Below are 72,089 nucleotides of genomic sequence, written 5' to 3'. Positions count from 1 at the left end.
TAATGAGAAGATTCTAGTTTCAGATCAACAGAACAATCAATCTCAGCCAAATTATTTCTGTGAACATAGTACATACAAGAAATATTGATTTATGGTAATGCATTTCCTTATTTTTCACCTTTATCACCCTGATATCTCTGAATCCCTACAATATTTCAGTCATTTGTACATTTACATAACTCCCTAAGATGGAGTATCTTGTAACATGAAACATCTTTGCTATTTTATAGTCCTGGTGTTCCACTGATCAAGTACTTCATCATCTGCATTTCCCTAGAACACAAAAACCCAGAGTTTTTCACTATGAATGGTTTCTTATCCTTTCCTTAAGTTGGGAAGGGGAAGAAAGGTAGGATAGAAAATTCTGTGGTTTTCAGTATGTGCAAAAATTGGAAGCTTTTAACAGAAGTTCAGACCCCAGAGCACCTTCTAGAAGGATGGAAGAAATTTATTAACTTGCATTGGGAAAATTTTGCTACAGCACTTTCAAGCCAAATTAAAAAATAAGAAAAGAAAAAGTAATATCAAATTCTGTATATTCATCTACCTGGTTAGATGTGAAATTCTGCCTGTATATCTGTCTGCCCTGAAATGTCATAGAGGAACAAATACAAATCCTTTCTCCTGACTGAAGAAAAGAGGGAGCGGGCTCACTCAGAACCTCAGCTGGAATCACACATTTCTAGCTTGCTTTCCCATTTGGTCCCTTGTTTTAAATTAACAGAGGCAGAATCCAAAACTCCAGCAGTCCAAGTTGACTCTCCTGTATTAATACAAATTTTTTAATATCCAGTTTTAAATGAGGAGACTGACATATGTGCTTAGGCATTTAGAACATCTTCCTTTTAAAATTAAATATAGCTGTCTTGTAAAAAATTGAACTTTGGAAACACAATAGATAGAAAGAATCACCCAACCACAAGTATGCATAACTTAGAATCACAGCCAGACTTCAGAGCTCTTGCCTTTACACCCACACCAGGGTCTTTTTTTATTGCAATTCTTTTCCAAATAACTAATTTCTTGCTAAGTGGTAAATAAGCAATTTGCACTTTCCCCTTTATCCTTCATGGGGTTGCTGACATAATGTTGAGAGCACACCTACCAGCTTCAGCAACAGCAATACAGCTCTGGCCAGGTCCCTCCATCCCAGCTTCCCAGGAATAAGGGTAACCACTTCTTTCCTGGATCATTGTAACATTTGCCACGTTCTACTTAAGATCTGATTCAGAATCTCCTGCCAAGAATCTCTTTCTTGCTTAGATTGATCACAGAGAGTTTAGCCATGTTTTTTTCAGTGCTGTGCCTCCAGAAAGCCGGGATTTTGACCAGAAACTGGCAAAAACTCTGCAGCACAACTTGCATTTCTGCGCCTCTTCTGGGTCCCCAGCAGGACCCGAGAACCTGGATGTTTGCCTGAGCGCTTGAAAATGAGAGTCAGCATTTTTGGGTTTTGTTTGTACTGTGCTAGAGTCTCCTTTCTTCCGTCCTGAGCAGCGCCTCTCTTTCCAGAGGCCCTGCCGAGGGAGGGGGCCATGCTGTCCCCGCCTGTCACCAAGCGCTGAGGCCACGCCAAGTTAAACATTGCGAGTGCCACAGATCAGCACTCAGATTGATCCAGACAGGTCAGAGATTCCTCAAACACAACACCAGCTTTGTATTTCCGGCACTTTTTCCTCCCCCTAGAGTCTTCTCACTTGAAAAAGATCCAAAGAATTCTTATGGAAACCGAAGAAAACCTTCAGCCATTTGTTGTTTACTCACTGTCTTGGTTTACAAGACAGGTGTCTGCTAAGGAGGAAGGCAGAAAAGCCTCCCTTGGAACGGCGAATGTAAACAACTTCCCTCGGAATTATTGGAATTTTGAAATTAAGGGGCTCTCGGGCAAAGCTATGGGAATAGGATAATAGTTCTCTGCTAGTATGTGTAATAAAGCAAACAAACAGCAACAACCCCTGCACCGGCCTCAACGACAAACAGAGCCCGGAGCCCGGCCCCGCCTTTGGCTGCAGTTCCGGGCACGGCCGGCAGGGGCGCTGGCGGCTCCCGCTGCGCTGGCAGGTGCGGGGCTCCCCGCGGGGCTGCAGGGGGCGCTGTGGCGCAGGCTCGGCCAGGACGCGGCAATGGCGGCCGGGCCCACACGGGAAGGGATGGAAGGGAGGATTTGCTCCACAAAACCCTGGGGCGGCTGATGTAGCAGGACTCTCAGAAGCAGCAGGCTGTAACAGCAGGGATGAGCAGAAATCCTGGGGCAGTGGACAAGAATGTATCAAAATTCCATGACAAATAGCTGGAACCCACGGGATGTCCTAGCAGGGCAGGGGGATGTGGGGCACAGCAGCAGAAGAAAGGTTCCCCGCTGGGTTATGGTGGTGGCAGCAGAACTCCTTTCCCAAGCTGGAGGTCCGATTGTCCTTGAGAGGAGAAGGCAGCAGGAGATGGAGCCTCACAGTTGTGGCGGATTCTCCCTACAGTGACTGCAGCCTATCTCCCCTCCCCGCAGCCAGAGAGCTGGGAGTTGTGCCCAGCCCTCTCCCCAAGCCCCCATCTCCCGGTAAATCCGCCCCCTGCCCCCAAGAGAAACTCCCAAAACCCAAACGAGTTCCCTGTCCCACCATCTTAGCAACTCAACGGGGAAAAATTCTACAGGTGGTAAAGAAAGAACAGAAAAACACCCCAATGCCCAACACTCACCTACAACCAGTAAGAGACAGATTATGGTAACAAGATCATCAAACTTTTAAAGATCAGTGGTCAGGTTTTCACAAACAACGTTTGCAGCATATTTTTGTCTGGCAACATATAATCCAGTTACACAAAACCAACTGATCGCAATTACTACCAAGTAAGTAGAGAGTTTACTTCCTAATCACCTTGTTAGGTCAGCACTATTCACTGACATACAATTACATTGATACAGGCACTAAAAATAGTTCACCTGGATTCTTCTTAAAGGTCAAGCCTGGAAATTTATGGTAGCTGTCTAAATTTCTGTGAGAGGGTAGCTGTGAGCTCCTTTACAAAGCCTACTTGTCAGTATAAATAGTCAAAATAAAGAGAAATTGAGCCAATTACATCCTGTTGACTAAAGGTTATTTTAGCCTGCATTAAGCACTCCCCCAAGTTATTTTATGAAGTGGTTTAAATAAACATATTTCGTAGGTTTTATAAATTTACTTTATGTTCTTAAGACATGACTGTTTTCTTGGTTTTCTTTTAATTTTTCCTGAGTTTTCTGTGCATGAATTATCATGGGCAACTTTCCCAAAGTGTTATGCAAGGTGATTTGAGATGGTCGTGAGGCCGTGTGGTACTTTTTGAAAAGGAGGAGGAAAAAGCATAGACCTGATGATGGATTAGCAAAGAAGCCCTGAGAAACACATTAAACATCAGACCTGGCTGGGTAGGTGAAAATACAGATTAAAACTGAAGGCTGCAGCTCCAGGCAGGTGACCTGGCACAGGTATGTGGAGGAAGGTGTGTGATAGGAGCTGAACTAAAATAACCTACAGCTCCAGTGGGGCTTTCCCAGCTCACAGCTACCTGGTAAAAAGGTAACTGCTGGGACACCAAATGCAAAGCCAGGTAACAGTGTCACATCAGATGGACAAGTTTTCACCTTTAAGCTGCTGAATTCCCTTACTCTGGAACTATGGAGAAAAACCTTAATCCACCACATTTTGAACAATAGTACTCAAGTGACCCAGGATGCCAGACTACCCACAAATGGCCTTCTAATGCTTTATGGGCACCACAAACCCATGGTTTCAAACTAATACTATTGTACTTATGAATCTGGTATATCCTTAATCTTAAAAAAAAAAAAATACCCCAAACCCAAAATACTGTAAGAGGAAGAGGGAGAAAGAGCTTTATTACATGTGAATGCAGATCAAAACAACTTTCTGTGCCTAAAGGTATTTCAGAAAAATATACAACAAAACATAACTTTCAATGAGGTGTTGTTAATGAATGATTTATGGGCTATTTGCATAGAAGTACTCTCATCTTGATAAATCAGCTCAAATTCCACTAGTGCTATTAATAAATCAAGAGCAGGTGAGCTCTATTCTTAATGTTATTATTATGGCTTCTGTTTGCTAATACAAGTTTTGACATCTTCTTCACGCCTTAGTATGAGACAAAGATACATCTATCTCCTCAGTTAATTAATTAGCAGGATTTTGCATCCCACCACTCTCTTCCTTGCACTCCTTCAGCTTGCTAAAGGGACATCTATAACATATGAAGGATGAGGATACAGCACTATGATAAAACTGAGTCAAATGAACAAACAGCTCTTCTAGAAATGGAAGATTTCCTTCTCCCCTTCTGCAATATCCTCTTCTCAGCCTTTCCCTTTGCTCTCCAGCTCTGCAGGTCACACAGAGTGCTGGCATCAGCACTTGTCCAAGTGGAAAGTAAGTTGATGCAATTTACTATCCCAGCAGAACTCAAGAAACCCCAACAAAAAATAACAACAGAAAAACCCAACACCCCACGCCACACTGTTTTGAAAACAAGCCAGAATATTTGTGGGAACATTCAGCAGAACAGAAAGAAGTTTAAGTGCTTTAAATTTATTTAAATGCAGTTGCAAATGTCAAAGCCAGCTCAAGGTGAGAGGAGGGGAGAGGATAGTATCTCTTCCTTCTGGTAGCTGCCTGTTGCTAATTTGGCTCATCCACTTATGAAGCTTTATCTTAAGACTCTAGGACACATTAGTGGGCTTAAGAACCATTAAACTACCAGTTAGTCTAATTTTAACTTTAGTTGGTGTGGGAATTGGCCCAGCTGTGACTTGGAGTCAGCCAGATTTCATGCTGAAAGACCCAGACATCAGTTTCAAGCCCGGGGAATCATTTGTTTAACTCAGGGCAAGCCTGAGAGCTCCCCTATAAGCCTTTAGTGTTACTATGTTAAATTGTCTAAGTTCTGCTTGGACATATTGTTTCTCCTATATGGTTAATTGCTTTTTTTGCCACTGTGTTTTTAAAATACAGGCCCAAGTCCCATAACTGATTTGAGTGTTCTGGTGGCAGTTCCCCCAAAGGTGGAAAGAGAGAAAAATGGATGGTCAGATGGCCAAAGTAGAAAGAAGTGTATATGGACGCTTTGATTCTCACTGATCGTGACAAAAAATTTTCAAAAAATGACTTAAAATCAATTGTGAGGTGGATCATTAAAAAATTTCCAGACTCTTCTGCTGACAAAATCCATACCATTGAATTTTGGGACTCAGTGGGAGTTAAGTTGTACAACCTTTCAATCAAAAGGGACCCCGTTACACCCTGCATGCTCCCCATTTTCCACACCTTGAGGCCCTTCACCAGCAAGCAGTGCATCGAGAACTCCATCCATGGGTAACTCTTAACATGGGACCTCCCCTGAAACTTACCCAGACCTTCCATGGTGGTCCAAGATGGCTCCGGCCATGCTGCCTTGGAGCATCGTGCCCCAGAGACCCAAGATGGAAGGAGTCCCAGTGTGGCTCGGGAACCTGACCATCCTCCTGCAGTCTTGGCTCCTCCACTTCCTTCTCTTCCACCCTGAACCAAACTCCAGCCTCCACCCCCTTAACTGCAGGCCATCATGTCAATCATTCCACCCACCCTGGGTCTGCTCTCCAGAACTGCACCCCGGAAGTCCGCCATCTTGAATCAAGGCCCTTCCTCCCCGACACCTGACAAAATGGTGGTGCCCTTTGCCTCACCCTCCGGCAACAACATAGCCCCCTTGGTCAAAGATACTAAGCTTGCCTGTTACACTGTTTCTAATCCAAACCTTTCTGCTCCAAGTTATCCTTCCTCTCCGGTAGAGAGTTTGAATTCCCCAGAGCCACCTCACCCCTCAAGCCTGGAAGATCCCTGGGATATAATCTGGAAGGATGTAGTTAAGGAAGGAGACTGGCAAATAATCTTTAAATTTAGGATTGATTGACTTAGGCAACTCATTGTTGCTCCAGTACGTTATGAAAGAAAGGGGGCAAATCGCAGGTATGAGCCACTTGTTTACATGGAAATCAAGGAGCTGTGTAGAGCAGTAAAAGACTATGGGAGGGACTCACCTACTTGAATGACCTAGTGAGGGCCATGTTTACTGCACATGTCTTAACCCCCATGATTTAAAATATATTATGACCATGTTGTTATCACCCCAGAGTACACCTTATGGGAAGGGGGATGGAAATGTTTGTTAAATCAGTTAATAGCAGAATATGCTAATAAAGAGGCAAGGGAGGAATTGACAATTAACCATCTAGGCCAGGAAGGACAACATGCCAGCGCTGGACAACACAATCAGGGAGCAAACATCCCCAGAGAGGTACTAGATGATATAAAAGAGATGGCCCTGAGAGCATTAATCCAGATACCTGATGGTAGCACTCCCAATTTGGACTGCATAAATATAAAACAAGAGCCCAAGAGCAATACATGAAATTCATTGATCGCCTTAAACAGGCACTACAAAAACAAATTTGGGATGAAAAAACCCAAAGGGTTGGATGATGTCTCTAGCCAAAACAGGACTGTTGATTCTTTTGGTTGTTGTTGTTGTATTACTGGTTGTTCCATGTTTGTTTGGATGTTGTTATAGTTTTGCAGAGTTCTCTCAGTTCTATCTTTATTGTAAAACAAAATGGAGGAGATGTGGGAATTGGCCCAGCTGTGACTTGAAATCAGTCAGACTTTACCCTGAAAGACCCAGGCGTCAATTTGAAGCCCTGGGAATTCTTTGTTTAACTTAGGGTGAGCTTGAGAGTTCCCCCAAAAGCCTTTACAGTTATTAAGTTGTCCAAGTTCTGCTCCCCTATTGGTTACTTGTTTCCCCTATATGGTTATAGTTCTAGAATGTTCTACCCCCAGTATATATACTGTTACTTCCCCTTTGTTTCGGGTCTTTGGATCCCGCCCCTGGTATTGTTCTTGACCTCCATGTTTGTTGTTTTTTACCCCTTTATTAAAGCTCTTTTCAGGCAACTCCACTGAGCCCCTCTTTTTCATTTTTGCCACCCTCGCCCTGAAGTCAGGGAACCAGAGAGATTTGTCACAGGCACCCTCACTGCAACAACTTGGTCTAATTAGTTCCTACACACAAGTAACAGTAATTCTCCATATCTTCACTGTGCTGGTTAATACCCAACAGCAGAAAGGGCTGGTCATTGTATTACATTTAGCATTTATTATGCATCTTAAAAATAGTAAACTTCTACTTGTAATATAAAACATTCTTAAGATGGCACAAAAATTAGTTTTTGTTCATATTGTATTGATGAACTTAGACCTTCTGAAACACAAGCAGGTTCTGCAATGGGAAAATACTAGGCTCAGTAGGAGCTGGCAAGCACCAGACATAACTGTGGGAGTGAGTCCCACAGTGGGCTCTGGCTAAGATATGCCAGCTATGCATTCTTATTTTATCTTCCTTGTAAACTGGGGTTCTGACAAACACCTTTCCATTTGGCCTTGCCTGTGCTCACACCCTGCCCAGCTCTGGCCCTGCAGCAGCACTGGCTTGGTCAGCTTTGTCATCACAGCAGGAGAAACACATCACAAAATAGTAAGGGTTCCAAGGGACCCCTGGAGGTCACCTACTCCAACTCCTTATTCAGTTTATAGCTGCATTTCAAAAATCCAGCATGATGTTTCTGACCTGTCAGAAACTGTAATTTCTCCAAGCACCTCAGGTGAACAAAATCACACCTGTGACCAAGCTGGCCTCACTTTTTCACTTGCTTTAAGAGAGATGGATTGAAATGAACAAGTTTAGATCCTTAACATCTGTTCAGCAAATGCTCACATAAATCAAGATGCAGAACATAGAGCATTTGCCACACCCTGAATAGCAGCAGTCATGCAAGAGGAAGAGCAGAGTGAAATCCAGGACTTGCTGAAGTCCATGGCAAGACTCCCATTTAATTTCAGGCAGGCCAGGGTTTTAATGCAGATGGTTACCATATGGTAGATTTTAAGACCAACTGACAAATGCAATTAAAGCAGAAAAGAATTTACAGTTATAATAGCTACATGAATGAACTGCATTCATATTACCAAAACCCAACATACAAAATACATGTATCTGCCAGCAACACCTATGACTACCCTCTTACAAGTATCCATTTCACTTAGAAGAACTGAAATTCCTCTAATCCAGAAACATTCTCCCGCAAGGAAGCAGATTTTCTGTATCAGCTTGACTTCTACGCACAGAAAGATGCCACTATTAATGTTAACATAGTATATTTAAATATACTATCTTATTCATGACTCAGACCTTTTCCCCTTTTTTCCCTATTAATTCTAATAGAAAAGATTCTGTTCAAATAGCAAGGATAAAAACTGGGAGTTGTTTTTGAGGTAATACAGTGGTCTCCTAAATTCAAACCAAACATCAGCTAATGCAAAAGGCCTAGAGATAACACTACAAGCTCATGCTCAGCATCATAATGTGCCTGTTGGATTTTTTTCCTTAACTCCTTACAAATAATTTAATAAAGGCATTGCCTTCAGACAGTTATTCTTAAATTCATGCAAGACTGAGATGAATTACTATAATTCATGCTTCTCTCAGTATGATTGTTTCAGACTGCTTGTGTATTTAGGAAGATTAATATACACTAGACACATTATTAAAATCCTTTCGTTATCCTAAGGGAGAACTGAAACACCTTTTGCTCCCATAGGCACTATCTTCATGCTGCAGATGTAAGGTTAACAGTTCTGTGAGCTACTAAGAATGAACAGAGTTGGGCAAAATGTTTTTCACCATGCTGCCCAGCAGTCCAGGACATGAATTTGAGATATGTTTTTTATTTTGAAACATTTAGTGGGTCTGTTTTTATTTTCTTCTTGGTTCCATCTAATTTTCTCACAAAGTGTATAAAGGGACTTTCAAGCTGCTGGTCACAAACTCCATTTAACACCGCAAAGTCTTCCTTTCTAATGCAGGAGAGTCACCCGTGGTGACTCCAGAATTCCAGCTTCAGTAAATTATCTCATGTCCAGCTTGGCTCTGAAGCAAAGGCAGACCCTACAAGATGATTAATAAGAATGCTTTTTTAGCCACTGCTGACAAGATTCTGGCTACATAAAAAGAGGCAGGAACCACCTTGATTATACCATACCATAGAGATATCTAAGATACTTGCAGCATCAGCACTCAGAGATCTGTCCTGGCACCAGCTGCTCCAAGAGGGATGTTGATCAACTTGCACATGGAAGGCCTTCTGTTATCTCTTTAGTGCAAAGGAGACACCACAGTACTGCTGTGCCTCCCAAATGTGGGTTAATGTTAGTTCAGCATTTCCTGCTTTACATTCTTCTCCCCCAAAACTATTTATAGCAGAGCTTCAGCCACACAGTGACTTGGAAAAAACTCTACATTCCTAAGCCCAGCCCAGTTCTCCATAGCACAAAACTTTAAAAAAACCTCTAATAATTTGATGGGATTGTCAACTAATGGATAGCAGCGTCATTACTGCTCTCTACTGGATAAACACATAATTACTCAAAAAAAAAAAATTGGACATCAGGAACCTCAGTAACTAAGCAGAGTAAAACTACTTGCATTTAAATGATAATGCTTGGAATATATTTATAAAATCTTATTCCACTCTAAGGAAGTTAAAACCTGACATAAGGATACAAAGGATGTACACAAGTCCTTGAAAACAAGACATAGCTGAAGTTGCAACTCTGATCTCTGGAGCAGGACAAGTAGGAAAAAAAAACAGGCAAGACTGTACAAGAATACTTGAGTCAGGGCAGTTTTAATCAGAAATATTTCTTACTTTTTTCCTCAAACTATATCCACATGCACAGATTAATTGATAGCTAACAACTGTGAAATTCAATTTCAGAAACTCCTCTTCCCTCAAAAGCAGTAATGTCTTTTGAAGTCACAGCAATTTGCTTCATCAGTGTTCATACCCTGCTAATACAGGGCAAGCTTCTACTTGGCAATCAGACTGTGGTTCACTGACTTAGTGACCTTAGTCCACTGACTCCTGCATGAACAAAACCAAGTTAAGGTTTCTGTTACACCCCACCATCACCACCAGTGTCCATGGCTCCATCTGAATGAAGACTGCTGTAATTTACCATTCCCTCCAGCCAGCACAGAACCACCAAGCCCTGGTTGTGCTGCCCTGGAGTTCAACATTATTCAGAGCCAAACATAAAATAACTAAATGGGCACTGAATCGTTAATGGTTTGAGCACCTGCAACCACAAACTGTTGCATAAAAATGAGCAGTGACTGCCCTTTGTGAGAACTTCTAAACACTGCAATTCCCTACAAATACCTGAAGCAAACCTACCCCTACACTACCCCCTTCTACATGGCCATACAGATTTCTCAGCAGTTCTTACAAGTGTGGAAGACACAAAAACCATTTTACTCTAACTGCTACTTGCCTGAATTTTTAAATGCAGGACTGAGACGGTACAAAAAGTCCCTTCTTTAGGTTTTCTAATTGCATTTTTGCTACCCTATGTTTGATACATTAGGGAATTATATTTATCACAGTACCATTTAGAAGCTAACCAAGAAACAGTGTTAGGTGCAGCCCTGTGCTTACCTGAATGCAGTGTAGAAGATACATCTGTGTCCTGGAGAGGTCATCAGTCAGCTAGGGACACAAATGAGGTGCAGGAGGGAGAGTGGATGTGAAAAGGAAAAACACCACAACACTGCTGAAGCCATAGCAGGAAATATTTTGTAAGCATGATTTCCACCAAATTTGTTTAGAGGAGAGTAGGATAAAACAAAGCTCCCAAGTGTAAAGGGCAAAATAGGTCAAAACTACTACTAAACACAGAACTGCTGAGAAAACTCACCAAATTACGATTTTCTCTTATTTGTGATACCACAGTTTCTTTCAGCCAGGTATATTCTTGGTTGCACCACTTCAGTTTTTCATGAGGCACTTAAAGTAGGAGGATAAAGAGAATAGTCTTGCTGGGACCTAGGGATCGAAGGATACTATGCATCCTAAAAAAGAATTTGGGGTTAAGGAGGTTTCATGGACAAGACTATCTACAACCTAAATTAATATATTTAACACACCAAATTAGTTTAATTGTCATCACACACATCCATACCTCTTTATGTAAGAAATTGTGCATGATCCCTTAAACTGGGGAGAATATGTAAGGCAGAAAACAGTTAAAAAAAATTAAACAGCTATTTCCAAAGGAGATTAAGTTAAAAAGACAAATACCAAAATATTTAGTTTTGTGTAAAAAAATTGCTTAAATAAAATATAGAGAGATAGGCTGGGCATTATTATAGTTCCAATAATAAAACCACAAATAGGTCAGAACTACCTTGGCCAAGTGATTGCTATATTTTGTCCCACATCTTTTCTTTATGTATAGGTGACATGTGAAGATGGTATGGTTTTGCTTAAACAAAGCAAACTGCTTTTGTTCCCCAAAAGAGTAGGAAATCCACAGCTTTGCGTACCCACATGCTCCAAAGCTCTTGCTTACATTTCTGTCCAGCTTCTTTTTAAAAATGCTCTGCTTCTTTTCATCAAATCCTCTCTGAAGCTGAGCATTCATGCCCATTCTCAGAACATGAACTGGAGAATGTGAAGTTCATCCTGGTTTTTCCCACTCCACAAATCCTTAGCACCAAAGAGGACCAAATAAGCTGGAGATGAGGTGACTGGAGCTCTAAAGCAGCCTTGTCAAATAAGCAGGTAAAACCTTGCACTTGAAGTGCCTCCTGACTTGGGGCTCATTCTGCGCAATCACAACAGCAGAAATATGGACCACAATGCACAAACTCCACACTGGATTTGCTCCCAAGAAAATGAGATGCTGCAGAAATACTCTGCTTCTCGATACCCCCAATGAAAGGAAATGCTCTTTATCTATGACAACACAAACCTGTCATCTCTGAACAGAGGGTGCAGTCTAGTGGACTAACTGCATTTCTGTCCTTTCATCCTTCCACTCTAACACACTCTGGGAGCAGCACTACTCTTGGAGATGCTATGCAAGATCACACTGCCACTGCCTAGGATGCTGCTCCAGGAACTCATCCTTCTCCTGCAGAAACACTTGCAACTGCTTTAAAAACAAGCACTCCTTACATGATTCTTTCACATCAAATCCCCAAGTGCAAAACACAGAAGACCAATCCAAAGGATGCTATCATCCACCTAGTTGCTTGTTTATACCGCAGCAGATTTCCTTCCCCAAAGAATTCTGCATAGCTGCTGTTTTCATGGTCTCAGCAGCAGGAAACACCTCTTGCAGACCTGGGATGTTTAAAGCACAGCACACAAAGAGTAGCTTCTACTGGAGCCAATGCACTTACTTAGGAAAAAAAACCAAGATTATATTAAAGTTTGATCTGTCTATTCCCTTGGCAGTCAGCAGATTCAAGTTACTTAAAGCAAAATTGAAACAGTTCAGGTCAAGAATAATTCCTCAATTAGCCTGAATAGGACTTGGATGAAGGGGAAGTTCCCACGATTTTCTCCTCACAGGCAGTACCAAACTTAATCTGGAGACCACATAAAGGCAGCTGTTTCTAATGCCAGAGGGAGCTGTGGGCAGCCAACTCAAGGAGACAACTTCAAACTACATATTCTAAGGGCAACCCAACCTTTCCCTTCCCTTTCACACAGTTCACCACCCAGCAGCACTTCACAGATTATTAACTGGCCTGTTAATTGTTTGAGTTTCTTAGGTATTCCTGTAGTCAAGAAAAACAACCAAACCCAAAAGCTCTCTTTCAACTTGTAGTCTGGGGAAACTTGAGGAAAAATATAGAAGAGTTGAAAACAGCTTTTGAGAATCATGTCTTTATTTACAGGAGGCCTGAATGTTTCTGTGCCGTAACTTCCAGGTTCAGTGACAAAGGCTGAATTTTAACCAACTATGATGTCCTTGATTGTTTCATCTGAGTTCTCTTCTCAATTGGTGATACCTCAGTCTTCAAAGAAGAGGAAATTACTTCAATTTGTTGAAATAATCGTATCACTGCATTGCAAATACACAGGAAATCCAGCTACTTCGTTCTCCAGATACAGCTGGACCATCAAGAGTTCTCAGATGACTTATTCTCCATGTTTTTGTGTCAGATGCTTCAAGCTGAGATTTACAGGTAAAATATTAAAAATTAAAAAACCCCAAATCACCACTGTTATATTTTACTAGAACATCTATCTTGCCTCTCCAAACACATGAAAACCCACATACTTTGAGACACTTTTTGAGATGCATATTTTGACTTCCTTATGCAGCCCAACACATGTAGTCATTTTGCCCCATCAATTTTTAAAAACTGATATGAAATACTATTAAAAATTTATGCCAGTTTACAAGATTCAAGCACAGGCATACTGCAAATATGGTTTCAACTGCAGTTCAGTAAAATAAACACCAGGAAAGACACAGCAAGAAAATTAATTACTTTCTTCTGGGAGGCTGAGCACTAAATATGGCAACTCTAGTGAACATTTGAAAAAGGACAAGTCAGTTGAAATATGGTAGTAATCTTGAAAGCCAAGTACTAACACATCCCTGTGTTTGACAAGGGATATGCCCTCCCTTCCAAACTGGAAAGGCTTTGCATTTCTGCAAACCACTTAAGGCTGACAACCTCCTCTTTTGTCATTTAATGCACACTGTAGGAAAACAAACAGCAAAATAGTTCACAGGCCTTGGACCAAATTTTGTAAGAACTCTGAATAAAGAGAGATCCAAAAGTCATGCAGTGTGGGAGTTTGCAGGCAGCCCCAACATGGGAACAGATGAGAATCTCACTCCATGTTTCTGAAGGCTGATTTATTTTTTTATGATATTTATTATATTAAAAGAAAACTACACTAAAAGAATAGAAGAAAGGATTTCATCAGAAGGCTAGCAAAGAAAGGAAGAAGAATGGAATGATAACCAAAGCTCGTGACTCTCAGAGTCTGAGCCAGCTGACTGTGATTGGCCATTAACTAGAAACAACCACATGAGATCAAAGATGCACCTATTACGTTCCACAGCAGCAGATAATCAATGTTTACATTTTATTCCTGAGGCCTCTCAGCTTCTCAGGAGGAAAAATCCTAAGGAAAGGAATTTTTTTCATAAAACATGTCTGTGACAATGCAGCACAAAGTTAAGGACAACGGTCTATATTCACAGAGTAAAAGAAACTGTCATTATGAACTGGTCAGTTTTGATACATGTTCCCATCAAGTTAAAACTCTTTTCAAGACTACCCTAAAGTGGTCTCCAAAGTGAGGTGCATGCAACCCAAGACAATCCATTTGGGTGCAAGAAGAAAGTATATTTTGCAAAATTAACAAATGAAATTTTAAATAATTTAAAAATAGTCTTTATTTCACTTTTCTGTCATAGTTTAATTTCTATTCCTGTGTATGTACATAATAAATTAGTATAGTAGTCGATATATTATTTATAAATTAATAAATATACGTAGTGGGTGGACACTAAGAGTTTTTAGTGATATGGATGGCAATCACAAAGCTTGGAGACCACTGGCCTTGAAGATGCTGTATGATGCTACAGCTGCTTGCACAGTCACATATCCCATTGCTGAATTAATTTTTTTAATGTCAACCTGAAATATGCTCCTCAGCAGCATATTTTCCATATGCCTACTGAGAAATTTCTTCTTCAAAATATAAATGGATGTAATGATACAGTAGAAACTTCTAAAGGATCAGGCTCAGATAACACAAGGCATTGTTGACAAAGTGGCCTTTGGTGGAATAAAGTTACAGCAGTGAAATTAAAACATGTGCAACTTTTAAATCAGAATAAAGCCATGCTTCCTTTCAGCATTTGTCCCATTTCAGTTCAGTACCAGCTCTTCTCCTTCACGACCCACTGTCCCTCTTTCCTGTGTTGTCTCTTTTGACACGTCTATTTAAGCACTTTTACACCTGATTCCTAAAAATACTATCTGCACAGGAAAACAAAAAAAAAGGAACAAGAAATGTGTATCCTGAATCCACATTCCTATCTAGAATCTTGCACATTAGGAAGATATTCCATTTTAAATAAGGAGGGTGCATATTGTATTAAAAACCATTAATCCGTGCTTCAGTCTGGGTAGTTTTGGTTGTTGTGCCTTTGATTTGGATGCTTTAATACAAGCAAAAGCAGATTCCCAGTGAGCTGTGTGTGTGCATTGTAACACAAACGCTTGTGTGGTGAGGCAGTGCTCCACTACAACCCACAGGCGGAGCTTGTGTCAGACACAACCCAGCCAGCACCACACAATTCTCGGTTCTCTGTCACACTGGACCCCACACCACTGTGATTTAACAACATATTACTCATAGCTCTGAATTCAGATTTAGGTAGACCTATGATGACTGGCTGCACAGAACATTAAAGCCTTCAAGATTGTCTATTCCAATCTCATTTATATCATAGATCATTTGCTCACCCTTTGAAAACGTCCAATAATTTCCATTTAATTACAGCCTACTGATGACTGGCTGCACAGAACATTAAAGCCTTCAAGATTGTCTATTCCAATCTCATTTATATCATAGATCATTTGCTCACCCTTTGAAAACGTCCAATAATTTCCATTTAATTACAGCCTACTGAAGATACCAAGCGCTCCAACTCATTACATTACACTGCAGGTTGTTACCCAGGGAAATCACCCTTGTGTTAGGAACTGAGCACATTTCTTGAGATCACAACCCCAAGCTTCCACTCACCATGGTTCAGTAATTGCTATGCTTCATTCCCCTATATCAGAGACCAACACCACCCCAGATTCAGCAGTTAACTTTTGGTATGTCACTGCTTAATAGTCTATTTATTTACCCTCAAATGTTTAGGCTTTAAAAACAAAACTGGTAATGAGGCAAGACAGGAAACCCAACAAAAGAGCAAAACTCTAGGAAGGGACTGGAAGGGACCTCTGGTTTATCAGGTCTAGCTGCCTACTATTCAGACACCACTTTGCATTTAATTTCTTTCATCCACATAGTTTGCTCTTCCTTTGAAGCAAGGCTCTTCCCAGAAGGCTGTTCCAGAACTAGGAACTTTGTTTCTAACCTAAATTTTATTTACAGACAGTTTATACCCACTTCATTTTGTTTCAACACTCATCTCCCAGAGCTTTTGCCCTTTGCCTGTCACTTGTACAAAAAAGTGTTCTGACTCAATGAAAAAACTTATTGCTAGATTAAAAAAAAGAAATTAAGGCTTACCCAAATGAAACTTCCAGAGCATAGAGAACATAAAATATTTAACTTTCCAAAGAAGGGAACACAGGAAAAAAAAAAAAAAAAAGAAAAGTCTAGCCAGAAAGTATGTTTTGTTCAGTTATTCAAAGAAGCTTCTTCTCATCCTGGATAAATGGGCTCATAGACAATGCAATCACTTGTTACAGGGGAGACTGTTCACAGTAATCCACATAAAACTGTGATGCTCCACATTAAAAAAACATAAAAAATTAACAGCACAACAGAAAGTCAATACAACTCCAGTGACCATTAAAACAAAGACCAAATCACAGTCTGTCCTGGTAGAAGCAAATATGATTTTAAGACATACCACCTTTGAGTGGTACAACTGTGTCTCTTTTATGAAAGTAAACAACAAAAACCCTAAAGCTTCTGAAACGGTCTTATGCATTTTGTATCTTTCTATTGATTCAACTGAATAAACTTAAGAATTGAGCCAAAAAGGTAAATAAACCATCCAGCATTCATTCACAAGCAACAGAAATCAAACTACCATATCTATATTTTTCTCTCATGTCCAGAAGACAGCAGCATGCAACACCATAACTGTAAGCAATAATAAAGATGCACATTTCAAAGCATGAAATAATTCTTCACTTCCACTAGGTTTACTGAAACCTTCCAAGATGGGTATCTATGACTCACCAGCCTAGGACAGCTGTCATGTCAGCAAGCAGACTTACAAAAAGGTATCCTGAATTATAAAATTTACTTTAAAAACCCCTAGCAAATGCATTGACAGAAGTCAACAAGGTGAAAGAAGGAAGTTATTTTCAATTTCAGACATCCATCATTTTGCACCTAAGCAGATCCAACCTGATTTGCATTACTCATTTAAATTTTCTACATTTAACCCCTAATTCAGAATAGGCAAAAAGGGTGTAGAAAGCCTTCTAAGAACTCATGAAATATAGTTCAACAGGTGTACAAAAGACATACTGCATATTATTTTTAGGTAGGCTGCATAATTTGTATTTTTACTGTGAGAACATAAAAACAAAACTGACCTTAACAATACTATGACTTCATAAAGAGTAAAACCACTCACCCCTGCTTCTACTTTCTAGTAGTTTAAAATGAGCAGTAAATAGATAGAGAGACAAAATATTCCCAAGGTAACGCAATGAGTAGACAGCTTTTTAGCGTGTCCTCAGTCTGGGAGAGAAAAGCCAAATTAACCTGTCTCATAAAACATTTTCAAACCAAAGCAAACTGGCAGAGAATCCTAAAAGGAAACAAAAAAACCCTCTGAGACAAAGTTATAGAATTTCAAAACAAAGTGAACTTTCAAAAATAAGCTCATCCAAGTGCAATGAAATGAGAATGTTCCTCATGCTGGTCTCAAAACATCCCATGTTTCTGTGGCTGAACCCCTGGTTCAGAGACCTACCACTGAGATAGCAATGAAAAGAGTAGGCCAAAGCCAAGGTATCACAAACTGTTACAAGAAAGCTTGGAAAGTATTAAAAATAAAAATAAAATATCAAAGTCAGCTGCTCTATCTTTCTTGAGTATAACATCTAAACCTATAGTAAATCGCATAGTTTTAGTGATAATATAAAAATAACTTGCAAGCTAAATTACCTTTCAGACTAAACTTCATATTTAATATCATATGAACAAGACTTAATTCTTTCAACATACCTTACGCTTTTTTTAAAGCATTTTTAAGAAATTTGCTTATTTTTATACAGTTATGCTAAAACCTGCCAGGTCTGCATGCTTTTTAAGGACACACTTTGTCACCTAATAAAATATAAAAACACAGCAAAAACAGTGTAGAATTTTGTAAAAATACTCTAAATAAATTTACACTTCACTCTAAGATTACTCAAGAATTAATCACTGGGTTCATCAGTCTAAGTCCTTTACTTCTGGTATCCTCATTGCACATCAAAATCAAAGTTGCTATTTCTGTCAAGATTCAAAGGAGTGGATCCTCAGCCTCTGGTTGCCTAATGAGCAATCAAACAGTGCTCCTTAGGCAGAATAATTGTGGGCTTCTGCAGACTAAAAAAAAAAAATAAAAGTCCTGAACTCACCAGAAAGTTCTCACTACCAGCAAAAGCCAAAGGCAAAGCTTCAAAAGACTCTTCTAAGCAAAGATCCTCAGCAAAGACCAAGAGAGGCAGATTTTCTGTGATTGCATGAACATAGCTCCATCTTTATGACCAGTTTTTTCTCAGCAGTACAGGCCATGAAAGTTATAGATCACTTGGTATATATATTTTGAAATCAAAAAATAAAGGACAATACTTACTGCATTTCAAACTAAAAAATTTTAACTTCTGGAAACCTAAAAGCCTTCTATAAATGTCTTGATTTCTAATGCTGACAAAAAAAAAGACTACTAAGACATTTTCTCATCCTCTGCAGCCTCAGAGAGTTTAAGTTACAGTACTGCAAGGCACATACAGAATCTCTTCCTTTCCAATACTCAGCAGATATATTCCCTGAAATAATTTTAAAATCCTCAAAACAATTAGAAATGCTACTGAGTTAGCAATTTCTATTTAAAAACATTGCTGCTACACAACATGCACTTTTTTGGATAACAAGTTAGCAAATATGTGTAACTTTTTTCTTTTCATTTACACTGGAAATGGACTGAATAATTTTTAACCTGGAAAGTACTGTATCATGTCACATTTGAGTTATTGCCTTCATTACAAATTGCATCATATCTGAAAACCCACACAGGTATTGTATTTGAAAATAAGCAGTGGGTGAGAGAGTACAGATGCAGCTTAGCCCATCTGAAAATGGCTTTCCACATAAAGCAATATCATCAGAGTAAAAAGTGAACTTTCTTCATTCAGTGGATGAGGACAAGAGAAACTGACATAAGTACATTTTCATTCAGTTTAATGCAACATCATCATCATTTACTTAAAAAAAATCTTAATTTTCTGGTTTCTGGGCAAGCATACCTTAATATGAAAGCAACTGAGCTTGAAGAGGTAGGTTTCTTTCCATTATGCGCTTATTTATTTCAAATAAAACACAACCAAAAACCCACTACTATTTGCTTTTGGACAAGGACCAAGTCTCAAAGCCTGATACAACTTGGGCAGAGTTCGGTATTTTATTTGTCCTCAGCAGTACTAGGCTGCTTTGGAACCAGTGTATTCCAGGTTGTCTTCACAGTCAAAAGACCAATCTACCAACGGTGCTGAACCCACCCCCTCCTCCTCCACCTGTGGGCCCACAGCTTCCCGGGGGATCATTGTCATCAAATCCATTGGGCCGGAACGAGCAAGAGGCTGAGGCAGCTTGCAGTGCTTGTGTTCGAGCACTGAGCTCTTGCTCCTGAAATGAGAGAATAAAGACAATTAAAAAAAACCCAACCCACAATCTCACACCCTAAAGTGGCTTTTAGAGCAGCATCACTAATTTCTAGTGAACAGCTAAGCTGAACTTTCAAGGTGATCATCCTCAGCCAACCTAGGATGTACAACTTCACTGATTGTCAGCATGCATAAATGAAACAAAATAAATCCATCTGAGTTCATGCTAAAATTGTATTGGAGCAATGTGGGACATCGCTAAAGATGAGACTGCTGATGAGAAGTTAACAAAACAGCTTTTGATATATGTTTAATATAAATTTTCATCCTAGCAATTTTCATATGCTCTTCTTGTTGGTTGCAAAGTCAAAAGGTAAAACTTTTATATCAATGTTCATTAAAGACACTTCCTCAATTCCACTCCAACTGCACAGGATAGCAATATACTCAGATAGCTTTGTCCATCCTTTGGCCTTTTATCTAGTTTCTATTCATTGCAGCTTTTAAGCTTTCAATTATTATTGCTATGCTAACTGTTATAACATAGCAAGTCTCTGCATCTCTCAAGCACTTGATAAAAATCAGAGTCAATTGCTGGAAAATGTACCTGCACAAGTGGAAGGAACACAAAAGCTCTGCTGCCTGCCAGCTGCTTTTTCAGCTGAATGCTCCTGAGGCTTCTTAAGACATCTAAGAAAGGGATGAGCCACATGCTTTTCCTTCATTAGACGTGTCATGCACTATTTTGTCTCTGGCCAACTAGTTCAATAAACCCTGCAGCAATTTTCTATCTTTAGTATACCTCTCTCAGCTTGGCCAAGAGCTTCAAAAATTGAGGGAGAGAAGGCAGATGCTGGCTCTTCAAGGCTAAACACAATGGACCTGGCAACAAACTGAAAGCATTCCAGTGCTAAGGCTCATACTGATTGCTGCCTTCACATGACACTTTATCACCACACACCTCCCTAAAGGCAATGAGAGCAAACTTTAGAACAGGGTTGCAGTAGCTACAGGGGTCACCCTTCAAGATTCTCCCTGACTGTATTATACTACCATGAAACCACTAAACTGAAGTTTTGTCCAAATACTTTCACAGGTGCTAAAAGTAGACCTTGTGAATTTAAATTATTCTGCCCTTGTCAAAAACACAGCCTAAGTTTGAAACTATTGTACACTACTAAGGACTGAAATGTACACTCATTTTAAAAATTAAGATATTTGGAGGACACTGTCTACACAGTTGTGCTGGCCATACTCCTGAAGACAGTATTATGCTATCTTCAGCAATATGTGGAGTCCTAAGCATCTGGCTAACTCTATGACACACCAAAAACTATGTATGTTTACTAGGAATAACAAGGAAATATTTAAAACTTGTAGTACCAGAAATCAAACACAGATTTTGATTAAAATAGCAGACCTTGCCTAAATAGCCTGTTCAGTTAAAAAAACTACACTACCAAACTAGCTACCTTATACAAGTGGTGTTTTTACAAGCACCTTATTTCTAAAACATTTAATATTTTCAGGTTGTTATATTTATCCCCACAAGTACTACAATAGGTTAGTAAAACTTGATAGTCAATACAGTTCTCTGGACTCAGAATTTGCAGAGCATCCCCCCTTGCTTTCCATTTATTTGCAGTAAGGGTTTTAAAATTTATTTTAAATAGAGTGGGAGCAACCCATATTGCACATTTAATTATTTATACTGAAAACATCTTCATTTGCCATGTGGTAAACATATGCAATAGCAAAACAAAAGCAGTAAGGTACAGAATTTTTTGAACATTTTCTGAAAATTAAAGGCTTTCTCAGGACAGAATAATATATTCTTAACTTAGCTGGAAAAATTAATTTAGAACTCTGAACCAACAGTGAAATATGGCATCTTAAAACATACTTTTACTCCTAGAACATAAAAAAAGCAGCAATGCTCTAAGAAAGACACATTGAAGTGTGGAGAGCATTGTTTCCTTTTACCAGCAAACCAAAAGGCTGCCACAGCTAGGTGAGGTTCTCAGAACACAGGGAGTGTGCTGCTGGAAGCACTGGTCCCACAGAGAATATGGCAGAGGCAGCAAAGGGAAAATGGAATCCAGTCACCCACATCTGGGCATCATTTCAGTTGTTCAAGCACAGTTTTAGAAGCCAAACTTCACTACTAATGAAAATGCACTAGTAAGAACACCACTCAGAAGTTTTTAAGTAAACTTAAGCCACTCTTGTAATTCCATAAAGGCAATGAAAGTTGGAACTGTTTGAAGCCTCTCCCATATGGAATGGCAAGTGGTTAAATGACCTATACAAGCACCTCCACTCAAACTTTAAACTGAACTGAGTTTGAGCCATTTTCCTTGAAATTTCCCATCTAACAGTGACAACCTTACTACAAAACCTGTCCAGCAACACCAAGATGAAGCCAGACTGGTGATTTATGGGTAATATGACAGAGTACTTAAAAGCTACTGTGTTCTTTCCTGTAGACTGCCTCTTGTGAGGCTTAAGGAGACACCCCTTACACAAAACTTCCATCTTACCTGCAAGTACAGTTTGTTATCTTTTGTAATAGCATCCATGAGGTCTTTTTGTAGAGGAGGGTCTCCATTTACCCACAGGCCATTTGCTGGATTGGTGTTTAAGCCACAGGTGCTGTTCTGCTTTTTGTAAAACAGAACATAAGCAGTGTCCTTTGGAAATCTACTGGTGATTTTCTGGACTGACTGAAATGAGGTAAATGTCACTCTGCTGTCATTGAACAGAAACCATTCTCTTGGCATCTCAGTGTCCAGCTCATTCTCTACAACAGTACAAGGACTCTCCTCTGTAAACAACTTATCCTGAGGAGCAACTAAAGAAAGAGCTGTAGACTGGTGGCAGAGCCCTGAAGGTCCTGATCCAGTAACATTTCTAGCATATGAATAATAATGTCCACTTTCAGAGGATACCCCAGAATGCACCACCACAGAGCTCAACACATAGGGCACCAGTTGTGGGCAGATCACTTCATCAGCACCAGAGGGCTTCAGTTTTTTAGCAAGGTTTTCTCCAGTGTCAGAAACCTCCACACCAACAGACCAGCCTCCTGAAACAACAGCTAATGGAGATGTTGCTCTTTTCACTGGCAGTTCCAATACAAGTGGTAGAGAAACATTGTCCAAGATTTTGCGCCTTATGTGACATTTTGGATCATATGAAAATCTCAAAAGAGTGAGAATGAGGTATTCAGGTTCCTCAATGATTTGCATAGTTTTTTCAGCATTCTGTAAAGAGGCACACTTTTCACAATAATATTTGTTGTCTCCACTAAGGATTTCAGGTGCCAGAAAATAATTGAGCAAGTCTGTAACTGACAGGGTGTTTTTACCTACTAGACTCTGAGACATATCCCCATTATTTTCAACTTTGAGTTCAGAAATTGTGGTATTCTCAGAGCTTGGCTCACTAGAAAAATGTATGGTTCCTTCATTCATTATTGTGTCACATCCACGATTTACTTCCAAATTACTGAGAGGTGTTTCTGCATCAGGACTGGTAGATGAAGCATTACTTTGCACCATGTAGTCATCTTTCACTTCAGAATGTTCTATGCACTTTGGGTCAGCATTCTCTAAGGAAGCTGGGGGACAGAAAGCCAAAGAGAGATCTGTGAAAGCTTCTTCCTTTTGAGACATACTTTTGCAGTTCAAACAGCATATGTTAGTCTTCAATTTTCCTCCAAACATCTTCTCTATTAGAGTTCTTTCTTCACTTTCCATACAAGGTGCTTCAGTAAATGCTTTATGGGCAGTTTCTTGTGCCTGGGACTTGTCAGTCATAATACTTTCAGAACTCCTTGCTGAAGACAATGCTTTCAAAGTTCTCTCTTCTTCATGCAACCTGAAAACAAAGAAAGATAAATCCAAGTAACTGTGCTATATTCCAAACACTGCCACACTATTTCAGATTTTTTTCCAGCTAAAAACCACAGATGGTTACGTTGCTAAAGTATCTTACACTAAAAAAAAATCTGTTTGTTATTTTTTTATATAAGGAAGCTGAAGCATAGAGTTCCAAACTAGAGTACAAGTGGCACAAATACATTTATTGTGGGTCTCATTATATATAACAGAACACAATGGATATATTGAAGAAACTGGCAAATATTAAAAAAACCTAACAATGTTTATTATTTACCATTACATTGTGTTAATAAATCAGCTCCCAAGTTGACTGGGCCTGTATGTCAGACTTGGTAAGAGAAAAAGTAACTATTTGGAAATAGTCTGGCCATAAACAAAGAAAACGTCAATTCTGCAGCCAAGAAAGTTCTGTGGCAAGAAAATCCAAACTGAAAGAGGAACCCAAAACATGGAGATAAAAAGAGAGAACACTATTTCACTATTGAGATAAATTTGTCCAAGAGCAGAATGTGTCTTCAAGTAATACTGCTTAAGTCTTCTTTAGCAAGCCAAAAATAAGGAGCATTATTAATAAATGTAGGTATTACTGATTTATCTCTGCCACAGCTAATTTGCTTGCTTAATTAACTGGTTATAAAGACATGTACATCTCTTTGTGACTTGCACACCTTGTATGAAATACACCTGTCTCCACCAACATGAAATTCCAGAAGCACTACTAAACTGCTTTCACCAACTGCTATTAATTTAACAACAGGACCACGACTTAAACATAACACCCATGTTTAGATTTATAAAAGTGGCACATTGTTACCACCATAGTAACATGTTCTCAGTTATCTGGATTCAATATGGCATCCAGAGTTCACTACAGACTAAACCCATGAAGAAAAGTAGTTTGTAGACTATAGAGAGGAATGAGGTTGAAAACTCCTGATCCCCACTCATGCACTGGAACTGTTACACGACTGCTCCTAGGAGCTCAGCATTACATGGTGAGGCTGCAGATTGACTCCCATCGATGGCACCAGAACCGTACCTGTCTAGCAGGAATCTGAGATATTCTGAACAATCCTGCTGGGACCGAGGAGTGAACCATGGTGGTCTGGAAGCTTCAAAGAAAATTCTAGGAGCATAGGCCTCCCTCTGTTCAAGTGAGAGAACAGACAAGGTTACATAGTTGTAATATAATAACTTCAGTTGATTATATTATTTTAACAGCTGAACTATGGACTACATTATCACAGAGTAGCTGAATGAAACACAAGGTACACAAACATTTAAACAACTTAATCATACGAAGGGAGAGCCAATAATTTTGTGGCAATCACCTCTAGTACAAAGACACAAGTAGTTTATCCTGCCAGCAAATATTCATGTTTAGTGAGTACAAGCCAGGTATTATAGCAGCTATCTTTCTTGCTGGTGAGTTAAAAAAACCTGTTTGCTTTCTTCAGAACATCAGTACTTCATAAGGATGCATTTATTTTGAAGCTGTCTTGTGCCTTTTCAGCATTAGCAAAATGTTTTGAACAGCTAATAATGTTCACATTAGAATTCGAACTACAATCAAATTTAGTGTAAAAATCAATGAAGGTCACAGTTTACCCTAGAAAGATACATAAAATCAGCTTGTATATCAACTGAGGTCTTATTTGGATTTTTTCATTCTTTCTCCTCAAAGAAAACATATCACTACCTATAAACAGAAACAACAAAACTCCAACATAATCCACCTAGAGAAATGTGTATTTCTAAGTCCATTCACACCATCTGAGCATTTGAAGGCAGACCGATTCCCATACAAAAATGTAATATTTGTACTTGAAATACTCAAGAGAATTCCCATGGCATCATGTTTGTTTCTCAATTTTGATACATAGATCTAAGCTTAAAGAAAAACAGATGAAAAACTGACATACCTGGGTATGGGCCAAAAATGCAAAAAGATGCTGTAATTTTCTCATTAGGGAATTACAGCCATTTAGATTCAGAGATAAAACATGTCTTCTGAAACTGAAAGAGAGACAAATGAAAGACTTTCCTAGCTAGACTTCTAACAATTCAGTTATCATTCCAGCTCAGATAATTACTTCAAATTGAAAAAGCAAAGCACATAACACTTCCTTTAATACTGGAACTCTGCTCTAGTGCAGATATAAAATTACTGTATGGTAAGAATTAACACTGCAAAACACCCATGTCTTTAAACATTTAAATGTGTAGGAATGGGATACAGACAGACCTTTTTAATACCCTTCCAGAGTATAACAAAAGCATCACCAAAATTTTTTACAATACAGCAGTGAGCAAGGACAGTGAGGGAAAAAGGACTTCTCTTTTGACACTGGGTAGAAAGATCAGGATTTTTAGTGGCTAAAATTGCAGCTTCCAGAGCTGAACTTGAACAAAGCAACCAGTAACTGAGTGCAAAACAACCCACTCAGCTATAGCAAGGTAAGAGACCCCAGGACAAGTCACTATTCTGTGAAAATCAAGAATGCAGTAACTGCAAGAATTATTTGCAATTAAAAAAGCTGTTAAGAAGCACTTACTCTGTAGCCATAAAAAGTGCCTGAATAACACTGTTCATGTAGCAAGTATTTCCTAGATTTATTAGGCCTGTCTTCCCAGTTTCAGATTTTCCAGAAAGTCTAGATAAACAAGATGGCAAAGAACTGGATTGAGAAGTCCAGGCACTCTGACTGAGGATCAACTTAATCTTCTCTTCAGTGGGTTTGGGCATGTCCTACAAGAGAAACATTTAACACGCTTAATAGGTTTGTTTATTTGTTTCTGTTTGTTTGTTGCCATTGAGCAGTATTGTATCTCCCCCTGCTCCCCAGTTCTTCAAGGTCTTGCTGCTGCCCCTGATAGCCAAGGAGATACAACAGACTGCCCTCCCTTGTTCCCTTCCCTCCCCCAACCTTCTTCAAAGCTTTATACTCATTTTATATTTCAAACACAAGAGTGACATGAGATGATGTGGTTAGCTCTTTTCTCTATGTGGAAGCGCTAACGAATTTGGATCTGTGGAACTACAGCTTCACATCTGGGAAAACAAAAACCATTCCATGCTCTTAACATTCCTAATGTACCTTAATAGCTTCCAGAATGGGTTCATAGAGCTCTGGAAAACCTGAATAATGATACATCATACAGTGTATCAACTCTGTCAACTGCATCAAAAAGGCTGTACTGGAAGGCAAGCCATCTCTCTTGAAGGAGTGAACCAAACTCACCACATGTGGGACAATCTAAATGGGAAAGCAAAGAAACAAGCAAAAAGGTGTTAACTCCATTTTCTCCTTTTTTTCCTTCTACAAAATACTTAATTGAACTTCACTGGTTTATACATGCCAAATGACAGAAGATCTTTTGTTATTAAATAAGTGGTTGAGAAACAATGACTTGAAAAACATACATGACTCAATACATTACAATTTTCAAGCAGCACAATTAATTATTCAATGCTCTCTTTAGCTCACATAGCAAGTTTTAAAAGGAACTTTATGAACTTAAAAAGGTGCATGCTAACATTTTAAACAGTCAAGTGTCCAAAAGTACTCATCTTATTAAGGATATTAACTGCAAGCATTTTGCTTTTGTGCCACCACTAACAGTTTAGTATCTTGTTCTGATTTCACAGATACAGTTTTTAAAACAAACCTCTAAATTTTCCTTTAACAGAATCTAATGCTTGGACTCAGGAGACAATGAATAAATTCCTGCTATTCCTACAAGAAGGAAACTGGCCCATAGCTCCACCTAGTGAGGCAGCTCAGCTCCATAAACCACAACCATGCCATTTACTACGAGCTGAAAGTTTACCACAGCTATAGTAATCTATCTGAGAACTTAGTTCAGATTCAGGAATACTTTAAACCGGCCAGATTGGAATCAGAAATGTTGACTTCATCTCCTTCCTCTTCTTCAGCACAGCTCTCTACTTTTAAATGTGCAAGACGTTAGCCTTAAGACATCAAGCAGAAGTTTACTTCAAAGCAGACACCTTTGCCAGTCTCCAAGTGATTAAGATTGATTAACTGTGAAAGAAGCTGATAGTATAATTTCTCATCATTAATTACTTCCAAACAATTTTTAAGCTAAAAGCATAAAATACAGAAGGGGAATCATAAGAAGATAGGAATCTGAGGAAGGCATAGCAATTACAAGAACTGATATAGTTCAAAACACCAAAGTAAAAAAGGCTAGGTGCAAAATACAGATTTGTATCTGAGATACGATAATTCTGAACAGACAAAGCACATGGGAAGAAGAGAAAAAGGGTAGGTTCTCAGTTCTGCCAAAGAGAGTAAAATTCTGCAGGCTGGATAATACTGCAAGTTACGCTTTGAATACACAGAATTATCTCTTCTGGCTCAAGGTTGCATTAAACTTTTATATATCAGTTGATTTTTGATGATCGTAATTTCTACATCACACACTATAAGTACAAGACTGCTTCTGCTACAAAAATATCAAAATAATTTACATTAATGATGCTCAAGTGTAAGGAGATGGAATGTAATTTCAGATGCATTACCAAGTAAATTAATTTCTATTTATCAAATGTGCATTTGACACTTTCATAATCAGACCATTTGTTACTAAAAAGGTAAACAAGTACTTAAAGTGAAGGAAGATATTACAGAACACTAAATGGTAGTAGCACAAATAAATGATAGTGAAGAAAATGGTTTAAAATGGTCATGAAATCTTGCAGGGAGATATTTACGCAAGACAGCATGCAGCCTCCAATAGAAATTTCCGTTGGTAAATCAAATTCCTCTTACTAGAATAGGCTATCTGATATATTACATTTTGTCTAATGTTTTGTCTCTCTCAGGAAAAAAGAAAAGACAGAAAAACATATGAAATATTTATGCTTTGAACATATTCAGAGCTTTTAATTGTAACTCAAATTTCTATCCTAAGACAAGATCAGGGCACTGGAGAAACTTCGGAGATCTCTCGGTAAAAGCCAACGTAACAGGCACAAGGCAATTACTCTGACATTAAACAAAGGGCTTCATGCCCCTTCAGAGCCTTGGAAACAGTTACAGAGACAACGTGCCAGGCTGTTACTACTGAATCTCAGATGTTCTCCTAAGCTTTAAGCTTAATGCCAAGTGTGGGAACACATTGCTGTGTTAACACAGTCACTCTCACACCCTATCCATGGCCTTAACTAATGGAATGCATTTTGAAAAGGGGTCATTAAAAATAGTGACCTTTAATTTGCCCATGAACACTGACACAGACTGCACAGCCTTCTGGAAGTTAACTACTTCTGGGTCTCATGAGCCTATTCAGGGTGACCAGGTTACACAGAGCAGATTATCTCTGTTACCTGTTTTCCCCAAACAGCTGTCCTCAAAAACCTACTTGCCGTCCAACTTTATCAGCAAATTTCACACACAAAATGGATTTCCAGAAGCATGCAGTTAAAATGTGATGCCCACATACTCCTGCCAGAAATAGGTACATACAAGGAAGGACAATGCTTGTTTCCAGTTATAGATGAAGTGGTTGAATCTGGAATCTAAAAAGCCTTCCTATAACTACAGGAACCCGATTCTACAACCTTCCAACAGACAAAATCCAAGCACATCAATTCTGTTGCTCTTTACACCCATTTCAGAAACTACACAGTGAGTGACATTTCAAAGCACTGAAAAACAATTATTTAGTAACTCACCAAATGAAAAGCTTCTGGAGAATGCTGGAAACTAAGTAACATGTGGGAAAGGACAGCAAGGGCACCAGGCCTCACTAGAGGAAACCAAAGTCGATTAAAGACCTAAAAAAACCCACATTTATTTCAGTGAATCTGCAAAGTAAAATTTCAGTTAACACAAAAAATCTTCAAACACACAGCCATTTGAAATAGACAAAATCATTACATGCAAGTGACAGCCATAAATGCATTTACATCATATTTGCAGAATAAGAAGATACTGTATGTTACAATAAAAAGGATGCTACAAAATTGCATAGCTGGTAGCAATTCCTTTCCCTCTCCCTTTTTTGAATGCTTTTTTCCAACATACCAATTCAATCTTAAGCAGGGTGACATCAATGAGGATGGTAAATTTCTGGACTGCAGCCAATCCTTTCAGCAGTGCAATCACCCATGTTTCCACGTGCTGAGCCAGAGGCCAGGACAGCCAATCAATCATTCTGCAAAACAGGAGAACAAAAGCTATTAAAAAAACAATATGCTGCTAACTTTAACCTCAACAAAACAGATGCTTGCAACATGCTTACACAGTAAGACTCACAATAAGTAATGCAGCAATGTTGGGCAAGTGATAAAATATTTTTTTTTATATCTCAAGTAATTTAACTCTGAAATTAATAATGATTTATTTAATACATTTGAAGTAAATATGCATCCCCAAAAACACCTTACCATAAAAAAGTCAATATTTTGTTATTGCTTCTTGTTGGTCTACAAAATGCACTCTGATGTTATAGACATTGAGCTAACATATGGCAAAAACTTACTGCTGAACAAGTGCCTGTACCTGGTAACCTCCCCTCTAACACCTTTTACTCCAAAGCAGACCAAAACTGACTGCTAAGGAGGACTCTTCAACTTACAGCTACACTCCCAGAAGCCACTCCAAATACTCCCAATTAACAGTAAAATCTAGTCACTTTAAATACATTGAGCAGCCTGGGGTCTGCTACAAAAACATCAAAAGGGATCATTTCACTTGAACTAAGAAAAAAGTGAAGGGACCTCCTGTGACTAGAAAATACAGTCAAATATCAGGAACAGAAACCAGAGGTATTTTAAATGAATAGTTAGTTTATCCTGATCCTTAAGGCAGACAAGCAGATGAGCTGAAACAATTCTAAGACAGACAATATTGTAAGGGAGTGCCAGCTAAAACATGATATCTAGGCTTTGTTCTTCTGAGATTTTACTTGGCAATATTTTGAATTTTCTTTAATTGTCTGTAAGATTCCTTTCTTCAAACAAGATGAGGCAGCACTAATTTGGCAGCACTAGGTGGAAGAAAAAGCTTTCTACCACAAGAGTGGACAGATAGAGACAAGTTATACTGTATATATCTTAGAATCTGCACTTATAAAGTACACAGGGTTCTCTAAAATAAGGGATCTTTAGAACTGCCTTTTTAACAAACAAGCACAAATCTTACCAAGTTTCATCCATATTACTATAAAAAAAGGGAAAAAAACATGGCAACATCATAATCAGTGCTCTGAATTTACACAAAGCTCTTATTTCCTCAAGATATTCAATTCAAACATGTTTATCCTGAGCAACCTTTCCATATATCCTCTGAAATACAGAATCAAAAACACAGGCTCAGACTGCTTTTGTCTGTGAAGAAATAACCTTAACCTAAAAACAAAACCCCACAACTCACAAACCAATCATGTTCAAATCTTCCCCTCCTTGATTTGTAGGCTTGGTATTTTTCAGGAGTCAGAAACATCTGCACAGCTCATTTAAACCCAATGACAATATATTGCTTTCTTAACTGTTTACACAAGTATTCTGTAGAGTCCTACATTAGAACCACTATTCTAAAACATCTGACTGTTCATCTGAGAGTTAATGATTTTGAGAACAGAAACAAAAGCCAAAAGAGACAGAAGTGAACTCATTGAGACTCTCCTAAAAGGCATCACATTTTACATCTGGTAGGTGAAGACCAGGTATTTTGGTTGCATTTACTTGGCTTCTGCTCTGTTGCAATCAATGAGTGCTCATTTTTAGGCAGATACTAGTATGGGCCATGATGATCATGAATATGAACAGAGGATTGCTTTTTTGGGTTTGACTAGATTAAGAAAACCTTAAAAGCCTCAGGAGGACCTTCTTCCTCATACCACCCTAAAATCAGTAGGATTTTACCCACATATATGGCTAGTAAGGACAGTATTTTTGATATCTTTGAAAAGAAAATTCTTTGTGCAATCTCAGACAGTAACTTCTTTCACAAAGTATCTCCACCACATCAAAGAATCTGGCAGCTCAGATTATGGAAAAAATGCCTCAGATTAGGGAAAAAACCCAAAACAGCAACAGAAGATCCTCTGACTACCTGTCACCCCCAATAACTTACAAGTCTTTTACATTTTTTCCAATAGGACAGAGCACCTAGTTATATCCGGAGTTTTTCTCAGCAAAATTTTCAGTTTCTCTTAACAAAGATACTTGGGTTGAATGCAAAGAAGCATTATACTTGCCAGGATCCTGAGTACAGCCAGTTCATTCCCTCCCAGACTTCTGAGGTAGACTCCTAAAGGACCCATATATCCTCAATGAGATTCAACAATTTTCTGCTTTTTCTCACTGATGCTTCAGGTAAGGCTTCAAGAGACAGCTCAAGCCAAATTCTAACATGATCTTGTGTCTAATGTACCGTCCACTCTGAGCAAACTCAACTTATGAGTGTGTTAAATATAAATTTTTACTATTCTGTGCTCAGCTTCATAAAGATTCTGCAGTGCCACAGATGCTATACTTAGGAAGTGAGCAACAAGGTCTCTAATTTACAGTCACCAAAGCTCTGCTAACTCTCATCAAACCTTGTTGTGCCTGGAGTTCTGCACCTCCTGGGAATGCTGCAAGCCCCACGACAGCAGAGCCATTTGGTGCTCCAGACATTCCAGCTGCATTAACCTCTTAACAATTGCTGCTTCACTAAGCCAGAAGAGAGTCATAACTGCAAGGGGCTGCCAGAGGTAGAAAAAGAAACTGGATGCAATGTGGACATGAGGCTCCATGGAACCAACAAGGTTCCATGGAACAAAACTAGAGGCTCTGAAGAGAGAGTATTACCTCAAAGAACGAACAAAGCAAGTAAGATTACCCTTCCCTTTCAAAAGCAAGAGAAAAATTCACCCATTACATGGCTGGTACCAAAAAAAAAGAGCACTTATTTGATAATAACAGCTCCTGCTGTAACCAAAGCTCAGTATTGCATTGCTTCCCTAAGCAGAGGCACACAGCAAAGGTGTTCTCAAGCCACAGTTTGTTGTATTCATATTGTTATTATCATGTTTCTAGAGTCCCATACCTTCTGGGTGGTTTTCTCACACACAGCTCTTCACAGCAGTGTTGCACCTGCTTCTTCACCAGGGCTCCTCCAAGGCTCTCCCTGACCAGCCAGCCCACCCCCTTTTATCCCAGTTATCTTCACTAGCCACAGCTGCCACCCAATTAAGGACACCACAGCTGTAGCCCATCTAGAACAACTAGGATGGGGCAAAGCCACTTATACAATACATAGATTTTACTAGGGCTCCTACTATAACAGTTCTATGATTACACTATCTTGATGCAGCAATGAAACAGAAATGTTAAAACTACACTAACTTGAAATTGAATCACCAGCACATTACTGGCAAATTATCAGCATGACCAAATCCTGAATTTCCCAGGTCTGACCTTTAGATTAGGAACACAGCTTTGTTGAAATCTCTTCAGCCAAGGGGATTCTCTTCAAGTCCCTACACAATATGTCTTACCCCAAATTGTATTGCTAATGCTGCTTCTTTTCATTATGTTTTCAACAGAAATACAGCTTCTCAACTTACTGTAAACACAAGGAATGTTTTCAGTGTGAGAAAGCCCACCAAGATATTCAAGTGCTACACTACATGAATGCTTAAGTATAAGAGTACACCCAAATGGATGTACTTAAAAATAATCATATTGCAGACACTGAACTCTTAGTTTAAGACTTCTTAAAAATTATTTTTTAAACAGTACAGATTTCTAGTAATCCCCTGTTTAACTGCATTACCCATTTTCCTACCCTTCAGTACTCAATAACAGCTTCTTCAATCGGATTCCAAAGAAAAACCCACCAATTTCAAGGTCTTCATCCTTCTATCACTGCCATTTTTCTGCATCACTATTATTCACATATCTGAAGATACCAGTCACAATTGCAATCTGAATCCCAGTCTGTTTACACTGCTACTCATCTACACCACACTTACTCGAGGTTAGATTAGTGACAAACATAATATGCAATTGCTTTTACCTAATTTCTATTTCTCTGTCATTCAAAGAACACCCAAAAAACCTATGAAGATTTGAGTGAAAACAGTAATAGAAGCTGTTCTCTGTGAATCCTTCAAAAAAAAATTAAAACATCTAAGCAGAAAAAAATCCCTCAAAGCTAAGCAGTTAACTGGCTCCTTTCTTCTGAGCAGGAGCTGATGGTTAATATCACACAAGAATGCTATCCTGCTTCTTGGAAAAGCAGAAAGGTTCATCTTCTGAAAACAAGGCCTTGTTTCTCAGCTTGACTGTAAATCCTAAGCAGTTTCCTACTTACACCATCTTCCATAAGGCAGAAGACCTCACTTAAGATGTCATCTAAGAAGAACACAGGTGTTTCCTCTCAGTTTCTATTTAACCCTCTTCATCCACCCCAGCCGGGCTGGAGAATGAAGCCACAATAGCAATAAAGGCAGCAACCTTAAACTGAAACCATGGGACTTAGAATACCATTTCAAAAGTTCCTCTTCTTCACACTTTTGTTTTGTTTGTTTTGTTTGTTTTTTTTTTACTGGAACTTCAGTAACAGCTTCAAGAAAGGCAAGATTAAAAAGATACTCTTCTCTCCCTTGACAATTAAATAGATTACCTGCACAGAGCTTGAGTCATACTTGTATCTTTCACGTTAGGGTCTGTAGTAAGGCTCCTGATGAGTACTGTAATCATCTGCAATGGTATGTGCTGCACAAGACTTGCCAGTGCAACAGAAGGCTCGAATGAAGTATCTGCAACAATTGAATATGACAATGTAAGGAACTAGAAAGAAAACCCCATAGGAAAAAAGTAAGCTTCTTGTTCTACCATACAACCTCACCATGGTTTAAAGTGACAATAAATCTATCCTATATCTGGCATTCTATTATCACAAACCAAACCAAAATTAGAATACATCAATGAATTAATTGATAGCAGTCAATTACAAATGCCATTACTTCACTTCATACCCATGCAAGAAAGTGACCATCTGCCAACTCCTTCCTCCTCCGCCCTAACTGGAATTGAGAAGTAGGTTTTGTATTTTTCTAAAAAGAAGTACCATAAGTTGTTTATTATACTTCATATTAAGCCTAGGAATTTAGTGCAGCTGGTATTCTCCACATCCCATCTCAGCAACTCTCTGCTGACCATACCACTTACGGCAAAATGCAATGGCAAGTTTCCCAGGTGCCTCAACAGCAAAGGCACTTTGCAATGGCAATTATTATAGTACTTCAGACTTCAGAAGTCAGAAAGGACCTATTTGCAATCACATTTCCATTACTGAGGCACTGGATGCTTCCTAAAATTTTATACATTGCTTTTACATATATTACTTATACATATTTATAAATCCGTATTTGTTAAACAGTTCCAGGGAGCAAGAAGAAAGAGTAGCCTTTCATGGAATCACAGAACTGTGTTGGAAGGGACCTCTGGAGACCATGTAGCCCCAAGGCAGGGTCACCTCGAACAGGTAACACAGGAACACACACAAGTGGGGTCTCCCTCTCTCCAGAGACTCCACAATCTCCATGGCCAGCCTGTTCCTGTGCTCCACCACCCTCAATCTAAACAAGCCCTTCTTCGTGTTCAGGTGAAATTTGTGTTTTAGTTTTTGGCCTTTGCTCCTTGTCATGTTGCTGGGCACACAAAGAGTCTGACACCAACTTCTTGGCAAGAGCCTTTGAGATATTTGTATGCATTTTATATTGATAGTTTAAAATCTTCCTTAATAGGGCATCCAAAATCTCATTTCAGTATATGATTTAAAGCACTGTATCAGGAGTTTTTACAAACACAATCCTGCTCCCCAGCAAAAAAAAATTTAAAAAACCCCAGTATTTTCTAGCTTTTGGGGGGTGGGTGGGAAATAAAAAAGGCTTTGCTTTCCCCACAGTCAAGAAGCTGCATTTTAGCATGTGGGTGAGAAAGCAGCGGTTACCAGGTGATGCCTGCAGAGCGCCCACTGCCTGTGTTAGGGCTTTCCTCCTCTCCGAATAACCCACTGCCTGCGCTAGGGCTTTCCTCCTCGCCGAATAACCCACTGCCTGCGCTAGGGCTTTGCTCTCCTCTGAATAATCCCCGCCCCGTTACTGAGCGCCGCTCCCGCTCACCCGCGGCGGAGATGACAGCGAAGAGCTCCTGCAGCGAGGGCAGCAGCGTGTCGGGCTCGGCCTTCCAGACGCTCCGGAGCAGCGCGCTGACCTGGCTCACCTGCGAGACGTAGAGGCGCAGCTCGGCCTCGCGGGTGCCCTGGCTCTGGAAGTGGGCGATGCTGCGCACCAGCTGCTGGCAGAAGGCGAGCGAGAGCTTCCTGCCGCGGGGCAGGCACTGCGGGAAATCGCCCAGCAGCTGGCACAGGCGGGCGCAGAGCGGCGGCGCCGGCCGCTCGCACACCAGGCGCAGCGCCTCCACCTGCAGCAGCTCGAAGAGCTCCAGCACCGAGGGGCAGCTCATGATGAGGCGCAGCCCCGCCTGGATGTAGTCGAGGATGGCGGGGTCGCGGTTGCTCAGCTCGCCGTAGCCGCGCTGCAGGAGGCCGAGGACGAGGCCGCGGTTGAAGAACGCCTCGAACTCGGCGCGGTGGAAGCGGCCGTAGGCGTCCAGCACCTGCCGCCCCACCTGCCGCTGGAAGGGGTCGGGGCCCTGCAGCACCAGCCGGGTGCCGAGCGCGAACATGGCGCGGCACTGCGCCTGGCTCAGCGGCGTCTCCGCCGACTCCACCACGCGCCGCACGATCACCCGCTTCAGCGGCAGCGGGTGCGAAGAGCTCACCAGCCCCTCCAGGATCTTGTCCATGGCTCCAGGCGCATCGGCCGAGCGGCGGCGGCGGCGGGCCGGACCAGGCCTCGGCGGGGGCCGCCGCCGCCGCCGCCGCCTCCCCGCGGCCCTCTCGCCGCCCTGCCGCGCAATGCCGCCGCTCCCCCCGCGGCCCTCGCGGCTCCGCCCGCCCCTCGCCCGAGCGGCGGCGGCCTCGGCCCCGCTCCCCGGTGACCCCGACGGACGCGACGGAACTCCCGGCCTGACCCGGAAGCGGAGCCCCGCGAGCGGGAAGCCGGTCTGAAGGGGGCGGGGGGAGCAGAGCGCAGGCGCCGGCTTTTCCGCGGCACGCTCCGCCCCCCGCGCTGTTGGCAGCCAATGGCGAGCGAGCGCGGGGCGGGGCGGGGGCGGGTCCGGCCGTGAGGGGGCGGAGGGAGCGCCGCGGCGGGAAAGCCTTGGCAGGGCCGTGTGAGGACGGGTCCGGCGTGCCGCGGGAGGCTCCCAGAGGCCGCAGAATTCAGAGCTGGCGCGGGTTGTTCCCCTGCGTGAAAAGCGCCAATCACTTGTTTTTAACATTTTAAAAGTTTAATAGTAATAAAGTGATTATAAAAATACTAGCACAATTAGAGTAGTAACAATTTGGACAAATTGAATTAGGACAATATGAGACAATAAAAGACAAAGAGTTACGGACGTCCGAGTACCTTTTTCTGGCCATCACGAGCCCGAAAAAGGACCCCTGCGAGCAAAGGATTAACCCTTAAGAACAATAGCCTGTTGCATATTCATACATCTCATACATGATGCATAAATTCCATTCAAACACAGGATTGGACTCGATGATCTTACAGGTCTCTTCCGGCCTAGAATTTCTGTGATTCTGTGATTCTGTCTGATCATTGTCAGCTTCTTCCTGCTAATCCTAACAGCACCTTCAAGGCGGGAAGACATTAGTTTCTTCTGATAAGAAGGCAATAAATTCTTTTCCCTGAAAGATTTAGGTGTCCTGTGGCTGCTATCTGGTGCGAGTGCCTCATTCCTTTCTTTTAAAAAACCCCACTAATATAGTTCTTATTTTAACAATTTTTATAACCTAAAACTATATTTAACACAGTCATTTCTGACGCGATTTAGCTCCAGTTTCAAACAATCAAATCTTGTTAATGCACTTTGCATTTTGAGAATAAGTGAAAAAGAGTTCTGCAAATTACAAAGACTGAATATTATCATACACTCATGGAATGGTTTGGCTTGGAAGGAATCTTAAAGGTCATCTACTTGCAGTTCCTCCAACCATGGGCAGGGATGCCACTCAGTGCATCACCTTCCTCAGAGCTCCATCCACCTTGTTCACGTTAGCTCTTTGAGAACAAGGTAACAAGAAAGATCACAAATTGAATTAAAGCCATCATTGCCAGTAAACAAACTGGAGACCAAACTGTACTCACTCAAATAAAATCCTTTAGGCTAGCTCGCTGGTGACATAAGCTGGGCAAAGCCTTCTTGGTTTGCTGTTTCTCAGTAAATCTTCATGCTATGTGGTTTAGCAAAGCCTGTAATTCAGCATCAGGAGAGTATGGGAAATGAGCCTAATTAATCCCTGCTAGTATTTGAAGTGGAACAGGTGCAGAATCTGAGCTGGAGCTTAGGCTGACAACAGATACCATTTATTTTAGAGTAAGAAAAAAGACCCACAAACTCTCCAGGGAGAGCTGTGAGATACTACAGCTGTCAAACAACAAAACACAAAGCCAAGAAGTTCAGAGATGGCCTGAAAATTGAGCCCCCTGTTGATAAAATATTTCAGTTGCTCAGTTAAACAGCTTAGATGACTTGAACTTTGCTCCTCTGTCCTTCACTTTTCTGTTTGCTCCTCACAGATGTAAAGTCTGGTTCTAGAAACCACTGTGCAATTTGCTAACTTATTACAGTCCAGTATAAAGTGTGTTGATCAAGGGCTTTTTTACAAGAACTTTTTCAAAGGCCAGATGCTGTTACTACCAACATCTTAACTATGTAAATTGTGTATGTACAGTGTTCTGTATGGGAATGGTATCTAAATTAACTAATTTTTTTCAGAAGGACTTTGTTGTAAATATACATTAAAAAATTAACCTTGAAGAAGGTGCTGGATTGTGTGGCTTGTATACCTGTGGAACTTAAAGCTTTGCCTTCTGTCATTTTGACTAGGAGTATTTTAATTTTCTTATGTTTACTAGTATGAACTTTTTTTTTTTTTTCTAGCACTGTTTATGGTGAGTTCTGAAGCCAGAAGAGGAGAGGAGTCCCCTCAGGATCCAAAACAGAACTCTGAAAGAAAGAAGCACTGAAATCAAGTTGCCAGTGACACATGCATGTAAAGGGATAAAGTGAGACCTTATCTGGGCAGGGAGTCACGGAGAATGGAAGGAGAAATAAAGTTTGGAAGTATGTGAAGCTGAAAAGGTGCTCAGAGAGTAAATGAGAAGAAAGGGAGAAAGACAGGTCATGTGGCAGGCTTGTGGAACACATGGAGTAGGAAAAGCAGAGGGATGTTGAGTGAAGCAGTTGCCGCAAGTAGGGAAGAAAATGTGGAAGAGCTACAACAGCAATTTGAAAAGCTGGAAACTTATGGATGATTTTCAGGAGCATGGATATATGGGGAATGCTGAAAGCATGAGCAGCTGCAGATTCGCAGGATCAGAGGTTCCTGTGAGCCAGGAAATCAGAGGTCTCAGCAGGTTTTTAGTGCTTTGCCCTTTGTTTACATAGCAGTGTGGAAGGGAGGGGAGGCAGTACCCACTGCTTGGGATAGGGGAACAGGTTTCCTGACAGCCTTGGAACTGTTCTGTCCGAGCAGCCCAGTCATAGAAGGCACTATGTAGATAAAGCAGGTTCTTCCCAAAAGCCCCAGGAAGGTCTGAAAATCTATAGCCCCCATAAAAATTAAAATTGATGGCTGGAGGTGAGTAGTTGGAAAGAGGCCAAGGTAATTCTAACAGAGAAGCTTGAAAATAGTAATCTTGTTTGCAGACAGATGACCAAGTAGGCATAGTCCTTATTTAATGATTGTATTTCAAGTATTAGAGCCAGCAATGAAAAACAAGTGGTTAAGTGTAAGGATGTTTGGTTGAGTCACTGAATTGCCTGTGACCTCAGCGCTAAGACTGACCTGAACTGTGGGGATGATCCTAATTACAACCTTACTATTAGATATGCAATTACCAATCTGTAATTACAAGCTGAATTGTAGAACACTGACTGTTCCTCTGTTTTCAGTGTAATCTGACTCCTATATATAAGAACATTACTAAATGTGACAAAATTAAAAATAATTTAATTCTTTAGTGAGCAAAATATGTCTTTAAATACTTTCTCTGAAGAAGTAAGTAAACACCCAGTCATGTTTCATGAAAAGTAATGAATATTATTAAATACTAATTATTCTTACTGTGAAAAAGCACAAATAGCAGCAGAAGGTTAACCACAGTGGTATCTCTGTGATAACTCAATGTCACAGACATCTTTTATGAAAAATCCTTTCCTTCTTCTGTTCTTTTAGTATAGTTTTGATGTAGTATATATCATAAAATAATAAATCAAGCCTTCTGAAACATGGAGTCAGATCCTCGTCTCTTCCCTCATCCTCAGACCCCTGTGAACGGACAGGAATCCAAACAGGCTTCTCTTTTCAGTCACAGCTTGCTATTTGAAGTGTGACATGAGACTGCACCATGAATCAGGACAAGTCACTGTGACATGAGACTGCACCATGAATCAGGAGCTCCTGAGCTCTACTTGTAGCCTCCATATCTGCTTCAGTGGTGTCTGCAAGCAGCTGAATTAACTGCAGGGTTGGTATCTGCCAGGTACAAAGAGTGGTAGCTAGGTGCTTGAGAGCACTGCAAGGTTCAATTAATAATGTTTGCTAACTATTAATTAAGTGTTTGAAGTTCGGAAGTGTTGATTAGAAATGCCTGAACATTGAATCACTGTGTTCTAGTTGTACACTGTTGCATGTCCCCAAAGGTTCATTTAACTGATAAACAACAGGGCCAGAGTTTTATTTATCCAAAAATCAAGACAGTGGCCCCAGTGTCTTACTGAAACCTGTTATGATGCAATTATTTAGTTTTTCAGGAGAGAATCTTTGATTTGACAGAGCTGTTTTGCCTCCTGCAGATACAATCTGTCATGACTCAGTTTTGCATATAATAACTATATTTGCCATGTCAAGGAGCAACATCTGACTGAATGTGGCTTTTTATTTCTGTATTATTTTTTCTCAGTTGTAAAAGAGAAATATTCCAGGGCTTGCATTTGGTATTCTAGACCGGTGCAGTGATTGCTTTGAAAGCATCCATAGCTTCAGACAAGGAACTGACTATTAACAGCTGAGATTAAAGGCTTCAGTCCAGCAATGGTGGGAGATCTAGGTAGCTCCTTCACATTTATGTGGCTGTAATCTGCCACAGTATTAGGCTGAGGCATGAAGAAAGTTTAAGGAGACTCAGGCCTTAAACATATACAGCGTGGACTGTGGGGCCAGAAAGGGGGTGTTTTAAAAGGCAAGCATATCCACATGAGATAAAGTAATAGACAATACCTGCCACAGCAAATTTCCAGGAATAAGCATCCCTGTGATTCAGCACGGCTCAGATATATTTTGGCTGAAAAACTGTGTCTCAACTCAGGCTTCTTTGCCAGATATATCTGCCTTCTTCACTAAGTACTTCACTAAGAACTCAGTAAGGAGTTCACTCACTGGTCCACTGTGGTGAGTGTATTTTGTATTTCTTCCTTTTACTCAGAAGGATGACTGGCAAATCTTTACACAACATCTTTCTCTCCAATCTCCCTTACAGGAATAAACAATACTGCTTGTTACCAAATATACTTTTCTCTCTGATGTCTGTCTCAATGCACACCCTAAAGAAAGTGAAAGTACTAGCCATAGTGCAACAATGGTGGTTAGATTGATATTTGGGCAGTTGGAAACTCAGCTGTGCATTAGACTCTCCTTGTTATTCTTCACTTTGTGAGATTCAGAATTATATCAGTGAAGTCTCACAGTGGTCAGGAAGGTTTAAGGTCCCTAGACATTCACAACTATACCCCAGAGACAATCTATATGCCAACTTTGTGTTTCAGCAGTATGAAGTGAATAACTTTTCCAAGTCCTGACAACCTAAAAAGTGAACTTCTGGTGGCTCCATATCTCCTTTCTCTTGCATTGCAGCAAATGTTCATGATAAACATCCCAGATTTTAAATTGACATAAAGTCCTTTATGTTTGGGATGTGTGAACCTAGATGTTTAAATATACAGAATCAGACTAACCCCTTGAATTTGTGAAATCTTTTCTTTATTTTACTTGTGCAGATGCTTACTTTGCATGCATAAATTTGCAACACAAATGAGACTTGAGTGTGTTCATATGAAAATTTGGCGTTATGTAGAAATTTATGTGGAATGATACATACTGTTTTCAGGGAAAAATTTGTGATGGTGATCATCTCTTTCAAGTACAGACTGCTCTTAAACCCAGAAAAGTGAGCCTCTATGAAGAGCTTAATTTGATAAATGATACATTTGATAAAATTCAGATATCTGCTGAGGAAATGGCCTATTTATAGAAATAGAGTTATACATCAACCCAGCTATCTGACAGAAAATAATAAAAGTTGATTGCCTGCGAGGTCATCTGTGACTCAGAAATTAGACAGAATGTGGACTGTGGAAATCAGCTGTGAGGCTGTGGCAGAGAACAATGCATACGTGACTGAATCCTCCCCAAAAGATGTGTCAAATATCACACCTTTCTCAAGAAAGAAGAGATTCAGAAGGTGAAGAAAATATGAAGCATTCTACTTCCTTGCATAGCATGCACAACTGACTTAACAGGTTTTTCATGATGTGATGGTTCTGAAATTTTTGTGAAATGTTGGGTAGTTGCACAGGCATCCAAATAGATACATATTGTAATTTGTAAAAATGTGGCAGCATGCTTCACAGTAGCAGGAAAAGTAGCAGGTTTAGCTCAAGTTAGACTGCTGTTTCTTTTATCAGTTTTTAATGAGACACTTGGCAGAACCAATACTGAAATCCTGTTAGCTGTTGGCTGACACACACAATGTCTACTACTTAATGAAGGAGTAAATAGTATCATAAATCTCCTATTTTTATTGCTGTTTCTTTGTATGAGGAGTGAAAATCGCCTTTCAAACTTACAGATTTCTGCTGTCTCCTTCTTCATATATTATCAATGTGTATTGTAAAGGATACCATAAAAGGATGTAATTTGTCCAAGACCAAATATCAAAGATGCCAGCACATCTTCTGGTTATATATGTTATATTTTTATTTTATAAAAAGTTTATATTTAAACTATAATATTTTAATTTTTTTATATTTTATGGATGTAATTTCATTGAATAATTGAGGACTAAATGCATATTATCATTAAAAACAAGTCCAAAAATATATGGGGAATTCAGAAAAAAAAAGTAGAAAGTAAAGTTTCACAGAATAAAAAGTTTTATTCCTGAGAGATTTGCCCACGGCTTGATTTGTGTGTATTTTAAAAGATTCACCTTATTGGAGTCCATAGATTTTCCAGTATTACAATATCTCTGCATCCTGTGATGATCTCTCTGTACCTTTTGCTAGTTATTACCTTACATTTACAGCATTTCTCTCACTAATCCAGCATTTTTGCATGTATAGAACCCCTTGCCCTGAGCTAATGAAACAAAATGTTTCAGTATATGCCTGATAATGCAGCACAAAAGAAATCTCATTATTTTCAGTGGGACTTCTGTAAGGTTAACTTGTCATCATTGCCTGGACCTTTGCTGTTCTGCTGATGTGTGCAGACTCCTCCCAAGTGAAGTAATCTTAATAAAGTCTGTATTTTCTCTTACTACCATAGTGCTGTTATTACCACTGGTCAGGCCTCGTTCATTTCCCAGGCTGTGCCACTTCATTTGTTCTGATTATTTTGCCAAAGATTAAGCATTGGTTTTCCCAGCTTCTGGGAATTTTGTTCCAGGTAATAACCATGATTTTCCTTTCCACTTAAGCCATCAATAGATTTGTTGGTTGAACATCAGTCACAGATATCTCTTGGCATCTTTTTTCACCTAGCAAGTGAACTGCTCTGGAATGAGGAATACAGCAGATCTAGACAATAATGAGGGGAAGAAAATAAAGAGTATTTTCGGCAAATGTGCAAGCATGTTTAATGAAACAGAAGTCAGTTGTAGATCCACTAGCAGAAATCCTCCAAGAGTAGGGCAGCATTAGTGCATTGTGTTGGCCTTGTACAGACATCCCTAAAGATTTCACACTTAAGTGAGCAGATCACAAGGGGTAATTTAGCCCTAAGACACGGGGCAGTCACACTGGTAATTAGAATGTACAATTAGTTTCTATCTTCTGCCAGAAATGTCAATGCAGTTTAGTGAATTTTTTGAAGAGTTTGCACAGCTGCAGTTTTATTTACCTAGTAGATTGTGGAATTTTTTTGATTTTTAAATTCAGCTCCAAAATTCAAATCCCCTGAAGACTTCTTAGTAACAAAGCCATGTATCTTAATTCAGAATATTTTCATTTGGAATCTGTGATACTCTTCAAAAGAAAGCCAGCCTGTCTGTACTTTGATACCTTGTGTGTGGTATTGGATGCACTGAGATGCATAACAACAAAAGGAATACTAACCATCATTTGGGTTGAATAGCTGCATTCTTTGTTAAAATTTGGATCACTAAGAAAATTTTGTAGACCTCAGGCTTACTTAAGATCCATGAAAATAACTTAAGGGGTACAGAAAAACAGTGCAGGGTCAAAAGTATACTTTGAAATGTGAAATTTTGTAAATACATTTTTATTTTGATTTCATTTTAAATGGAGCTTGTGATAGTTCAATAGGGGTGGTATTTTGTCTCCATCTGAATCCAGGATCTGATGTGTTCTTCTCTCACAATAGCTGCTCAGGGGAGCTTAGGTTAATGTGTAAAATAATTGGTTCTCTGAACAGTTGGGCACAGTCTCAAAGAGTTCCAGTTTCAGTATCAGATTTCTTTTAATCAGAGAGAAGTATAGTCTTTTTCTGATGCTCTGTATGCATTGAAATTGGTTGGAAAGAAATTGCTTTGAGCAGTGCAGTGTAGAAGCAAAGGTTCAATGTTATAAATAACATATGATTATACAAATATTCTGAACTTATAGAGCTTATTTATGCTGAATCAGGTGTCAGGGTATACTATGGACTTTTCTGTCCTGATTTCAATGATCAATGATCTCATTCTTCTGGGAGATGACCTATTTAAAGTAAATTTCATGCAAAACATAAATACATATAGTCAAATAATGATTTTTTTTAATTTAAGACAAAATTCTCTACAACATATAATCTACAATACTAAAAAATGAAACCTCATTACTTGTGGCGAAAACATTTTACAAAAATGAGGCAGATCCAGCCCCATCTTTTAAAAAATTACCTGGTGTATGCTGACAGCTTGATATAACTTAGCCAGATTAAAAGAAGACGGACACTTTTTTCTCATGTAGTTGTTACATATGTTTGAGTATCTCCATTTTCCTAGAAAGATTTAAAGCAATGAGAAGATCACAGAAAGTTTATAGTGCCACAAATTACTGTAGGAAAATGTGGATAACAGAGAGGAAAATAATTTTTGTTTAAGTGGCTATAAATTGTTCTCGGTTTGTTCATTTAGCTTAATGTAAATCAGATGCCTAATGTATGTATGGAATGTTCTTTCTTTTAGTGCTTGATCACTTAAAGTTTGTCTTATCTACTTTCTCCTAGAACCCTTGCAAAAGATCAATTGTAGCCCTCAAGTTGCTTGTGAAATAGATATCACTGTAAACAGTCTAAATCATTCACCAAAGCCCAAATAAGGATTTTACAGCACCTGGGACTCTCAGAGAATTATACTTGACCTTATTAAGTAAACCAATTTATTTTTGTTTAGATAGTAATTTGTCTGTATTTTAAAAGTGGATCAGGGGAAAAAGAAATTACCCTTGCACCTTTCAAAGTGCTTTGTGAGTCACCAGCCTTACTAAAAACCAGTAGGACGCATGTTCTGAAATTTCTGAGATGCCTGTGAAAATCCACCTCTGCAAACACCTTAACATTTTTCCTCATGAAGCTCCTTCTCACATACCTTATAAATACCTGCAAAACCACCTCATTCTCTTTTTGTCACTTTTTGTCAAATTTGTCTTGATGTGATACTTACAGAAAAAATCTGGTTTGCTGTTGGAACCCTGGTTACTGAGAATGTTAGACTTTCTCTGCTGACCCCCAAGAGAACACTGCATTTGACCTGAGGCCATGGAGAAGGCTTCCAAAACTGAATGATAAAACTGGAATTATGGATGTGTAGTTTGAATAGAAGTGTGTAATATCACAGGGTGGAAAAGTTAAAGTTTAAGGTTTTAGAATATAGGAATAGTGTAGAATTGGAAATATAAATAGGGACTGTATAATACAAATACAGATGATTAAATAAAAGCATTTCGGAATCATCTGGAAAGAATGAAATGAAACTGATTTTTACTTCATTTGGATAGTTTAAATAGAAAAAAGACCATTATAGTGCCAGTGACACACTTGCTAGCACAATAGAAATAATCAGGATTCCAGTTTAACGAGATATTGTAGAAGGTGAGAATATTTTGAAGTGCTAATGAAAAAGAAAGAAGTGTTATAAGCATTAGAAAATTGTAATTGGTAGATAGCAGCACTTTTAAAGAATAATGACAGTTTCATATGAAAAAGCATTGTAAGAATGTTGATTAGCTTAACTGGAACAGGAAAGATTTACAGAAAGAAGGGATTCAAAAGTAGAGCAGCTTTACTTCTGTCCTTGCAAAGCACTGAGTAGTGTTAATTAAAACTGAGACAGGAGAAAGCTTAGGGCATGCACAATAGCATGAGTATCCTCTGAATGGCATTGGCCAACAGAGGTGATATTTGAGAATATTGCAAAACTTGGGAGAATTACTGATTGCAGAGCTCATTGCCTTGTACCTGAGACTTTGCAAGGGTAAAGCATTCCTTTTCCAACTTTTGGTTTGCACTGCCCTATAGTAGGAGTCCCAGTAAAATATCAGTATTGTATTTGAATATCTGTATACAGGCCTTGCCCTGATAAGGCCCAGTTGTTCTTGATGGGCTGCAGCTGTGATGTCCTTCATTGGGCTGCAGCTGTGGCTAGTGAAGATCACTGGATAAAAGGGGGAGTGGGCTGGCTGGTCAGTGAGACCCTGGAAGGAGCCCTGACTAAGATGGAGCAGCTTGCACAGGGCTGTGCTGTGAAGAACTGCCCCCAAGAGCTATCACTGAGAAGGTATGAGACCTTAGAAATATGATTGTGATGGTATGGGACTTTAGAAATGTGAATATAATGTTGCCCTCCCTGTGTTTTTGTATGTAATTGAGAGTTAGGGATTGTGATGCTTCTGGCATGGCTTTGTGCATGCTGGTTTTAGATGCAAAACAGTGAAGCAGCAAGTAATAACCTGAGCTTCAATCTGTTTTTTTTTTATTTAGGTCTGCCTTTTTCACACTACTCAATGATAAAACAAATGCAATGAAAACTTTGATTTTTATTTTATGTTTCTTATGGTACTACAAATGGTTTTAAAATATGGTTTTAAAAATACTTTTAACATAAAGTGGAGGGTTTTTAATTCAGAGCTGTCTGATGCTGTTGTCAAATATCTTACTTTGAATTGTACATAATTCATTTCTTACAAGTGAAGTAAATTACCATTTAATCATTATTCTCTGGTTTGTCAGCTGAAGTTAGACTGTATTTAATGGTAATGCTATGTAAAATCTGATATGCTGGGTGTATATAACATGTTTCTGAAGGGCATGATGATAATCAGATTTGTCTAGACATGTAAAACACATTTGTGATGCTGTGAACTCCTCCAATTAATTTCATGAGTTTCTGAGACTCATAACATTTTAACTCAGGTGTAGTGTGGGAATTAGAAATTGTAGCAGCCAAAGTTTTTAGTGGAAAAGCCATGGATGTCTTAAAATATCAATGCCATGTCCCCATGTGTTATAAGTACTATTGCTGTGTTATTACCAGTGTTTAATGTATTCCCTAAGATTTTGACTAGATGCAGGTACTTGCCTGTCTGAAAAAGGGTAAGTTTAGACATTGGGCAATGTAGTGTATCCACTGGTTAATTAATGGCATGCTGTCTTCTGCTGCAGCCATGCAGCTGTGAGCTTTTTCAGTTCATCGTGCTTCTCTCATCCTTATCCAGCACGTGCTGGTTGCAGCAATCCCCCTCCAGGGTGGCGGAGGAGTAGTGGAACAGGTCAGGATATCCATGATTTTCCATTGCAGCTCTGCCTGGTAGGAATATAACATTGTCCAAAACAGTACTAGTAAGCTGGTTGTGTGTTTCAAAGGTGCAACAATTCCAGTTCTAAGCAGGTCAGTGGTATTGTTGCCACTGGCCAGCTTAAGTGCTGCAGTGACATTTAAAAAACAAATATCCATCACTGAAAGCTAGTCTCATGTCCTTTTTTTCCTCCCAGAGGAACTTGTAACAACCTGCTTATTCAGCTTGATTGCATTAATGTAACTGTTCTTTGCTGCTAATAATAATTACAGGGAAATATTACACAAAGAAAATAAAATTTGTCTTCCTTTAAATGGTGTGTCTTGAAAAGCTTTGATGTGTGAAATCCAGTTCTAGCTGGGAGCTATCTGAATTTCCCAAGTAAAATATTACCAATGGGGGTATGTGTTTCAGAATCAGAAGCAAAACGTGTGACCTAGAAGCCATAGGGGAGACCAGGAATTAATTGGAGAAAGCTCCAAATGGCCCTGCTGGGGAAACCATAGGAAGGATTTCCAGGAGGCTCATCTGTGTGGCATTGTTGTCACCTAGACGCCTCTGCAGGGATCTAAATGCCAGCCAGAGTGCATGAACAGGAAAGACAAGAGTGAAGAGTAAACTATACAAAGAGGGCAGTTCATTTCCTGTACAAAGGTGTAGGAGAAAGGAGGAGAAAATCTTTTAGGGAAAACTGGGATGATTGTTTTTCAAAGAACAGATGAAAACACTAAAGAATGATGCAAAATGGGATTTGAGGCTTTGACAGTCTGGGCTTGAGCACTTCTTGGAGTGTGTTGTGGGAGTAAATGAGTCTCCACTCTGGACGTTCTCCAAGTATCTGTAAGAGAAGGAGTGTTCCCACTGCCTCTGGGTTTATCAGCACAGGCTCTGCCTGTACCTTTGGAAGCTTTTGGAAGAACTGCTATTGCCAAAGCCAAGGCACACAACTTCCCCTTCCACCCTGTGTCCACAAATGGGTTGTCAGTGTTGTTGCACCTGAGGAAAAACAGCCTGACTGTAAACTTTCATTTGCCAGCTGTCTTCTTTTAGCAGTGCTTTGGTTTGTTCATCTACTTGGCTTCTTTTGTGTGGGTTGCTGCTAAAAGCAGTGGTGAGGTCTCCTCTGATGCATGTTTCAGCACAGAAGCTTTGGATACAGGTGTTTTCATTGTGAGCTAACATCTCCCAGCTTGAACGTATGGTGCCATGTTGCAGATATTTTTTCACAGAAATCCTTTCTTTGGGGTTGTGTATCTTCTGGGAAGCAAAAGGCCCCAGAAGAAGAATGTAAACAATGATTATCAGCTGCTGTGGAATGCAATAGGATGCACCTGTGATTGGGTCATGTTCCCATGTTTATAATTAAGGGCCAATCACAGGAGCAAGATGGGGACAGAGTCCCTGGACACAACTTTGTTGTAGATTCTTATTCTTAGCTTAGCAAGCCTCTGCAACTTCTCTCTTTATTCTTATTAGTATAGTTATAATGTATTATATATCATATATCAATAAATCCAGCCTTCTGATCAAGAAACAAGATTCTTGTCTTTCTCTCACCCCAGCGACCACCTCAGGATGCTGTAATAGTGCCAAAACAGCAGTTCCTCACAGCAGGAACCATGCATGAGCCTTATTTCTAAGAGTGGACCTTAGAGGGGAGTGCAAACAGTTTTTCCTTGGTTAACAGGAAAACTTTGAGGTAGCTCCCCAGCAAAGCTGAATCTCTCTCTCTTTGAGGGATGCCAAAGTGTCTGGGGAATACTGGTGAGCCTTAGCATCATCAAATTCATTAGAAGTTTTTCTTCCTCTTGAGTTTAATCAGAAATGTGGGGTTTAGCACAGGTCTGAACAAGTTTTTTCTTTTCATAGGAGGTCCTGAGCTATGGTATTCTTCATACTTGCTAGAAGTGATCACCTCTGAAATACGAAAAAATATTAGGTTCCTTTTCCTTCAGTTATGTTGTTGTAATGTCTTATTCCAGTACCCATCCTGGAATATATTAGTTATTACTAATACTGTAATACAATTAGAAGATCTCTTGAGTAGGTGCATGAATAAAGCCATCAAATAAGACAAAGTGCTAACAAAATCTAACACAGCTGGGAGAATATTACTATAATAACACTTAATGTCATAAATAACAAAAATACAGTAGTACAATGAAAACAATACAACTACCGTTAAGGGTTATTAAAATACTTTCCATTAATGTAATTTAATTATAGTCCTATTCCACTAGGGGTCAAATTCTTCCCTGGTGTTACTTGGAGGGAGTGTATTTGAGAGATGGATTTTTGCCTTTGGTTCGGGCTACTTAGAATTTTTTGTCATGCTGCTTCCGAAGAAGTTCTGAACACCTTCTTCTGGCATTTGTGTAAAACTGAGCTCCAGTTTTTCAGGTTTCTTAGCGCTGTTTGCTGAGTGTTCTTGAGATAACACTGATGAGTGTATGATCAGAAATCATTAAACCGTTTTTTTTCTAAATGCCACCTTTGTCCCCTGCTAATCAGCTTGCTGACTATTTCATAAGGATGCCCTGGGATGTATTGCCTGCAGTCAGAGGTCTGCATGTGCAGATTACTCTTTCATTAGGTGTGTTTTCTGCCTTCTCACCAAAGTAAACAAACCATCACTTGCAGTAGCTGAATTCATTCTGTGTTTGTTTGGGTTATTTGGTAATTTATTCTGTGTGACTGCTGGTGTTTGACTAATGAGCTCAGACAGCTATTCCACTCAAACAATGAGAGGGCTTCCTGAAGCTATCTCTCCACGCTTGTAAATGTCTTGCTAGTATTAAAACTTTATCTCAATCAGTTCTGTTGTAAACAAAAAAACTGCCAATTTGTGAAAAAAGAGTTGCAAAACCAGTTAAACCAGTTACTGCCAAAGCGGAGTTCTACCTGTTATTGTAATCACAGGTGGTTTTAGCTAATTGCTCCTTTTGTATCAGTATAGCCCTGCCTGCCCATCGAGCTTCCCAGCCTTGAGCTGATCACCTTTAATAAAGGCATTAAAAGGGGAAAAAGTCTCCTGCCCTGTTTATTTCAAGCTTTACTGGTCCTTCCCACAATTTTCAGTTCTGTTAGACCACACTGCAGTCTTCTTCTTGTGTACATCTCATGTTCCACAGAAATTGGCTTATGCTGTTGAGACTGGATATTGTTTTTATTGTTTTAGTAGCTCTCAAAAACCATGGTGCCCCATAAAGCAGGCACTGGAACTAATACAGCAGTACATCCTGTAAGCTCTCCTGTTTTAATTCTGATCAACACAGCAGAACATGGAACACAGTAGTATTTCATTTGCCTCCTTTTTTGCATTTATGTATTGGACAGATGGATGTTTCAATGATTCTTTCACTGTAACTACAAAATCCCTTTTCTGTTCACTTTGCTGGGTGATTGCTCCATTTAGCACATTCCTAACTTTGATTCTTCACTTCCAGGCTAATTATTTCACAAGGTGCAATGGCTAATCTAAACTGTTATGTCGAGCTGTCAATACCTGTAATCCATTTTTTTTCCCCACTTACTGGTACAACCAACCAAACGTTCAGTAGAAAAAATAATGTGAAGGACAACTCTCATTCAGCTGTCAGTCATATTGCTGTGTAAACCAGGTGGCAAACATCAATGAAGTAGCAATCACATTTCTACGAGTTTACTCTTTCAGTTATCTCGGTACTTCTTTGCCACAGTAAGATCTGACAAGACCTACACTCTACCCACTTACAGTTATAATCTCATTTGTATGAAATACTGCTGCAGCAATGTTTTCTTTTAAAAACAGTAATCCCCTTTTTCTGCCATCCCGGGACTTAGTTTACTGTGACAGGCTATATGAGCTTTATACAGGAAACAATTTGGCATCCCTCAAACAGTGTTTTTTCTCCTTTTTCTCTGAGAGAGGCATTAATTTCTTTCAGGAACTTTCCAGGGACTTCATACTGACTAAGATATCTTAATCTTGCCTTTGCTAAAAATATCAGGGTAAATGATGTAGATCTCAGTATTTGCAATGAGAACTTGTTTCTCTGCCAACCAGGGATGTATCTTGCAGTAGGCTGATCCAAGATTCCAACATGCCATCAGGAAGTCCATGTCAGCAAAGCCCCAGCTGACTTATAGCCCTAAATTAGTGCGTGTATTTGAAAAATGCGTTTTGGAAGAAAGTCTGAATGCAGTCAGCAAGGACTGTTGCAACACCATGGTTGTCTAAAGCAACAGAAGTGGTCATGTTGTACCCAGATTTTGCCTCCCTCACTGTTGAAAAGAACTGAAAGAGGGTGTGGACTTAAAGAAGGCACCACTTACAGCAAGGAAAATTCCAGATAAACTCTAAGAAAATATTTAAGTTGGACAATCATTCTATCAGGCTGCCCAGGAAGGTTGTGGCATCTCTATCCTTAGAGATATTCAGCGTTGGACTGGCCATAACCCTCAGAAATTTCATGTAGTTTGGAAGCTGGATCCGGCTTAGAATTGGTGATACTTAGTGCAATGGACCAAGTGACCTCCAGAGGTCCCTTGTAACCTACGTCTCTCTGATTCTGTGGTTATAAAAGAGTTGATGAGTTGGAGTGAGAAAGTAGAGATTGGGAGGGTGAAGGGGAAAAGACAAGGCTAGTTTTGCTCTCTACTATAAACAATTTCCTTAGGTTCTTATTCTGTCTTGGGCTGTTGCAGAATATTTAAGAAAATGCTGCTGTGTCCAAATGACTCAGATTCACAATGCTTACAGCAGTGCCATGGCAGCACAAAAGGAGGTTTTATTTTAAAGCATTTTTTCTTAGCATGTTTTCTTGAACCTTGTTGAGTTTAACACTGTTAAGAGCTAGGAATACAATATTGAAATGTAGCAGGAATATGCATAAGAATAGACCATTTAAAGTCTGTCTTTGAAACAGTTATCTGTCAAACAAGAGCAAAAGTGCTAGTAACAATATCTGCCTTTGGAATGGTTGAATATTTTCTGTGCAAGAAAAACTAGATGGGATTTTTTAGTAACTTCAATAGTCAACTTCACCCTGGTGATTTATATCCATTCCTATTGATTTTTACATCCATTCATCAATCATTTGTTTTGTAACAGAATCTGCTAATTGTTTCTGGCTTAAAATTCTAAATTTTGGGATGCAATAATGCTCTAAATGGAAAATGACAGTTCAGAACAGAAGAGAAAGTAAGGAAGTACTGTGGTGATTATGCTGGTTTCTCTGGTTTTATCTTGTTTGCTTATGAGTCTGGAAACAGTGCTTACAATCCTTGGGCAAGGATGGTAGGATGGTGGTCAGTGAACTAAAAATAGCACTGATAACATGCACAGATTTAGCGGTGACACTGGTGATTCATGATTTATCTGATTCTTCCACTTCAAAAAATATTTTTTTGCATCTCTGCATGGCATCAACTTACATCTTCTCTCCAAGATCTGCATTAAAAAATCAGTAGAGCATAAAGTTTTTCCATTTTCAAAGTAATAGGAACCCGGTATTTTCTGGATTTCATGTTTTTAAGGACTCTGAATGAGATCTCTGCTTATATTGTACATTTTTACCCTTTCATTTTTCTTCCTAAAATATGCTGATCTAAGAGACACTATGTGAAAAGACCTGTAAGTAGTAAAAATTGAAATTATTTATGCTCCAATCAGTATTTTTCTTTAGAAATGCTGTGCAAACACAGCAGCACATTCCACCCTTTCACATTCATGGCAGACAAAGAATATACTGTCATTCGGTGATCATTGTAGGGGAAGCTCACTAAAGTGACATTTCAGTGTAAATTTATGATTTATTAAAACATTTGAAGTGTTCTGCTAAATCACTTCCCTCTTGCCTTTCCCTTGTGCCTTCTGTACCTTATTCATTGGTAGTTCCTTCCTTCCTTACAGGAAAAGTCTTTGTGCCATACAAACAGTGACCGCATTGCCATCCACACGGTTGTTATTTCCTTGAGCCTGAGTGAGGGATGATGACATTGAAAGCAATGGGAAATGACTATGAGAAGTAATTTTAGAACCAATCTACTTAACTGAACACAGCCAAATGACAGTTACCAAAATGGAACTCCAGTGAAGTATTTGCAGCAGATATTTGTGTGTATGGCTCTGTGTTTATGGTTTAATGGTTAACCAGCAGTTGGTGCCATTGCTGTGCAGGCAGTGGAACTGGCCTCAGGGTGGTGTCCCAGCTCTGTTACCAGCAGAAGAGCTTCTGAAAGGAAGGTGTACACTCACCCAGACCCCTGTGCTTCTGTCCTTTCTGTGGGATGTAAGGGATATTCCAGGGCAGTCCCCACCAGGCAGTGCCTCCAGAAGGGCTGGGCTGGCCTGTGCATGCAAACAAGGAAAAGCCAAGAGTGTCAATGCAAAACATTTATTTCTGTGACTTTGCACAGAAACTGAGCTCCAACTTCATTTGAGTAGGGAAGGATATTGGTGCCTGTCCTGGTTTAGGGCAAATTTGTGAGAAAACCTCCAAAAGGGGGCCCCTCCAGAAAGCAAACCCACGCAGCCCCTCTCCCCAACTGGTTTGAGAAGGATTCCTTGGAGAGAAGTGGAAAGAACCTGTTTATTTAACAGGCACAGCACCCCCAGCACACAGAATGAACAACACTGGATTGTTGTCATATGTAGCACAAGAGTTCTATTATCATTACATTGCAAGAGTTCCATATTAGAGTTTTGTGCCTCCTTAATGCTTCTTGTAGGCAGCTCCTCTAGCACTGAGTCCTCCTTGTCCTCACAGCAGCCAACTGACTCCAGCTCCTCTTAACCAACCAATCTACAGTACTTATTAGCTAGTGTTCCATGTTGCTGTTTTGCCAGTAAAATGTGAAGTACAAAAATCAGTATAAGGAAATATTTTGAAATGTCCTTAAATCATATAGAACATAGCTGGTCTAAGTGTAATAGGTGATAGAACAGATGGGTGAAACAAAGTGAGTTTATCTGCCAGTAGCTGCACGTCAATTAACCAAGAAAACATGTTTACCATATTTCTATTTCTGCCAGAAATGAAAATCCCAGAAGGAAAAAACCCACCCATATCTAATAAGAAAATGCTTGGTTTTGTAGGCCTTTCCCCCCCCCTTATAAATACTCTTCAATGGTGTGTGTAGGTGTTTTTAAATACTGTGAAGGAGCACCTCCTAGGAGAGCTTCTGGGAGCTGGTTCCAGTGCACACAGAAGTGTTATCTGTGCTGTAGGTTTAACTGCAGTACTTCATGCTTTCAGAGAGCAATATTCAAATTACTGTTCAGGATAAACTTTGTATTATGCATTAGCTGTTAGAAAAGCTGGTGCTGGAGCGAGAAAGCACAAATACCCCTTTCTCCCTTTCCTGACCTCAAAAGAGTGAAGAGAAATGTTTGTTTCGCTCCACAGATTAAGGGGTGAGAGACTGCAACAAAACCTCACTCTTTCTTCTTGTCCTTCTCATGTTTTTGAGTGTAGTGAGCAGTGACTCTAAAAATTAAAGTTTTATGAGTCAGTTTGTAAACCTTTGAGTATTGGTCCATCGAATTTCTTTTTGGACTCTGCCAATAATTCTTAGTCCCCTCATGACCCATTCAGTCCAGCTTACCTGCAGTTGCCTACAGTCAGGTTTTCCTGCCTCCAGTTCAGACAACTAAACCCCTACTGAGCACTTCTCTTTTCAATATTCACTTAGAAGTGTTACAGGATAAATGTAATCCTTGTGAATATAAAGAATGTCTGGGGCCATGACTCAGGTGTGTCTCTGGGGTACAGTGCCTTTCTGAGGACATGGCAGGGTGGCTTCAGGTGGTATCAGCTGTCCCTTTTATCATAACTGTCTCCCTTTACCATGTTAAAGGAAGCTTGGGAACAGGCATATGTCATGGCCAAAGATGGAATTCTGCAGGGAGGAACACTTCACAGATTCTATGCCCAGAACAAAATAATTTTTGCTCTGGAAACACTTTGAGTGCAATGGGGATATTCTGAAAGGCTGTTGAGACAGAATTGGTGGACTGAGGGCTGGTAATGGAGGAAATGGCTGGAATAGTATGAAACCGTAACGTGCAGTAACAGGATGTGTTTTCCAGTGTAAAACTTTTATGACTGCTGCTTTTTGGAGTAGGAATAAATCCCAGCTGAATTGCAATTGGCAGTTTGTTCTAGCAGCTTGTCTTGAATTTCTCATGAGCTGAGACAGTTGTTTTGGTTGGGGGTAAACAGTCCCCCAAAGGGAAGAAGGGTACTAACTAAATCAGAAAGAACTGCCTGTTGTACTTATTTAACTGGAATCTTATTCTAATATCATTCAGTCCTTCTGACGTCCATCTTTTTTCTCCAGATAATTTTAAAGAAGCATGCATACTCAAAGCTAATAAAAAAATGATTTGTTTAGGCAGTTTTTGTAAAGAGAAAAAATTCGGTCTGGTAGTTCTTTTCCCATCTCCATTTTATCTTCTACTTTGAAGAAACTTTCTTTTAAAGTGAAGAAAATTATTTTGGAAAACACTTAAATGTCTTGTTGAACAGCTGCAGAATGCAGTGCCTTGGGTTTTGCTCCTATTTAAAAAGTCTTTGCGTAAATTAACAGAATGGAAACATTTATAATTTATTGACATGTTTTGACCGTGGACTCATGTTACAAAAATTTTGATTAATTGAAACAATCACAATATACCTTTTTCTTCCAGCTTGGAATGAAATCACTGCATTTTTCAGTTACCACTATTTCAGAAAGAAGAAATATGGGAATGGGTAGGCATACCAGCTACTGAAATTCTCTGGGATGCCTCTTTACATTTAGTTCCTTTCTTACAATTTCGATCAGTTGTCATTACATTTGATTTTGCTGTGCTTTGGGACAAATGATGTACTTGATCGTGATAGCCCACTGTTTTACAACACCAATAGCAGGAAAGTGTTGATTATCACAAACTTAAACCAAAGCCCACAACATTAAATTATAATAATCCCTGTTTTTTTGTCTGTCTGCTGCTCTGTGCACTCCCACAAGCCTGACTCTGGGAGGCAAAATTTGAATAGATTTGCCAGTATTCTGAGTTGGCTGCAGTCCCAATGGTGAATTTACTACCAGGAGCTTTCTGGGGGCCTCTGCACTCTTTTGTGCTTGGCATTGCACAAGCACACAGTAAGAGTTTGTGTCTGACCCAAAAAACTGCCTCAAAGCTTGTGCAGGCAAACACATGAAGCAGAAACTGGAGCTGAGACTAACAAATCTCGTGTGCTGACTCCAAACACCAATTAGCTGATTTTAAAATTAAAAGCAAAGTTTAATTCCTGCTTGATCCAGGCAGAGTTTCATTTGGTATGAAAAGGTGACAGGCTGTATCACTAGTTTTCCACACTTTGTGTTCCGGGAAGAGGTTTATTATAATGAGTCCTTATCTTTTTTGGATTTTGTACAGTCCCAATCACCTTGTTTCTGGGAATACAAGTGAAGCTGCCCAGTTCAAAGGGTGCTTAATGTTATTTCTTCATTCTAGTCCCTTGTCACCTTTGCCAATAAGAGCAGTGAGCACCCCAGTTTGTGTACTGGTTGAGATCATGCACCACTGAAAGATATGCTATGCTTCAGCCCATGTGAGGAGCACAGTCCCAGTGGAGCCAGGAGGCTGCCACAGCTCCTCCTCAAAGAGCTGGATGGTTTCAGTCACAGTACAAAATGTACAGCAGTAAAGCATACAGTAACACAAATCTTGAAGTGATGTATTTAATACATAGGTGTAAAATTATTCTAGAAGCATCTGAATTGGCCTCTCAGTCTGTGCAGGAGCCCATACTGGCTTGTGAGTCCTGATTTCAGTGCTGTCCAAATCACTTTTAGAAGTCCTTTATTTTCTTCAGAACTGGGGAATAATAGACACTGTGCAATTTGATGTAATATGTTGGGTTGTGAAGGGCAGAAAAATATTAACCACAGTTGGCAGAACAGCTGGGACTTGAACAATTAGCCTCTAGACACATGGATAAAACTCTCTTCCTTGAAGCCCTAAGACATTTTGAATGAGATTAGTTCCTCATTCTCATTTTGCTTTGCAAAAATTGTGTGAAAGTTGCAAGATTATATATAGCCACAAAACAGCCTATAGCAGTGACCAGAATTATATGTTACCTGTGATTAATAAAAAATGATGGCACTGTATGTATGTGGCCTATTTTAGCAGGGGGAATCCAGAGATTAAAAACACAGAGGCTGGTCTCCATCCTGCTGCTCTCTGTGGTGAAAGAGCCATCACTTTAGCCAGTGCAAGAACAGCCCTTTTGCAGAACTCTGCAAGCCCCACGTGTGGCACAATTAATGTCCCACTGTAGCCACTCTGTGTTTGACACACTGTAAGATCCAGCACTTCCACTTCATCACGTCACTCCAAAATAAAGGACAGTAGATGGTTGAAGACTTTGGGACAGATGCTTTTTTTCCCTTTGGTTCCTGTCTGACCTGCAGGGCCAGAGGATCCCACTGCAAAAGCAATTTGTGGGAATGAGCCCAAGCTTTGTGCCCTGCCAGTGCTGTCCCATCAGCACCTGCATGCTGAAAGAGCTCCAGGATAAGAGTAAAGCCCTTGTGCATGGCTCTGCAGGGTTTCTAGGATTCCTGGTCTGCAGGTGGCCTATGAGGTGATCTTCTGGAAGTTGTGGTAGTTGATCACTTACCCTCAGTTATTCTAGCTTTAATTTCTAGCCTCCAAAATGGCCTACACTCTGTGCAACAATTAGCCATACAAATTCCTGGGATTTGTTTTGTTTGGTTTTGGTAGATTTGGTTTGGTGGTTTTTTTTTTTTTTTGGAGGGTGGTGGGTTGTTGCTGGTTGGTGGTGGTTGTTTTTAAGTTTGGGTTTGTTGGTTTTTTTGGGTTTTTCCCTTTCTGTGCCATTTTCAGCAAATAAAACAATTTCTACATTTCCATTAGTTGGTTTCTTTTGAAATCGGGCACCTTCAGCAGCTTGATGCACCTTTCTCATAGCACCGAGGAAGTGATTCATTACTGATTGAGAGAGATGCTGTGCATTCAGTATCTGTTATGATTTGATTCTGCTGTGCTGTTGTACTTGCCTTTTCTCTAAATAAGAAAAATTCCTGTGAAGTGGGGGTGGTGTCAGTTCTGTGATCAGATGCAGCCTGCAGCAAGATAAACATGAAAATGGTAAGGAAGACCTTATATTTACTCCCTGAAGCTTTTTGTTCAGTCTAAGATAAAGGTCACTTTAGAGAAACATGTCAAGAATTCTAGTGAAGCTGGCTGACATCTAACTCAACCAGAGAACCAGGAGGTTTAAAAAGGATTTAAAACAGCAAAGGGAAAAAGGAAATATTCTAAAAATATTTTTTAGACATCTACAAGTTTGCTTTTTGAATGTAAGGACATTCAGTCTGGGTCATGTCTTCTGAACTGCAGAAAGCTTCAGGTGTAAAACGATTTCTCTTCATACTGTTTAGAGATGCAGCACAATGAACCCACTGCTTTCCCTTCCCTTGTGTTTTCCAGCCGTAGTAAACTTGATAAAATGGGATGGCACTTAGTGGATGTTTATATGCTGAATTTCAAAAACAAACATACAGCTATAAAGAGCAAGCCTCAACAGGTACAAACAATAATACCAATTTATGAATCACTTCCTGAAGCCTCTGCTTCCTTTGGCAAGTCTCATTCCTGCTGAAATTGGAAGAAATGGAATGTAAGTTATTATAGAGGTTGCAGTAATCAGGATTTGTGAATTTGACAAGAGCCTTTTAAATATTGTTGGCAGTGTGTAAAACGTGCCTCCTTCTCCATCCTTTCTGTGATGCAGAATGACATTGATTTTCTTCTTTGATGGTCGAGGTTTTAGAGTTTGTGCCCTAACAGATCCACCAGGTATAAAGGCAGAGGAAGCTCTGATTTTGCAACTATTGGGTTCAAAATTGGGTATTGGATGAAGTACATGTCTCTTACTTCACAGCTTGTCCTTTCCAGATGCCCATACTGTCATGGTGGCAGTCCCTAACTCCTGAATTAGATGAGAGGGGAGAGAAAGCAATCAGCTTAGGGTCACTTAGTGAAATGAAGCTATAAAATGATTATATTTGCCTGCTAGATCCTCCATCATGGGCACAAGCTGTTCCAATAGCTTATTGGCTCTGTAGGACGTGACTTCTCCATGGTTCAGGACAGGTAACACGGCTTCATTGCCGCTTCTGGGACTCCAGCAGTGCAACTGAGGGTAGCACGGCACAGCTGAGACCTCAGGGCATGCCTGTCCTTGTTTCTGTTGATGGTTTTAGTTGCAGCTTGGTGCTAGGACAGTCTGAAAACTGCTCTAAAAGATGACTCAGGGATGTGTGACGTGGCTGGCCTGAGAAGAAAGAATGAAATGGGCAGAAGTTACATGCAGGCGCTGGGGGGCCAGAGTAAAAAAAAAAAATTGGGCCCGAAGAAAACTGGGGCCAGAGTACCTAGATGTGTCAGCAGGCACAGTGTTCATTTTCATGCTTTTTTCCGTTTCAGATTGATAAACATTGTATTCAGTCACTCACCAAAGTTAATGAAAGGTGCTTGGCAGCAGGCTTGGAGACTGAATTCCTTTATTCAGAGGAGATACTCCACAGAGGCAGTGAAAGCATTCCCATCCCCTAGACAATTCTTTCAAAGTGCCTTTGTGTTCAGATGTCACCATCTCTGAGATGTTAAGGGTCAGTTGAGTCCCAATGTTTATGGAAGCCTTGCCCTTTCAACCTAAACTGCCTGCAGGGAAGGCAGCTGATTCTGGCTCCTTGGAATGGAATCAGTGAGGGCTGCTTTTTGAACACCAAACCTTCTAAGTATCATTTATAACAAGGTTTTTTAAATTTTATTTAAAACCTTCTCTACTATTGTAACTTCCATACTCTGCTGAAGTGTAGATTGTCATGACCAAATACTCTGATCTTTCACAGAGATGTTTTTTGTTAATAATAGCTCCTTAAGTGAGCCACAGGACTGCCTTCCTTGTACAGAAGCAAGAAATGGGGAGCTTCTGCTTATTTCTAACCTTGCACCCATCATCCTCAGGCTCAGAATGAAGGGGAGTGCAGGTCCATTCCTCCAGTGCACTGTCTCACTCCCCTCTTCTCAGGTGGCACATCAGTCAATAGCGTTTACTTCCTCTGTGAAGCATAAAAATCCCTGGATTTGTTATAGCTTGCAGTCAAAAATATTTCTCCTCCTGCAACTGGTCACGTACCTTGAACATCATCACGTTCTTAGCAGTTAATTCTAGGAAGGAGAATAAATAATGGGCTGTCAAGATTATCTGTATATTTAGCATCTTTGTATAGTCCAATTTTGTTGTCAAATTTTCATTATTTGCTAGTGGTACATAAATGCTTCTTTCTCCCCTGTTAAGTAGCAAGACTTTCATTTGAACAGCTAATTACTCAACAAAGTCACTGTAGGAAAAAAATCACTCAGAATTTAGGTAGGGCCAGCCTGTTTCTGGGGAGATTTTACTTTTTGTGGTGAGCTTGTCTGCTTTATACAGTTAACCTGGGTCCAAGCAGCCACTAAGAAAAGGGATCTTCTCTTCTTTTATTATTTACTGAAATAACTTTGTGAAGAGAAGATTGTAAGGGGAGATGTGCGTCAAGTAGCAGCCTCCTATTCCGTAAATTGCAGGATTTTAGGGAATGTGAAGAATAAATACAAAATCTCCCTGAAGTCCCTCCAGCATTCCTGCAAGACTTGACTTGATGGCCAGGCTTACCACCTACCAGAAAAGGGATATAAGGTAGTCTGCTCCCCACCTAGAGCTGTCCTTAAACATCCCATGCTCAGCCTGTTAATCCAGATAAAATTTTTTTTTAAATTTATATTGTAGTGTTACGTAGACTAAAAATAATAATAAAAAAATCCCCAAACCAAACAAAAAACAGAAAAAAAAACCATAAAAAAAAGCTTTCCCTTGCTGCTTTGTGGTAATTTAATTTCCTCTTACCTATTCTAACCCCAGTAGTTCCTGATCAAGGAGTTGAAACCTTGTATTTTGTTTTCAGTATTCTCTAAGCAAAGGACTAAGTCTGACTGACATGGAAATAAAGAGGAGTCTGCTTTCTAAGACTAAAATAGTTTATCATCCTCTGCCTTTGTCAGTAAGTTCTGGGCTTTTAGCTGTTCTTTTAATGGCTGCTCTGACTAATTGGTTTGTTGTTTACAGGCAGAGATGTAACTGTCAGGCTTGTTCAGGGGTTCTGGTACTATATCCATTTTTACCTCTATTCCTGCTATCTCCTATTTCTTTTCCAAGATCTCTAATTGCCATTCCCAGCTTGTGCTGTCATTAGTTCCCTGTGCCTTTTACTTGGTGCTGCTGTGAATTCACCAAAATGGTGATTTAGGAGCTCTCCTACCTACCCAAAGTTTTGTGGATTAAATTCAATACATGCCCCCATCTGCAAGGCTTGAGAGCTGCCATGCTCTCAGGTGCAAGAGAGAGAAGCAGGTTTTGACAAGCATCCAAAATACAAATGTCCCAGAAACTGGTGGAAGAGACAACAGTTAGACTCTTAAATAATAGGAAAATAAAATTTTTGGTTCCAGACAAAAGACTTGATAAGAAAAGAGCTGAATGAGTTTTGACCTATGACTTGTCAGGTTTTGTCAACTCTACAGAAGGGTGTTTTTCCACTGATAGGGAGAAAAGAGGGATGGCAGAATAAAGAAAGAAAGGATTAAAAGGTAGAAATTAAATGGAGAAAATAACAATATTTTCCTTTTGAACCTTCTGCCAAATGCTTTGATCTGTTTTTGGAGATGTGCTCTTTCTGCTGAGGAAGGTGAAGCAAAGTCTCTTTCAAACCTTTGCAGAGACATCTGTTGTTTTGTTTGTTCATACCAGACAGTCCAGTTCTTTATCTCCTTTTGCTCCATCAATACACCAGGCCTGGGGGAAGGGGTAGAGGGGAAAGATCAGGAGTTCTGAATGCTAATACAGCTTGATTAGTGTGGGAAAACCAAGCTTAAAGTATATTTTTGAGACCTGACCTAGCTACGGTCATGAAATCCTTTTCCTGCTCTACAGCATGATGCTAAAAAATATCATCAATGGCTTAGATTTTATGTGGTAGCTGTTAAACAATTTCATGAGATTTTGCAAGGACCAGATTTTGTACACAAGTAGTCCCACTGAGCTGGATTTCAGCTCAGAAATACAGGGGTAAATGCAGATTAGCTCCTTCAAAGGCACTGGAGTAAGTCCAGATTTACTGTGGTGGTGTTTTATTATGACTATTTCTGTGAAAAAAAAAAATACAAAAAAGACAAGCAGGCACTTGCTTAAACCCTGTTGAGATGGTCTGAAAGGAATTGTGTTCAGGTTATCAGACGTGATGATTTGGGAGGGAGAAAAATCTGCCTGTGAAGGTTTTGAACCAACAGTCCTTAGAGAAGTAAAATTTTCAGAGATGCCAACGGGGAGTTGGGTGAGGAGTGAGGATCTCAGTACTGCACGTAGATCTCTCAGAACACCAGCAGAGTAATGGCACAGGGAGACAGGGTGACTGCTGTGAGCAAATGCACAGGTTGCTTAGGAAAAACAGTACCTCTAATAGGTAGGAAAGGCTGACTTTAGAGCACAGGCTTTTACTTTGCATTTCAAGTTAGCTTATAACCCAGCCTAGCATTTCGATCACAGCACACCAGCCTGAGAAACTGCAGTCTGGGATGACAGCCAAGAGCTGAGAAAATTAGCGAAGGGAGAAAACACATTCTGTAAATGTTGGACTTCAGAGAAGGTATGCTCCAGCCTGGTATTTCTACAACTTTCTTGGGACTGATATTCATACCCTTAAAGCAGCCTGCTTTTATGTGCACAACAGTTGCTTTTTGATGAGAAATGAAAGGTTGTGCACCCCTGATTCCTTTTGCTGTATTCCTCCTGTGCTCATTTCTCTCCCCATTCCAGTAACAGTTTTACAGAAGTAGAAGAGTACTGAATTCAAGTCAAGAGTGACAACTCCTTCCTTCTATTTTGTCACAGACTGCAGATTTAAAAATGGCATGTACAATGGGTGTTTATTACTAAACTATTCTCTAACTGGAGAGAATAATGTACAATTAGCTTAGTAATAAACAGAATTGTAGCCTGTTAAAATAGTAAAATTTAAAAATTCAAGAGATTTTTAGCTCTGCACTTTATTAGTCTGCCAAGATGAATAAGTTTTTTAAATAACACATGCTATCACAAGAGTAGAGCTTGGACAGAAAAAATTCCCTTCAACTATATTGCACAAAAATGACTCAGAAAGGTGCAGTGTCCTCTGAAGAAGCAATTATGCATTTCACAGAGCTTATGCATGTGCCTACAGAAGAATTCCACTTTGGTTAACAAACATATTTTTAGGATGGAGTTACAGGATAAGGCACTGGGTGCTGGGTAATAACGTTTGCATTGTTTAGTACCCTGTAATAAAACAGGGGAAATAAGCTGGAACCATGTGGCTGATCTAATTTGAATTTACTGCCCAAAGACACTCATAGGACTTCCCTGTAATGTAAATCAAATAATGCTATATATCAAGGATTATAGAAGGTGGAAAAAGGAGCCTAGGTCACACACAGTCTTTTGTGGAGAGCATGAACTCCAAGTTGCGTTTTAAGGAGAAACACCTGAAATATTTTTTTGGTCAAATTAATTGAAAGTCTCCCCAAAGCAGTGTAGCATTAAATTAGTTTTTGCCTTCTGAAATTGTGGGGTTTGTGCATTAGGTTTGAGCACATCCCAAAGGTTTGATCAATAAAGTAGTTCTAGAGTATTAAGAAATTGAGAATTTTTTCAGCTAAAGGAAGGAGCATACAAAAAGCCTGAAACTGCAGAATGTAAAAGGAAAGAGAGAACACTTGCAAACTTATCAGAACCAACAAATTACCACTGGCACTAAAAGATTGTGCTGGCATGACCAGTAATGAGTCAAGCTTTTTGAATTGAATATAGTAAAACCTATTCCCATTCCTGTATGGGTTGCAAGAAATTGAACACAGTAGGTGCTTAAACACAGCTGAATGTTGTCTTTTCTTAAATGATAAAATGCTTGGTGGTAAAGAAGCCTCACACAAAGTCATTTTATGCTCGTATTTTCTATAAAATGTTATTGTTTTTATCATTTTACTGTATTGTATTGCTGTTGTATGGTTCCTGTAATAATTTTTCAGCCTTATTTTTACCAGTAGAGTAGTGAAAAATAAGAATAGATTTATATGGTTTTTTAAATGACTTATATTTGAATATATATGTACACACACACGTAGATATATATGAAATATCTATTTTCCCACTCAAAATCCTAATTAATTTATTACCTTAGATAGGAGACAGGTGAAACTATAAATAGAACCCCTATTTGAATGGCTTTACCACTTTTTAAAAAGCCCTGAACACAAAAATGAATGATCGAGGACACTAACAGAAACACTCTTTCTACAATGAAAAAAACCCCCAATATAATGATAAAAAAATATTTCAAAGACATAACTATAATAATTACTATAATATTTATTTTCTTATATAATTGCCAAAACAAATTACCCAGTAATGATGAATCGAGAAGACGAGGCATTACTATTTTTTCTGACTGGCCATATTTCTTTCTGCCCACAGGGTGCAGGACTGGTTTCAGGTATAAACCAGAACAAGTTCTAATCATATTTGGTGCCAGTGAGGCTTTCCTGGTGGGCAGCACAGCTGCATCCTGTGTTCCCAGCCTCGGGTTCGGATGTTGTGCCACAGGTAAGCTACAGGACCTTTATGAGAACTGCAAGCCCCTTCTCCAGAGAAGTTGCTCCATTTTTCAGTGTCTGTTATTTGCAGGGGCCCAAAGGGGATGCTGCAGGCCACTGTATTTTTAGACACTTAAATAAGAAAGAGATACATAAAGTTCCTGCTATGATTTACAGCAGGTATCCCAGACTAAATTGTGCAGATATTTTGACACCTGTGATAGATTATAGTTAAAACCCAGTTCTTTATTTCCATATGTACAACTTCAGAAGTCAGAGGGAATGACTGAGCTGACGTTCCATTACATTTTACAACAAGTTTGTTATAGAATTCCAAAATTTCTTGCTAAGCAGAATCCTGGTTTACTGTGTAAGAGTGAGAGCAGAGAGGAGCCTGTAGCACACCACTGCCAGGGGAAGGAGCTTTGATTTTCACTGCTTTTTGCCAGTGTGCTATGCCTATTGGACATGCCATCAGTCACATTTGACATGAAAATCTTCCTCAGATAAATCTATCTTTCCTACAAAGGAAGGAGTTTGATGCCTTCAGACACTTAGGTTTTTAGTCTGTCACAGAAGACATTTAAGAATTCACAGCTTCAAATAATAGCCTGAGAGTCCACAGTGAGTCTGGTAGCTATGATGTCTGCTTCTTGCCTTCGACCACTTTTTTTACATTAAAATGGAAACAGGATTACTATTGTACAGTCTTACAATTTAATGTTTTTCAATATGCTGTACAATTTCCAGTCTCTGTAATAGTCAGAGCCCAGAAAATTAGCTGTTTCATGCTCAGGTAATCACTTTTGCAGTAGAAGTGGGTATAAACAAAGAATTATTTCTGAATCAAACACAGTTCTACTCTCTTTTTCTTGCATACTGCTCAAATTTCATTGCATTTACACTTAGTTGCTGGTAATTATTGTCAGAAGGGGCAGAACAAGGCCGGTGGCTCCTGACGTGCTGAAAGCAGCATTGAGCACTGCTGTGCTGAGCTGGCTGGAGGAACCTGTGCTCTCTTACAGCAGCTGAACTCCAGTGAGAGGAAAGGTGCTCACCATAGAAAAGTGTAGAGCCTCTCCTACAAGGAGGTCATCATTGTTTGTTTGTGTTTTGCACCTCAAAGGCTCAACTCTGAAAGTATTCTCTTTGACTTTTCTTGTGAAATGAACCCAGTGGAAAAATAGCACCTGCTTGTTTGCAAGCATGCCAGCTGTGCAGATATCTGTAATAACACACATGTCAGAACTTGTTAAATCATTTGGCAGCCTAATAGATAAAGAAAATCCCCTAAGGACAATATCTTAGTTTTTTCCTGTGATTTGAATTACCAATAATCTCAGTTCTGTTGTCTTTTCCTTCTTTGCAGAGCAGAAACTCGTGTTTAATTATTGCTTCATTTGATGGGTTTTTGGTCTGTTTAATTAATTAGAATAAAAAAATAAAGAACTCCTAAAATCTATAACCTGTTTTGAAGACAATTCCTTAGAATTGTTCTGTAGGTATCAGAATAGACCAACAAGAATGATACTTTTTTGAGCTTTTAGATACCAGTGGGTTTTCTTAGAGAAAGAAAGGGTTGGTGCATCAGAAGTAAAATGGTGCAAAGAAGCAGTGCTGTTCTTCCATAGCCTTGGTGCAGTTATTGCATTAGCAAACTTTCCAATTAACCTGTGATTCACAGCTTGACCATGCAGTGATTGCTCAGAGACGTTGCGGTTGTCCCAGAGGAATCTAAAGTGTCTAAAGCGCTAGAGGTATTTATCACAGAGTCTGCTTTCCAGTGTGCCAGATGCCATTCTAAGTTCATTCTCCATCTGCATTAATGGCTGCTTTAGCTAAAATGCAAACTTAGGCTGAGTGGTCTCTACAGCCTCCACAACCTAGGGTGCAAATAAACACAATTGCAGCTGCTTTTGTCCAGAAGCAGCTCAGGCAGAAATCAATATATAAGGCAGGCAGAAGGTAACTGCCAGACAAGGAATAATTTTGGTCACCTGCCTGTACCCCAACCCAAAATCATTCGCACTTTTGGCTGGCAATCTTGCATCTGTTTTGAAAAGATTTGGATGCGCCATTCAGCAATTCTCATATGTGAGCTACTTGCATAAATCAGCTTATGCTTGAAAGTACGCTGCTGGGCTTCTCTTCAGTGTTTCTGTACTCCAGAAAGTGCAGCAAACATGTATAAAGCCCCGTATTTGTACCTTGAATTCCAGTTTGCTCTGAAAGGAAGCTCAGTCTGAATGATGTACAGTACAAGGAAATAGGATGTTACAGCTCAAGTGTAACAGATGAAATGCTTCTATACCAGGTAGCCTTTGATATTGAATAACAGATATAATAAGTAGCAATATATGACTCATATAAAGAAATAAGCAGAGTTTTTTTCTTAAAGTCTTTACTGGTGTAACAGTACATGAGACTTGAGGTGTTCTCTTCTTGTTACATTTTTGTTTTGTACTTACCTTATGTGTAAACCATACAAGTAAAGCCAGAAAAATTTGAATATTCAGGAGAGTCTTGAATTTTGTTTTGGTGATGAAGCAGTTTCTATCAGCCATTACTGAAACTTCCTGTTTCTCTTACCAGTCCTTGAATCATTTGGTCTGCCCAGGAAAATTCTCCCTGTATTTAAAATCTAACATTGCAGATGTTTCAGGTCCCACATATAAGAGCAACCCTACCTAGAGATAGATTTTGTATTATGTTTTTAGTACAGATGAGATCATATCAATTTCTTCATAAGAAATTCAAGTAGTATTTGTCTCAGACCACTAAGTTACATATATAGTAACACAAATAATTTTGAAACAGTATTCTATTGCTCAAGCCCATATGTTATTATGTATCTACCCGTATGCAATGTTTCTGGATTTAAGAACCTAGAAACTGCAGGAAACAGCATTATCCATTATGCCATTCAATGGAAATAATAAGAATTGTATTGGAGACTAACCTGGAGCTAATTTGGCTATCAGGTGTTTCTGCAGCACAAGGTAACCTATCTGGATATTTTTGAACTATTGAAGTTACTACAGAGCATCTAGTAAAGATTCCTTTACTACTACTACTATTATTATTATTATTATTTTCAAAATATTAAACATGCTGCTCTTTTCTCATTAACACACACAAGACTCAGGGAAGTAATGTCCACTGTGGACCTGCATTGAGAGAATTTTAAACCTTAAAGGCAGAGCTTTTAAAAGATTGAGTGTTTCTATGACAATAAAGACATGAACTTTGAAGACTTAAAGCTAAAATAGCAAGATGATGATGAAACCATAATTGTCACCAAAAGGAAGAGCAAATTCCAAGTACTTTTTGCTTTCTTGAAATTTGTCATCTTTTTGTCAATGAAGCTGCCAGAAGAAACTAAACAAGTGTCTTGGGGTGCACTGAACAGTTTAAAGTCCATCAAGTTTCTCAAGAGAAAATGACTTCCTTACTCTGCTGGAGAGTTTACAAGCAGGTGAGAGGTAAAACTCTTTGAGCTGAACACCAAATCTCATAAGATGCTACAGAAAACAGACTTTTGTTAAGGAGTGAAAAAATTAATATTCCCTTTTCTGTTTTGATTTTGATGACATTGTAGGAATGGCTTTAAACTAGAATTTGTGGACACACATGGACATCATAGGGGTGTGGACAAGGTACTGAGACCATGGTAGTTCTGATCAGTCTCTAGTCCACTAATTCTCGCTTAATGCTTTGCTGTTTAGTATTAAAGATGTGGAGGGAAGAGATGAAGTAGGACCCAAGGTAAGACAACATCTATAAGCACTGAAACTAATGCTGGTTGTCAATAAAATTACTTGATTTTAGCACAGACTTTAGAAGATGTAAACTTAATGGGATGTTTTCCAAATTGTCATGTTATTTCAAAGTGTCTCTGTGTATCTGTCCCCCGCTTCTTCATATAAATTCTGCAATGCCTAGTTATATATGAGCTGTAGAGCTTAATTCGCTGTAGAGCTTCCTTTCTTCTTGACTGTCTCTATTACCAGAACTTGTAGAAATCAAACAATTTAGGGGATTCTTTATTCCTATTAGATTAAATGTGACCAGGATTTGGAACCAGTATTGAAGAAATGGGATGGAAATAAGCAGAGAAGTACATAGACAGAGCCACAACCTGAAGGCCAGTTCCACATAACCCAAATGTAAATAAAAGATAAGTTTCTGTCCGTGGATTGGCTACAGGGGAAGGTACAAGGAAGCAAGGAAGATCAATGTGTGTACTTTGTGTACTATGGTGTACAGAATGATATCCAGGACCTGGTACATGTGGTAGGATGTTCTGATACAAACCTCAGCTCTATCAAGACTGCAAGAAATGATGCACATTGAGAAATCCCTGTGGCTCAGGTGCACCTACCTTGGGGACGTAGCTGAAATATAACAGTTACAATAGTTCTTCCCTTTGCCTCAGGTACTTACATTTCATTTCCCAAACCCCTGGATGCAGCAAGGAATTTAGATTTACATGGTGTCAGATCCCAGCCAAGAGAAATCAGGAACTGGTTCAGACTCCTTCCTATTTTGAAGCTAAAAAATTATGGTCCAGAGCACTCAGAGGCTTGGGCTTCATTCAACTCCCTTATCAGAAACTCCTTAACTGTTTCTGCCATCTCTGAATGGGGAAAAAAACTGATCCTGTTATTTGGTATTTCTAGGTCAATATCTGATCCTCTGCTGAGAAAAACTGAAATCCATGGACACTTTATGCTCGCTGACAATTATAATTTTTCTCCTTCAGCTACAAGGAAAAGATGGAAAACCCCACAGGGAAAACAAGAAAAGAGAAGCAATCCATTTGTGAAGCTGGGCATGTGGTAGGCAGAAAGGCTCCTGGGAAGTCACTGGTTCCAGATGCATTGCTCAGCTCTCTCTGAGTACCAGCACCAAGTGTAGGAGTACTTTGGGCTAATCTGGACTACTGTGGGGTTCTTTTTCCCCTTTAAGGTGTGTGGTTTCTTCCAGTCTGTTGTGCCAGCTGCCACAAGGGCTGTAGCTGGAGGAGAATGCCTCTGACACCAGCCTGCCTTCAGCAGCAAACACCTGCCTCTGTCCCAGGGCAGCATCACAGTGCCAGGGCTGGCAGATCCAGGAGAAATGCCCGTGCCAGCCGCTCTCAAGCATGAACTGCAATAACTTTTACTCCTGCAAGTCAGCATGATGCCCATAATTTATTCATCCCAAGATGTATTCATCCATCCATTATTTATTTGCATTTGTTTTACTACTATCATTACAATTTCATAAACTGAAGCCTAGAGAAGGAGATGGGAAGTTAAAGGCAGAGGTAGCTGCTGGACAAAGACCCTGGGCTTGCTTCTCCTCGGTTTCTGACTGCCTTCAGGGGTTGTGTGAAGACATAACACAGAGTAAGCAGAACGTCTCCTCTCTCTGTTCTCTTCAGCAGTTTGGTGGAAATCCTTTCTGCCCCGAAATTGCTCTCTGCAGTCATTTATACTCTGTGGTGTGGTGAGGACACTGGAATGTAGTGGCATGGTAGTCAGTGCTGCCGTGTATGAAAGCCAAGAGAAAGGCAGGGATAGATGGGGAAGGAATGTTGGTGCTGCAGGTTACATCTTCCCTCCTGAGTGCATTCTGAGGGAGCAGGTTTCTGTTTCTCTGAGCAGGAGGAATGAACTGCCTTAAGGTCTACTTAGACAATAACCATATTTAGGTTTACTATTTCTGCCCATGATGAAGTGTGGGGATTCCAAGGGAAGTGGGAGATTGTGTTGAAAGGAGTGGGTGGAAAATCCTGTGTAAAACATTCCCTCCCTGGTGCCCAAAACTTCCTAAGGAATCATTTTAAGCCTTTTCAATCAGCCAGATATTCACTTCATGCTACAAAATCACAGATTTGTTATTCAATTTATAGGCGAACAAAACTTAGAAAAATAAAGTAAAAAAATTGGTATTTCACTTCTACATAGGAGAAAAAAAAATTGCCATAAAATTAGATGGTGGCGTATATACCTTTTATGTAAATCAGGATGAGAGGCTAAGTAAAAATTCCTTAGCATGAAAAGTTCCAGATTATATATGTTCTGGATTTTTAAAAGGACAACTTATCTGTAGCTTTGTGTAAAACAACTGCAGATGTTGAAAAACATGAATCCAACAAAATCAAATCACGGTCTTAGAGATGAAAATTTAATCAGGAAAAAGGCACTAAATAATACATGTCAATGCCACAGATATTTGAACATTTGTTGTGCAATATATGGTACACAGAGTTGTTTCTTACAACAGAAGGTTACATATTCTGAGGGGCTTCTGCACATAAGCACAGATGAGAAGAACAGCTGTGAGATGGAGGAGCAAAAGTTGGCATCCCCTGTTCTCTCCTCAATAACTGTAGGAAGTGTGTTTTGCTGATTGCTAGGCATGGATGAACACACAGGCTCTAGGTCCAGCAGATCTGGGGCATTGTCTGTGTATTTAGATGTGTAACCAAGAAGAAAATGAAATTTTATGCACTATTCTCTTTCTTGGGTATCCTTACTGTATTATTTTTATTAGATTTTAAGGGTTCCCTGGTAAGCTCTGATTGCATTAACAACCTTATTTCCCCATTATTGTCAAACAAAAGCACTACTATTATCTCTTAAGCTGGGGTAAAAGCTATGGCCAAGGATGCACCATTAGAGCTCAGAACTGTTAAGTGGCAACAGTTTCCTTATTCTGGACTTGAAGGATGCAGAGCAAATGTACCCAACTGACATTTGGTTTGGAAATA

At 39.7% G+C, this 72,089-nt stretch overlaps 1 protein-coding gene and 1 long non-coding RNA gene across 2 annotated transcripts; one reads left to right on the top strand and one right to left on the bottom strand.

Moving 5' to 3' along the window:
* Positions 1-18,396: 18,396 nt before the first annotated feature.
* Positions 18,397-36,264, bottom strand: USP38 (ubiquitin specific peptidase 38). The gene is made up of 10 exons (XM_058803681.1): positions 35,580-36,264; positions 34,076-34,211; positions 29,486-29,615; positions 29,134-29,235; positions 26,531-26,689; positions 25,988-26,181; positions 25,355-25,448; positions 24,472-24,578; positions 22,071-23,409; positions 18,397-19,552 (listed from the first exon to the last, which is right to left on the bottom strand). The coding sequence occupies exons 1-10, from the start codon at positions 36,262-36,264 to the stop codon at positions 19,391-19,393; spliced, it is 3,108 nt and encodes a 1,035-aa protein (XP_058659664.1). The 3' UTR covers positions 18,397-19,390.
* A 10,241-nt stretch (positions 36,265-46,505) lies between these two features.
* On the top strand, positions 46,506-67,058 carry LOC131557054 (uncharacterized). The gene is made up of 3 exons (XR_009274677.1): positions 46,506-46,586; positions 65,214-65,342; positions 67,017-67,058. It is a non-coding gene; the product is annotated as an uncharacterized LOC131557054 (long non-coding RNA).
* Positions 67,059-72,089: the final 5,031 nt, after the last annotated feature.

The sequence above is a fragment of the Ammospiza caudacuta genome, chromosome 4, assembly GCF_027887145.1.
Source record: "Ammospiza caudacuta isolate bAmmCau1 chromosome 4, bAmmCau1.pri, whole genome shotgun sequence".
Taxonomy (NCBI): Eukaryota; Metazoa; Chordata; class Aves; order Passeriformes; family Passerellidae; genus Ammospiza; species Ammospiza caudacuta.
This window is presented reverse-complemented; position numbering and strand designations above follow the sequence as displayed.

Bases quoted from the DNA above. Each gene is read 5' to 3' on its own strand.
- USP38 (XM_058803681.1), bottom strand. From the start codon at position 36,264: ATGGACAAGATCCTGGAGGGGCTGGTGAGCTCTTCGCACCCGCTGCCG. The intron at 26,690-29,133 runs GTGAGTTACTAA...TTTCCCATTTAG, and splicing joins CTCCAGAAGCTTTTCATTTG to ATTGTCCCACATGTGGTGAG. The intron at 25,449-25,987 runs GTAAGTGCTTCT...TCTCTCTTTCAG, and splicing joins GCACTTTTTATGGCTACAGA to TTTCAGAAGACATGTTTTAT.